Source organism: Malurus melanocephalus, unplaced genomic scaffold (genome assembly GCF_030028575.1).
Source record: "Malurus melanocephalus ecotype Western Australia unplaced genomic scaffold, MMel_1.1 scaffold_147, whole genome shotgun sequence".
Classification (NCBI taxonomy): Eukaryota; Metazoa; Chordata; class Aves; order Passeriformes; family Maluridae; genus Malurus; species Malurus melanocephalus.
In genome coordinates this window covers 1-52153 of record NW_026623379.1, presented here as the reverse complement: position 1 = coordinate 52153, position 52153 = coordinate 1, and the positions used below count along the sequence as shown (strand labels likewise).

General features: G+C 39.4%; 1 protein-coding gene across 1 annotated transcript; it reads left to right on the top strand.

The window, feature by feature from the left end:
• Positions 1-12348: 12348 nt before the first annotated feature.
• AP2A2 (adaptor related protein complex 2 subunit alpha 2) lies at positions 12349-43616 on the top strand. Its single transcript, XM_057371511.1, has 22 exons — positions 12349-12364; positions 13218-13286; positions 20816-20958; positions 21572-21765; positions 23609-23738; positions 24715-24816; positions 26173-26281; positions 26774-26924; positions 27336-27504; positions 28634-28771; positions 30026-30208; positions 30539-30636; positions 30811-31042; positions 31846-32019; positions 33912-34075; positions 36736-36818; positions 37553-37642; positions 38468-38591; positions 39345-39461; positions 39641-39710; positions 40570-40704; positions 41452-43616. Exons 1-22 carry the CDS (start codon positions 12349-12351, stop codon positions 41527-41529), a joined length of 2769 nt encoding a protein of 922 aa, XP_057227494.1. The 3' UTR covers positions 41530-43616.
• Positions 43617-52153: the final 8537 nt, after the last annotated feature.

Sequence of the window (52153 nt, the reverse complement as noted above, 5' to 3'; positions counted from 1 at the left end):
CTGGTTGTTTCCCTTCACCCTCGCCGCCCCTGTCACCCCCGTCCCCTGCCCTTGAGTGCCGCGGTGGCTGCCCCGGCGGAGGGGGGTGCTGGGGTTCGGTGCCGCCGTTGTTCGCGATGCGCCGGAGCGGTGCCGGGGCGCGGGTGGGTGTGTGGCRGGGCAGGGAGAGGCGTCCCTGGGCTCCTTCCAGATCCCTGAGCGGCTCTCGGTTCATCACRTCACTGATGGAAAACAGGCCTCTGTAGGCGCCTGAGAGCAGGGCACTCGGTGCGTATGCCTAGGCTGGGCTTAAACTGGCTTTAAGATTCTGCTTTGACGGAAATCAGCGCTTGGGATCAGTGTAATAAAAAATGGGATGGAGGGGGGGTGCGAGTAAGTGCCCCCGCTCCGAGGGATGCTGGGGGGGGGCGTGTTTTGAGTGTGCAGCGGGAGAGTAGGAGTACAAATCTGCTTAGTGTGGAGGGAAGGGGTATGTGTGGGGGCACAGCTCAGTGCTCAGTCTTCCTTTTTTGTCTGAGAATTGCATACAATAGTTTAATATTAATCAGAGTTAGAGATCTAAGTGTATGATGTGGCAGGAATTGCCTGGGGGAGGGCTAAGGTCGCTGTGGTTGGTGTGATGAAACAGCTCTATTTTGTCCACCTGTGTGTCTCTGCAGATCACTTGAGGCTATTTTAAAAGCAGTGGAGCAGTGACARTAAGGTCTTCTCTCTAAAAAATTAAATAGATTTGGAGAATTTTTKAATGCAAATGATGTTTTTCTAGCTAAGCTTGTATTTTTTCTAGCTAGGCTTGGAAAACTTCATGTTGRTGATTCCTAATACAGAAAAGCTCTGGAAGAATTATACTGGTAAAGTGAGACCATTTAAATGCAGTGTCTTAAAAATCAGGTGATTTGGACTTCCAGACATGTGAACTGGGCCTTTATATATAAAATTAAAGGTTTATAGTCTTCCTGAGAGCTGATGCTGTCTCTATGTGTTGGTTTTTCTTTTTCTTTTTTGCAGGTCTTTAGGTTGCTTTAGGCTTCACTCTTGTGTGTGTAGAAGGTGGCTTATTAAATGTGTAATGTAGGGTTGCACAAATGCTCTTGCGCTTTGCCTGGTTGGCCTTGCTATTTAGTGAGCATTTTCCAGTGTCCTCATGCTCTGTGCAAGCTACATGTGTAGTATAGTTCCATTTGGTTTTATAGCACTTAAAACTTGCTCTTGTATCTACCCGGCACTATTCACACTGATTTTTTTTAATCATTGTTTTCATTGATTTAGCTAGAAGAAGTATGACTTGAGTCATCAGTGTTTCATGTCTCGCAGTTGGTTAATGCATTTGTCCACTTTTTTTTTCAGTTCAATTCACTAGAAGTAAATACAAGAGAAACATTCAAGCTCTTWGTTTTGTTACCTGTGTTCGGGGATGTGGAACAACAAATTCTAAGGTTGTAGGATGTAACAAATTAGGTACTTATTTTCCCACAAGGCAGTGTGGGAGCACAGCTGAAACTATCTCGGTCCAGATGGGACAACGAGCCTCCTATGGTCTCTTTATCTGCGGGAGACACAAAGATGTAACTTGCTGGTGATACAAATAAAATGTTAACACTTTGTGTAAACAAGTAGTGGTGTATCTCAAATGTTTTGTCTCTGTCCAGACAGCTGTTTGGGAGCTGTAATTACTTGTGYATCTTTGTCATCTTCATAATGAAAACAGTAACAGCATCTTCAAATAGCTGCAAAAGAGCTGATATTTCCACTAGAAGGTGATGTATGAAACTTCCAAATACCTGTGAATGGCATTTGAGCCTTTCCTTCAGCGGTGTTCCTGAGTGCTGCCAGCTAACYATGGGCTAGTGTACAGGGACTTAAGAGACATGAAAATACTTCCTGGAGTATTTGCAAAAGTACTCTCTGGAGACTCTGCTTTACAGGCAATGCTACTGGCTAAAGCTCCCTCTTTGCCCCTTCAGTGAGGAGCTAGATGTTGTCAAGAACATAAAATAGAAGCTGTTTAGGTGAACAGCATCTTTTGACTGAGCAAAAAAAGCATTTTTTCCTTTTCTGAGATGGGAGGGAATCTACACACCAYATGCAGCTCTTGACCTCTATTTCTAGCCTTGGAATAGGACTAAGTATCTGACAGTTGCAGTGATGTGCAAAGTTCTTGCTGGCATTCTTAATTAAAATCCAAATTTTGGCTTTGTTGGACTCTTGTATCTATTTTAATTACTCCCATAAAGGCCTGGCACTTTCAGTTTAACAATAGCCTTTCCAGATTATGCAGATTTTGAGTAATGGTGAAACATGGTGTGTGGGGGGGGGGGGGGGGGGGGTGTTCTGAATGGTTTTGCACAGATAAGGATTCTACATTATAGATCTTGCTGAAAAATGAAAATGCAATTGTTGTGTGCCGACCGTGCTCAGGTGGATGCACAGCATGTGATTTCAAGTTAATCAAATAACCTAAATTGACCTCTGCCTTTATAAACACTTGATCTCCATRCATCAAGATTTATTTCTTGGACATTGGTATCAGCAATGTCTGCAGCACTAAATAATGCAGGAGTCTCTTGCAGGTTTGATATGTTGCTGATTTGAGAGTGATGCTTGTCTTTACGCCAGTCTGTTATAGGCTTCACATAAGCAGTTTTCAGTGTTTAGAACTGTAGTTGATTGTGAACAAACAGCTCACACTACCAGCCTGTCTTTAATACTTAAAAGCTTGGTTGCCACTTCTGTGTTGTTTAGACACATTTTTGAGTTTGATTTGTCTATTAAATGTCTTGATTTTTGTCTTAAATGCTTCTATGCCACGTGTAATTTTTAAAGTAGACTATTTTATAGTACACTGATTTCTCAAAAGTCTGTGATTTTTTCCTTTACAAAAGTTGGCATACTATTTGTAGCAGCAATTGTAAAATATTTCAAGAGTAAGAGAGGCTTCTTAGCGCTTTGACTTTTCTCTAGTCTGTGAAGCTGTCATACTGTCTTTTCTTAAAATGAAATGTTCTTTATTCATACAAAGATCAAGTGAATTTTCAAAACATCATAATACAATTATCCTTCAGTTCCTCATAGCTCCCCAGAATTTTGTTTCAGGGCAGCTTCTTATTGTAGGCCCCGCATTTTGCATGTGGAAGTCCTAGTGAAGATGGCAGATAAAAATGCTTTTTAGAAAATGACCCTTTTAGATGTCTGTCACTTTGCTAGTAGATGTATGGGCTTTTCTGGAGACTTGCTCATTTGGATTGTTTTGTAACATATATGAATTACTAAAGTAAGCAGGTTTTTAGCTTTCATAGACACCAGAGTAGAGACAAGAAAAGTACAGGTTGAAAGCCAAACTGCAGTACTTGATTAGGGTAGTCCAGTTAATTATTGCTTGGTTGGTGTGACTGAGAAAATAGATGTGGCTATGCTATACRGTAGATTGTGGTGGAGCGGAGCTGGAAAGCTCTTAATCCTGTGGTTTGGTGAAGTGCAATCCAAACTTGGGAGTTCAGGTCAGAAAGAGTCCTTGTCACTGCATGGATTATGTTCCTTATGAACTAAAACTTATCAACATCTGTATGTGTTGTCTGCATATGGACTCCTACAAAAATATTTTTTCTTAAATAGTATGTTAAATCTGTTCTTGTGTATGTACTGCAGAGCTGCTGATTTGGCTTATGCAAGATGGTGCTTTATAAACTCTCCAGCTGTCCTAGCTGACAAATACATCATCAGGAGTCTGTTTTTATTTTTTTGAATACTGCTTTATGCTTACCTCGCAACGAAATACTTTTAAGTCATTTGTCACTCAGCCTATTCTGCTGCAACAATAGTGCTCTCTACTATTCACCCTTAAAACTAGGAAAGCTTGCTTTTCACCTTTCATTTGCAGACAGTAATGTAGAAATAGTTTCTGTTACAGTTTTAAGTGTACTACTGGTAACTCTCTGCTCCACAGTAAAATTGAGAAGCCATCTCCTCTTGGGTTGATGAAATGTCTTCACAGAGGCAAAAGCTGCTTTGTTCACAGGCTTGGAGGACAAGACAGTTCTTAATTTCTCTCACTGCTTTAGATAACTGTCTTACCTCTTCAGTGTTGCCCCAGAAGTTGAACAGAGGAAGGATTCCTTTAGTTTGTTCTCTGAATGTTTCATTGTATGTTTTCTTCCAAGTTATTGTTTCTTTTTCCTCAGGCCATATTTTTTCCTTAAATAAAATCTAACAGATATAMTAAATAAAGGTCTATCTCTTCTCATAGAACTTAATGCATTAAATTTTCATTGTAGTGGCCAAGGGATAGTGCCCTTAAGCTGAGCTTYCCAGGATGTGTCTTTGCTTCACTGCACTGGAACTGTTGCATCAGGTTACAGATCAACAAGTGGGAATTGAAAAAAGATGCTTCATCAAATTCATCATACGGTGATCAACTGTTTGAATGGATTATGRAGTGCATTACAGGTGTAGGGTGGGAGGGGCATGTGCATGGATTGAATAACTAAATGGGTATGCATAGTAGTATTTGTTCTCTGTAAGAACAGCCACCCAATGAAACAAACTTTATGTAGAGCAAATTGAGCACATATAAGTTGGTTTAGTTACCTGTGAGCAACTACTATATGTCAGTAATAAGCTTTCAGTATGTATGTAGGCTAAAGCTACTGCATTGTTCCTCTGAGGTATGGGTTCTTGTTTGCATTGCATGTAGTTTTAAAGTAGGACTTGAATTACTTCTCTAGAAGTAACTTTTCTTTACATGTGTTCTTAGTTTACTTACCTCTTTTAGGAAATTGGAAGGCAAGGCATCCTGGTTTGCTCTCCTATTTCTTTTGCAAGGCTATGGCAAGGCTATTGGCTCGTCTAATATGGTCAGTTTCTGGCCTGAAAAAACAGTCCTAAGAACGCGCTGCTTAGAGCTATAATAAGCACTAAGTCTTGCATCACTTGCTCCTATTTGCAGGAGAGTGATTTAAGGAAAACACAATTAGCATGAGATTAGTCTGAGGAGGATCTGTAAAACTAATGTTCTTCCCATGGCTTCTCTGTCTTGGCTTGCTCCTGGTCATTTTGTAGAGCTCTGAGGGGCTGGGATTTTTTTAATGCTTTTTCTGCTTGGGTTTTTTAAACTTGTTTAATTTGTGCTTGTTTGGCTTAGGGGAGAGTAATGAATGTGAAGTGGTAAAGGGGTAGAATCTTTCATGTGACATCTAACCTCTTCATTAGATACCCTGGAAAATGAGATACCTGTTTAATTTGAAATCCTTTGGATAAAGACTATCCATTAGGACTGATAAGAGGAAATTAAGGACTGTTGCAGAGTCTATTACATATCTGTATTAATTAATGTGTTTAGAAGGATTTTTGTGTTTAGAAGGATTTTTAAGGCCCTTGAAACAGTAGCTTAGATGCGACAGCTAAACTAGGATAAGCCTCAAACTGTTCTTCTATTTGAATGTGAACTAAGGTGGAAAAGAGTCCACAGTAATAGGACTTGTAGTCTTGTAAATCAGTGCAAATACTGCCTTACCTTGTTGGAGAGTGTAACCCTACAGTCTGAAAGGACTGGTTGAGGAAATGACTTGGATGCTGTTCAGTCAAGGAAGGAGGAAGAGCTGCTTTGTGTAGAAGCCTAACYCTGCACTTACAGTTTACTTATATCTTGTTGGCTTAAGGCTTCTCTTTTGATGGGAGTCAATGTAGTTTTGACAACTTAACTGCCGGATATATATTCTGTATGTCACAAAGTCACATGGATATGAACTTCCAGTAACCTTTCAGTTGTTTTGGGGAAAGATCTGGTCTTAAGCTAGACCCTATTACCTGATTACTTCTCAAATTTTTCTTAATTAATGGTGCTTAGTTAGAAAAAAATAGCCATGGTAAGTATCTAAAATGATTAAACTTGTATTAATTCTTGCAATTTATTACATCTGGGTTTGAAAGCTGCTTTTTTGCTYTTATTTCTCTTATGAGGACAAGGAGTTAATGGATTAGTGGATTACAGTAAAGCCTGTGATTCCCTGCTGTTTCCTGAGAAGTGTTGTTACAGGGGCAAATCTCTAGTGGCATAGAGTGGAGGAAGAAGTCAGTTCTGTGGACAGTAGTTCACTTCCTGTGCAGAGTATTAGAAAGTGTACTCTACAAAGTTCTTAAGTGTGATCAATAGGTCACTGCTTTCTGTCCTTAGGTATCTAATCATGGCAGGATGTCCCAAGACACAGCAATCCTAAACTGCCTTTGTGCCATTCATGATCTTCAACTTCTTTCTTCTGATCAAATAGATCTTGTGGAAGGACATCATGCTCTCCTGTTTTCATTCATCATTACAGGATGTTAGCGTGTCAATAAGCAAAAAGCTTTTTGTTCTGCAGCCTTGAACAGGTTGATTTGTGAACAAAAATGAACTCATACTAACATTTTGGAAARGTGTACAGTATTTTATTGTAGTCTCTTTGGATTAGTTGTGCAATGAGTTTGTAAACAATAGCACTAATATGTTCCTTCAGACATACTCAGGTGGGGCTGGAGCTTGCACCTCTATTGTAGCATTCTGGATAGTTTAACCAAATGAAGGCATTTATGCAGGCAGACTCTGATAATGCAGAGATGGGCATACAGCAAACAGACCWCTCTGATGTATTGCTATGCAACCTGTCTGCCTTTCTTTTGCCCTCTTCCCTGCTGTGCTAGARCCAGCTGAGAGATTAGGGAGAGCTGGAGAATGGAATTGGTGTTTTACTTCATGAAGATCATGATTTGCATAGCAAATGGCTAATCTATCCTCTAGAGCTGTAACGTGAGTATCTGTCCTGCTGGCAGGTAAAAGTAGTGTACTGATATGAGTAAGTATTATAAGTACTATACAGGTTCTTTCACAAAGGCAAGAATGGAACACTGATTGCCTTTACATGCATATTTTCCTCTATTTCTACCATTTTTACAGTAGAGACACTAGTGTTTGTTTTGATTTTTCCCTTTTATCAGTTTTTCTCTGTTCGCTGACAGCAGGATTGAAGAATGTAGTGTAGTCTTTGCATCATGCTTACAGGCTGTTTTAGCAATAGGAAAGGCGAGTGGGTCATTGGATTGCTTTATGCCAACTAAAGTGTGTTTAGACAGTGAATGGGTGAACTTGCTCTCTACCTGGTCATGTCTTCTGCTGGCACTATCACTTGTAGTAAAGCTGGCATGACTTACCCTTTGGATAAACCTATCTTGCTTTTGGCTGCTTGGCTCCCTAACTGACCTGCAGCAATACAAAGTAGTAGCAGGAATGTGTATGCCGGATGAGAGTAGTGCTTGGGAACTGTCTGTAGCTGTCTCTTAAGAACCACAGCCTTGAATCAAACTGACTCTGAAACTATCAATATTTTGCTGAATGGAAGCTGGGTAGCGGTTTGGCTGTACTGTCTCTCCCACCGAACTGGCCTATCAGCCTGGATGCTCTTGACTTAGAGGCYAAAGAAAACATAACAAACCAGAAAAATCCTTATGTTTGGAAAACAATGACTTGCAGCTCTTAGRGAAGATGTCTAACATCACCTTTAAAATTGAGAAATTATCTTTTGTTTAAGAGCTAAGTAAGTGTTCCTGGCCATTAAGGAATTCAGAGAAGTTCCTGCTCTTAACCTTGGTAGTATTTGTATTCTCTGCCCTAAACAGAAAAGTTGATTTGTCCTCTCTCTCTAAGGCCTGTTTGATAATTGAATGTGAACAGAGTTCATGTTGTGTTAGACTTAACGGTAGTGCCACAAATAGTCACACTATTACTGGCCTTCAAGAAGCATGACAGAATTGTGGCATGCTTTTTCTTGTTCTAACAGAACCTCTATCCTCTGCTTTATAGTTGCTCATGCCAACAGTGGTACATCCGTAGTCATAAATTGTCAGATGGCCATAGGGCTGGTAAGGCTAAGAGGTAACACAGTGTAGCAGTTCACTTATACATGAATTCAAAACAAAAGAGTTTTTGGCTGGGCTCAATTACACGGACTGCTGGCGATAAGTAGATTGGAGCCAGATGAGTACTGGGAATATCTAAACTTTYGTGAAGTGATTTATTTATTTATTGCTTTAAATGTTGACAATATGCCTATATCTCAAGGCCTTGCCTAAAGAAATCTACTTGATAGGTGTGTAGCTCCTGATAGAAAAAAAATGCTTCTCTATTCCTTTGCGAATAAATGTGTTGGCTTGGTCAGAAATATATCAAGTGGTTTGTATGGAAGTTAAGAACTAGGAGCAATTCTAGTTAGCACAGGTGGGCTGTGTGCCTCWGACTTGTCTTAGGCAGTCTGCAGTTAGTATAGCAACAAGTTAATCCTGATGGAGCAGGTCACTAAGTGAGCCACAAGCAACCACTAATTCTAACCTTGAAGCACTTGCTTAATCTTGCAGCCCTGCTGCCAAGTTGCTGCTAAGATATGTCAGGTGTTCTTTTCATATGAATGGACTCAACAAACCCCTTTCCTGTAACTTCTGTTTTCTCATTCTTTAGACTGTAATGCAGAGCTTCAAACAGATGTATGGAGGTGTATTTATGCAGTACTGCAGTGCTGACTGTAGCCTGGATTACTGGGAAATACAATAGTAGTTGGTTCTTTGATGAGCTGCATGACTTATGATGTTCCCTACTCTATCTTTGTTAAACAAGATGGTAATTAAAGATAATACTGCTCTGCAGACTAAATTTACCTTGCCTAATGAAGGCAGTAGGCAGCATGATGGAGTCTGAAGCCTGACAAACTGCCAAATATGAAGTAATCACCCATAAGCACCTTGGACTATGTTGTGGCTGGGTACATCTGTGCTTGGTACTCATCTTGGAGAGGATAAGCAGCATTCATCCACTAGGGCTGTAAGGCTATAAACACTRTATGTCCTTCTAGCAAAACAGCAACCCAAAGCTTCGTGACTTGAAATCTTCTCTTTTAATAAATTATTACAGATCTTTATTATAGTCTGTTAAGATGTTACAAGTCTGAATAAGTGAAAGTAAGACGGGTCCGTCCTGAACTCATATGGAACATAATCTTCTTGTGCTCTGGCTTAACTACTGTCCTATCCATCAGTCTGTATACATGACATGACCTTTGTTAAAGCCTCTCCAAGTTGAATGGAGTGATTACAGAACATTTTGTTGGTATACAGCTCTGATAATTTTATGAGAGTGGGAGCTGAAAGTATGGCAGAGCAATTGCTTCATTAGCTCTGAAATGTAAACATATATTCCTGCAGCATAGTGCTCTTTCAGCTATCACCATCTTCCTTTTTTACTGTCCTTAAGGCTGCTTAAGTGTTTCTAGTGATGGTAAAAAAAAAAAAAAAGGCATTGAGAAATTATTCAGTGACTGTTGGCAAGTCAGAGTAATGTGATGAAAACTTCTCATTTAATCAAACACATTTTAACAGTGCCCTCCCTCCTGCACTTAGTGGGACAGATCCAGTTAAAAATTGGTCCTTGATTTATGGTACTTCTGTTTTCTTTTGTCCTTTACAATTGAAGTCACCTTTCACTAAGATTTTGTTATGCTTTTTCATCCTCTAATGTAAGCAGTTAACCATGTTTTGAATAAGGTTACCATGCAATATGCTGCTGGAGTTGATGAAATTTGGGGTTTGATGCTTCAGCCTGGTTTTAACTCATGAGTTAAAGTTACAGGAATCAGTATTTTGATGTGATTGTCCTCGGTGACATTTAATACTTGGTGTGYTGGTGCTGTTCCCTAAAACTACAACTGCAGGCATGCATAGGCTGTAATCAGTAATAAGGTGATTGCTTAATTGTTCAGTGTGATTTCCAGTACATGGAATTAAACTTTTATCACCATCTGGTTGCTATGCTATTGATGTTTGGTCAAGGTCTGGGTACAATCATATATTGCCTTCAAAATAGAACARCCCGAAGGAATTACTCAAAACAGGCTTTTGTTCATATGCTAAGCAAGATTAAAAATTTGAGCAAATAAACCTTCAGATGTGACTATGGGTGTTCCTGTCATCTCACTGCTACAGCTATGTGCATGGGGGTGGGATTTCCATGTTTGTGTTGCTGAGCCTGCAGACTGTTTCTACCAAAGGTGCTGACTTCACAGATTCCTGAAGTATTTTAGTCAGGCTTTRCTTAATGCTCTGTTACTTGCTTAGGATGCAACGAACCCAATTTCTGGCAGTAACTGGTATCTCTGAGCATATCAGGTAAATAATGCTGCTTGAAAGGTTTGCCAGGTTTTGGTGATTAAAAAAAAAAAAAAAAANAAAAAAAGATGGTCTTGATTTCATCTTGGATATGAAGGGCTGGCTGAGATGTATTTTTGTTCCCCTTTCTTCACCCGATTTTTAGCATCAGTGGTTATTACCACACTTGCTGAGGTTAGAGAAAAAGTTGCTAATAATTCAGAGTAAATGTTGCAATTCACTTTCCTTACAAATGTAAGGTAAAGATACAGAGCAAAGACCTAGTTTCTAAATTTAAATGGCCAAATACCCTACTCAGGCTAGCAGTGTCCCAGACTGAGATCTGTGTTCTCTGCCCTGTTAATGTATCTGAAATACAAAATCTCCAGATTCAATGGTTATGTCTTAATKAGATGGGCTCTTCCCATGGTAAAAGGAAAAAGAAATTAATAGCTTTAGGAAATTAAAATTTTCATCAGGACCAGATGAATGGCTGAAAATAAGGGAAGTATTTTCAAGTCTTTAAAATATACCTTACAAAATTGGAGTGTTGTTGATGTAAACGTTTGCACTCTTCTGCTGTACATGACTGTGGCCCCCTGTCCTCAGAGGATGGATGCTGAAGCAAACTACTTGCTTCAGTCTAGTAATGAACTCCTAATGCTGGCAAATGCCTTAGAAGCAAACACTGGAGTATCTGCTGTGTGCCCAGGACAAATAWTCCAATTAAGACAAATCTAAAATCTATAAAGGAAGACGTTTCAGGTCTTAGATTGTACAGCTTGCTGCTCATTTACACAATAAATAGTGTTACTGCTTTAAAATCAGCTTTCTTTGGGTTGATGGGTTAAATTAGAGCAAAACTCATGTGTTGCATTATTAGTGATATATTAGTGAAAGCTGGTTAACTTTGTGATCCCAACAGATGTATCTTTATAAACAGAGGGAAGTATACTGTGTTCTCTAGCCTTGCCATTCTGGAATTCAGTTGGAATTTCTAGGTCAAATTAAACCTGTGCACATTATCTTCTGCTTTGTCTGGAAATCAAGGTGCATACAGATAGCAACCACAATTCCTGTTTCAGAACAGGTGTTGTAAATTATTGAGCTCTGAAGTTGTGGATGGTTTTTTTGCCCTGTGGTGTATCTGCCAAGGCACCCTGCACTTCAGTTTTTTGAGCAGTGCCTCTTACAAAACACTGTTGTAGAATGGAAGAATTCCATTTTAAGCAAATACATGGGGTCTGTAGGTATTTTGTTAAAATGGCAAGGCAAATTGAAGTAGTTACACCTATTTTGGGCCTAACATTTCTGTTTGTACAGTGTGCTGTGGCTGCTCCATGTCTGTTCTCTTGTGGTCATTGTTAGAGCAGATTAATACAAACCAGTTCTCTGCATCTTATGCAAGAATTGGTTTCAGAAGTGCSTAACTTCAGTTTATTTTTTTTGAATCTGAATCAAGAAATTACAAAATCCGGATTCGTTTGTACTTGGCAGGGGATTCCCTTACACTTGAAATACTTTGCTCTCAGCTTATCCTAAGGCACTTGTTTCCTTGAGTTGCTTCATCACCTTTCATGAGACCTATTCTAAGATCACCTTTGGAATTGTAAAGGGAGGATTAACAGTCATAGGGGGACACAGGCATTTGGACATGCAAATACAGTGGGATATTTAAATGCTGTGAGATGTTTCTATTGAAAAATCGGGTGAGATTGGAGGTACTTTGGAATGCTGGTCATGATCTGCTCTTCAAGCCTTGTCACATCCTCTGCTTGGACAATCATGGCTGTGGTTGTGGTCCCAGTGGTGTGGGAAAAAGCCCAGTGTGAATGCAGGGCATGTGACCCTACTGCTCATAAGATTGGACCATTTTGAAGAAGGGCTAGGAGACTTTTACTCATAAACTTGTAGCCAAATATGTGTGATGACGAGGGAAGGAAGAGCTCCTTTTCTGCTGCTAGTTGATGTTTTGGAACTCTTGAAACTGCTTGAAACTTTTGGAAAATGGGCAAAAGTTTTAGACTTCTTGGAAGTTTGAGTAGGTGCGGGACTGAATTAACAACAGAACTAAATGGCTAGTTCTTCATTGAAGTACCTTCACTTGCTTCCCTCAAATGACAAGCAACCAATCACAAATGCCTGAGTTTGCTGTTTTACCCATCCATGCTCCTGTTCATGTGGGACACAATGGACCCAGACCTCTGTAGGATCTCAGTCACCAATAACTGAAACATAAAAGAGTAATAACGTGCTTTGGTTTGCACCATGTAGATACTTCTTGAATAAGTTTGCATTATCAGATTTGAACTGCAGCTATTTCTCTGACTTTGTAACTTGAATTGGTGCTAGAAACCCAATATCTGTTACAGGAATCAGAAGTTGATATGGAATACTGACAGTACTGAGAAGTGTAAGGTTGCAAAGTCCTCTAAGAAAATGTGAATTTTAAATMTTTCTGGTTTTCAAATGACTTTCATGAGGTACACTGAAAGTCTGAACTTGTATACTAACTGTGTGAGGTCTTTTGGACTCCTTGAGAGTTTACTGCATTTCCTCTTCAGTCTATGAAGAATGTTTCTATAGCTGTTGAACTGCATGACCATTCCATAGAGAAACAATAGATTGGCTTGTCCTTAAGGTGAGGAATAACATGAGCTGCTTCTTTAGATCGGATTGTGCTTAGTCYTTCAGTGCTATGTCAACTTCATAATCACACAGCAAATAAAATTCAGTCTTCTCTGGGCAGCTTCAGGAAGAGAAAAACAGGTGTTTGTGAAAATCAGTARCAGTGGCATCTCAGGTTATGTGCAAGTGACACTGTCTAAAGTCTGCAAAGCATTTTGAAACAGGGCAGTCCTTAGAGCTTCTCAGATTCCCCTATGAAGTGATGCTTAAGTTATCTCTGTTTGCCTTTAGTTCTGGTGCTGGAAAGAGACTAATAACTTCTCCTGATTGTATGTTCAAAACTGTATGTGTCTAGTTGGATGAAAAGCTGCTTAGGGTGGCAGAGGGATGTCCAAAGCACTGTGTCCTGATACGTGTTCTTTTCATTTCAGGCAAAAGTAAAGAAGCRGAGATAAAGAGGATAAATAAAGAACTAGCGAACATTCGGTCAAAATTTAAGGGTAAGTGACTTGAACATACTAAACCRTATATATTTCCATAGGACATTCTTTTATGGAGTTTTGTTTTTCCAGGTTTGGACTTTTTTTTTTGTCAACTGTTGACTCAAGCAAAATTCTGGAGCAGTCTCTTAGAATAACTGTTGAAAACATTCTTTTAACTACAGAACTTTCTGACAATCCTGTGATTCGTGGCCATAGCAGAAGCAAACTCCCTCCTCTACCAAAGAACTGGGCTACTGGTCACAAACTGTTTCTAATACTTTGCTTCCTAACCATGTGACTGCTTAGCCTGTTTGCTTCCAGAAGGCTGTGAGGCTGTGAATAGTTTGAAGGAACATGGGTGGACGTGATTGTTTAAACAGAATCTGTTTAAACTTTTCTTCCTTCCACCCTCTTCAGCCCTGAGCCATTTATGGAAGTAATGGGTTAGGCTGTCTTCTAGCAGAAATAAGATTCAAATAGTTGATGAAGCTATACATCATAACCACAAGTAACAGCAGTACAAATTCAAATGAAACAAGGGGTGGTTATGAAGTAACTAATTCCAAGAGACAGCAATTCACTTTTAAACAACACAGGGTAAAACTTATGCTGTTAGGTGTGTTGAAGGTGTGTATGGTTTTGAATTTTAAAGGTTCTGAGGGKTAGTTGGGATGTTTTTAAACGGGAGTTATGGCACTGGTGGATGTGACAAGTTCTGTATAAAGAGTTATGGGGCTGTGTGGGTAGTTAGATAAGGCATTGCAGTGTGGAGGTTGTATATATACCTTCAGAATCTGTTGGATTTATAGCAAATTGATTTACCTTAGTTGACTATCCTGGCTTAGACTAGCATATCTGTTTGGAATACTCAGCACATTAACAAATAGCTTTCCTGAACTTTGTATGATCTGTCGCTACATTTGAAGGAGCCATCACCTGCTTCTGTGTTTACATTTTTCTCTTAGAAAAATAGATGAAAGTACATGAACAGTTAATTCTTCTCTGCTTACTTGTGAAGCAGGGGAGAAATTAGCATAGGAATTTCTGTGTAGAACCATGAATCAAGCAATGATCAAAGAATAGAGGTTCTTTCAGCAGTGTCATAACTTTAACCTGCATACCTTGGGTAGCATCCTTTAAGCACTATTTTTTAATATAATAATTAATAATGAAAATTATTATTAATTACTAATTTAATATAATAAATACTTTAAACTATAGTTTTAATAAAGGTCAATATATGCTCGTTCAGTAGTTTGAGTGAAAGATGACTAAACATTCTTGTAGTTGATCATCATTATGGTTACTTTATTACTAAATCTGCATGGATTTTGGGTGGCAGATTTTAATTACCTGAAGAAAATTAATTGATGAAGCCTGGGCATAAAATATAAATGTCACAATTTGGAAAAAGCTGAGTTTAGACAGCTTGCTGTRTAACTGCTTGAGACCTTGAGAGTGTGAGGAGCTGATAGCTGTGTTATCTTTCTGCTGCATAAGTCCCACACGGACTTCATACTGCGTGGTTCTTCCTTGCAGAAGGACTGTATAAAATTAAGAGAACTTCATATGCATTTTATTCTTGGTTTAAGTGGAGCATGTTCAGTTTAACTCAATTTTTATCATAGCTCTGACTTTTAAACTGTTTTTAAATAGTTTGGATTAAGACAAATGTGATTGTGAACTTAAGATGGAGTCCCTTTCTAAATAACTGTGGTGAATACTGGTGCCCTGAGTTACTGGCCCTGCCTGGCCAAAGATACAGTTTTTGTATCTGCTGCATGGCTGTAACCAGGAAAAGATCTAAGAAATGAGACCTCTYAACAAAGAAGTAAGTTGTTGCTTGACACTAGCATAGGAGTCTGCTACACCTCTRGGCCTTTGTGTGCTTCAAGCACACTCTGTGCACACTTCAAGCATAGTACACACTGCAGTATCTGGGACCCCATCCCATGTAGCTTGCAGGATGTATTTTTTACACTGTTACAGACAGARCCTGAGTATTTCTACTGTTCTATCATGCTAGTGGCTGGAAAGCCTCTTACTTGCCTTGTGTTTGGTTTATCTGCTGTTTGAAATAGTGCCCTTATATTTAACAGGCTGGGATAATGTTTCACACCTCTGGACACRCAATACTTTCCTTGAACTGATGGAACTTGTGCAATGGCTTTGGGTTCTGTTCTAGCTTTTGTGCACCAAACTCRGCAGGAATTTAGAATCTCTGTACTTAAGGTGACTGTGTCTCTTGTCTAAGCATGAGGAAGCTCCATGAGGAAGCTGCTGAGGTCACTGTGCCCTTGACAGTTGCTTTAAAMACTTCTGCATTAACTGAGATAAGAATGTAGAGAGAAACCACACCACTGTGATAAAGGAGAAGTTGTAGGTGTTAAGTGTGGAAAGATGCTATTCCTTTTGCTTTATGTTTTCAGACTGTAAGCTGATTTTGCTCCCATGCTTGAGCTAAACTGAAATTCTCACTGTCAGAGCAGTAACTGCTTTCAGAGTGAAAAAATACCTGGTTTATTAAATCATTGTATCACTTTGAACTCTCAGACCAGAATTCATGTATTAATGAAGCTGTCCACAAATCTATAAGCTGTTTCAATGGTTGTAGGAACTATGTTCTCTGCTTGTTCAGACTTGTTCTTTTTTTCCTGCTCTGGTATTAGAATTTAGTTTTGTTCTGATTGCTTAGGAGGGTTTGTGTTACAAGAGTGRCTGCTAGATTTCAGACATGTTTGTGTACCTTCCTTTTGGCTTGTGCAGAAGTGCCAGCAATGTCTGTTGTTAATTGATGCTCTTTTTTGGCCTTTTCTTTGTCAGATGACTTGTTTTTCCATATTCAAGCAAATCTTCTCTATTGTCCTAAAATATATGGTAACCCTTTGGAGGAAATGAAGATAAGGCTCTAAATGTCTTTCAGTTTTAAACTGGAAGTGTGTAACAGTAAATTCATCAAATTGCTTTTCTGGCAGGCTATGAAAGCATAGGCTTTATATTTAAGATGGGCCTGCTTAGTCACACTGTCTTCTGATCAAGCGTGAAGGCAATCACACAGTAAAATTGTGAAGTGTCTTCACTGATAAACTGTATTGTTGCAAGTAAAATCAGGCTTCAAATATGGTCTGAGTTATAGTGTTGATTTAATAATACTGTGTTCTGATGCTAGTAGTATGGTAACTAAATACTAGTTTATGTATTTCTATATATATTCAGTGTTTGATGTAGAGGGCTTGGACTGTCACTCCTATGGAAATACAGATCTTGTGTCTAAGTGTAGCTACTTTCATAAAAATCAAATTCACTTTTCTTAGCCTCTAAGCTAGTAGTGGCCTTCTGATACAGTATATTCCTGGATTGCTGCCAACTGCGTGAGCAGAGGTCAGTGTCAGCTAGGAAGGAAGCAAAGAAACAGTGTTGTCCATTCTGTTTTGCACAAGCCATTACTGTTGTTTTAAAAGCTAAGATTTTAAGGTAACAATCAGCCATGTGAAAGCTAGYGAGATTAGACTTGTCAGGCTTCCTTATCTACCCCCCAGTGAACATCCCAAGAACTAAACTGCTTTCTTGACCGCTCTGGCTGGTAGCAGGCTCAGTAGCAGTGTAGCACACTGGCTTTTAAGTACAATAAATTAGATGCAAAAGCGGGTGCTGTTTTTTAACTAACATTCCAAACTAGAGCTGGAAGGTGCTGCCTGGGAACCAAAGGGTCTTCTTAGAATACTTTCTTGCTTTATTTCTTCCTTTTCAGACATCTGTGTGAAAGATATGTATGAACAATGAAAACTAAAGCTCTGTTGAAATGCTAGGGAGGTGATACACAGAAGTGCAGAAGTATTAATTATTTCTTAGTAATACTCATTATTGATCAGCTGTTAATAATTTCTCTCTTAGCAAAATAACTAATAAATTTTTCAGGGAAAACAAGTAGCCTTTGAAATGCTCACTGTGCTCAAAACCTGCTGACATGTATTGTGAATCCTTCCTGTTTCTGCTGACTTGATTTGCAGCATTTGCAAATGTTCCCAAAAGCATTTGAAAATGAGCTGAGTTAAAAGAAATGATTGTGTATTGCAATAAAGATAACAGAACATGTGACATTTCCTTCTGCTCTTGTTCGGATGTTTGCTTGGGACTGGGGAAGCTGTACTATTTTAGCACATACTTAAGCAATGAGACTTGTTAATGTTTAAAATAGAACCTTCATAACTCTTCGTCAATAACTCTTTGGAAGGGAGAGGAATGGTTAAAATTTCGGTAAGAATCMGAGTCACAGACTTCTTCAAAACACAGTTGGAGTTAGACAACTACTGTGAGACCTTCAACTGAAGTGCTCTTTTTTCAAATTTCTCAGATAATTAAATAATATTTTTTAAACCCAATATTCTGTTATTGCTGGGAGCTGATAAGATTTTGAAGAGCTTTAGTAACTGTTACTTGGCCTAGTTTATAAGCTTGCCTGAGAACTGTCACACTTCCTTCAGTTCTGTATATGAGGAACAGGAGGTTTTGAAAACAGTCAGTGTAGCATTTTTTCTGTTTCAGAAAAGATGTTTCAGGTTTTGATTTTACAATATTTTTCTTTGATACCACAAGAAGGAGGCTGCTTGTCAGTAGGATGGTGATATGCTTTGTGCTTGATAGCATGGCATAGCTTCTATCAAAAATTCTTTAAATGCTCTGAGATACAAATACCTTGCTAATCTGAGCTCTTAAAATACTGGGATCTTAAAAGGATATAATGTTGTAATAGCTGGGTCCTAAACCTAAAAAAGGAATTGCTAAACCATGACAAATAATTTGTTGTGAAACTTGATGTGTTTTAGAATATGCATATTTTCATCTTCCTGTGTGTGGTGGTTTTTTGTTAAGCCATTGGGTTGCAGTGTTCTGTTCTYCCTCTTCCCTTCTGGTATCACAAAGTCAACGCCAGAGTCATTTGAAAATGTAGGATATTATATTTAATACTTCTAGCTCTTGYATATTGCTGATGGATTGTATACTAACACACAGCTGCAGTTCAGCCTCTTGGCCTGCTGTGATTTCAGTCTTGAAAACTGGTTGGGGTGTCTTCACTTCTGGGAAAGTTCATGTGAAAGCTACTTTTTTTATGTCCTTTGGTGTATATGAATCTCAGAGAAGCAACTAATGATATTAATGCCATCCAACACCATAGTAGGTCCTCAATTATGTAGAGCTTGGCCACTAGGGTATGACTGACTAAAATGGATTCAGTTTATGTAGTGCCCCCCTTCTGTGAGTTTTAATAGTATCTGTTAATGGTATTGAGCATCACCTGTTCCTTTTATTGGTCACCTAGGAATAGCTGGCTTGTCAGGAGTTGGAATGGTTTTTAGGTAATGTAAAGCCCCACTGGTTCATTCACTGATTATTTCTTTTCCCTCTGGATCTCATGTAGGTGACCAATTAAAATGAAATCTTAAGAGTTTATAGAAACTCTTCCTAAGCAGCTGAAAAAAAATATTAGGAAACTGAAGCTGTCCCTCTGCCTTTTCCTGTGTTTTGATTTTGGGTTTTTTCACTTGCCTCTCCTGAAGAAAGGTATCTTTGTTCTGCATCCCTTCACCATGGTGGGATAGGAAGAAGCTTCTACTCGAGTTCCATTTTATTGGGAAAACAATGTAACAGGAAGTATTTATGCAGGACACTCCGTTGCTGCTTTAGCCATAGTTTAAAGGTCACAGTAGATGAGCAGACATGGTTGACTCTGGGCGTATTGCTTCCAAAGAAGGGGAAAAAATATTTCCCACTGGATGTTTCACTCTGGTTCTTCTAACAGTAATTCCAATGTCTAGGAAAGCAAAACTCCCTGCATTTATTTGCTCACTCAGTACTAAAAGAGCCTTATGGCAGCAAACTGTAAAAGTGGCTTGAAGAAAACATGTTATGGGCAGCTTTCTGCAGAGGTGGCTATTGACAGAGGATGTTGAYAGGATCCAGTATAGCAGGATTTCACTGTCATGGATATCTACAGTAGTGCTGCTTCCTGTACTGAAATAAAATGTGACATGTACTGGCTTCTGTACTATGGATCTGAAGACAACTTGTCTTAGCACAACATGAAAATAGCGATGATATAAGGTGAATGTTTTTGTTGGCAGTAGATGCACTGTCTGTGCCAGTTAAAAAAAAAATCAAYGATGTTTAAAAACCCAAATTAGAAGGTATCATTGTCTGCATTGAAATAGCAATGATTTACTTTAACTTATCTCAGTTAAATAAGACTAAATAAAAGAGGTTTTTAGGGTCGAAATAGAAAGCAACCTCCAAARTGCATAGTCGCAGCCTGTGGACAGAACCTCTTAATATTGTGTACTTCAGTGGACCACATGCTTTCTGCTGGTTCACTGYTGTTACATATCTTTACACATGTGAAGGCATGAAGACCGTCTAACTGTATTGTACTAGTGGTAAAATTTCCTTGTTTTTTATCCAGTCTGTGAATGTAGTGTGACATCCAGGGGAGCTGTGGATTCATGTGGTGTGGGAAATTTGACATGCCTCTGTATCAGTTCATGAGAAGAAGGAGCAACTTCTGTACTATTAAGACTATTTTATATTTAGCCGCCTATTACAGAAATATGAATATCTTTAAAAAGAAAAGGCAGCTTAGAGCTTTTATTGGCAAGGGCAGTRAGTAAGGGATATCCTATTGAAGCTTTAGTGTATGCAGTGCTGTTCTGGCTGAACTTGTCCATCACTGAGGAATRTACACTTGATGTGACAGATTAGTTATTCTGGGCCCAGAGTGCTGAGGCAAAGGATCTTACATAGCCTTTTACGCAGCAGTATCTATCAAAATTTTGCTACTGCAACTGAATTATCTAGCATTCAGTCTTGCCTGGTTTACTGGATACTCCTTTATTTCTTGATTTGAGCTAGGGAAAGAATGTAACACAGAAAGTGTTATGTTCGTATGTAGCTCTTCTCTTCAGGAAAAGCAGTAGTCTCCCAATGAACTGGAAGCTACCCTGCTCCATGTCAYTATTGCAAGCTTCTAAAATCAGTAATGCTGCAACATATGGCCAGACCTATTTAAGGTGTATTTTTTCTTCTAAAATTGGAACACTTGTGAATACTTTCATTTCACAAAGACTTCAAAGTTCTGATGGTAATCTCATTTCATGTGTTACTTTGAGTCTTTGGGATGTATCATTGTTACCTGATCTTTCTAAAATAATTTGCTGGGGTGTTTCTATTGCTACTGAGTTCTCTACAGTGGTGCACTTGGAAAAGTGTTTTAACACTTTTACTGGGATAAAGGTTTGATAATTGGTTTAAGAGGAAGACAAATGCACCTAACAGAAGCAGGAAAATCAAAATGGAGCAAACACATGCACTGCCTCTTAGTAAGAACATAACTTAAAGGACACTGCAGGATACTTCAAGAGCTAGATAATAGCCTTATATCATACCCATCCTTTCATGGCCATCCTTTAGGTTATTGATAATGGTAGGTAGAATAAATACTAGATAACAAGGTATAGGTTCAACATAAGCTTAATTGTTTTTTCATTGCTTTTCAGGTGACAAGGCTCTGGATGGTTACAGTAAGAAAAAATATGTCTGCAAACTTCTCTTCATCTTTCTCCTGGGACATGACATTGACTTTGGTCACATGGAGGCTGTAAACCTGCTCAGTTCCAATAGATATACAGAGAAACAAATTGTGAGTAACTTGGGATCTATAGAAGATAAGCTTGTCTGTCTAATATCCTCCGTCAGCTGTGGGGTCTGTAAAGGCCCCTTGCCCTGGCTTAAAGCCTTATTTTGACTGTAGCAGTGAATCTGAAATCTAAACACCTTTGTGCACAGAGTCTTGAACTAATTGCAAACACTGAAATGTGCACTCTGCATAAAATTATTGGTCTTGTTAAAAAAACAGCCTTGAGTCTTACTTTATAAGATGAGTAACCTTTTAATTTTTGGAATATCTCTTTCCATCTTCCCCGGTAAGGTTGTGTTTATCAGGTGCATGTAACGTCTTAGTATTTGAGTAATAAACCAAAATTTTGATTTGCCTCCATTCATCTAAAAATGATCTTTTGAGTATGTGCCAAAATGGACCGATAAAACGCTTAAAACTAGATAATTAGGGTATCGGTGAACTTGCTAATTTTTGTTTGATTCAGTTAATCTTTCTAGCTCTTGTACTGTATAAAAAGCTATTTCTGCCCATATAGTGTTGGAGAGAACTGTATGTGTCAAAGAAATGACGTTTTTTGTTAATGCTACAATAAAWTAAGTCAGCTAAAATAAATTTTCTGTTTTGTGACTCCCAGGGCTATCTCTTTATCTCCGTGCTGGTGAACTCTAACAGCGAGCTCATTCGTCTGATAAACAATGCCATCAAGAACGACCTGGCCAGCCGGAACCCCACCTTCATGGGCCTTGCTCTGCATTGCATTGCCAATGTGGGCAGCCGGGAGATGGCGGAAGCATTTGCTGGAGAAATTCCCAAAATACTTGTGGCTGGGTAAGTATGACATGCCCCTTTCAAATACAACACCAATAAACTTTTCATCAACTTGGTTCTATTGCAGCAGATTATTCCATGCTTAGRGCTATACAGCCTTGGGTTTACAGAATAAATACTGACAGTTCCAGTAGCTGCAGGTGCTTTGACTTGCATGAGTGTGGAGTTGCTTGTAGAAGTGTAAAAATACATGGARATTAATGAATAGGCTTTTACAGCCTTGTGATCTGATTTTTGCTCTGGATAAATGTGTGGTGGTGAACATCCCTGAAATGGATATGTTTTACTCTCCTTTCTTCTCCTGATGAAAAAAAGAAATAAATTAATCTAAATAGATGTTTATACTACATCTGTTTATATTTTGTTATAAATTGAATTTCTTACATAAATGTGCTGATTCATAAGGAACATGATAATACTACTGCTTTGTGAGCTTTCTTGCTTCCTCTCTTAGCCATATAAACAGCTGTTCATGTAAGTGGCAAATAATCACCACCAACTTTATAACTTTCGTACAGCTGAAAGTTTCTAAACAGACCTGACAAAAGCCTAAAAGTGTGGTTAAGTAAATGTAAAGTTAGATTTGTGATTGTAGGGCTAATTTATTTTGAAACTTAAAATGTCCAAGTACAAACAGTGCGTTTAGACTCTTATGGAAAAGAAATGTTTTAGAATATGCATGGAKCTTGTTTTATAACAAACATGTATTGCATTAATATAAAAAGTGACGTGTTGTGTAAGACCTGTATTAATACTCCAGTGTCAAGCCACTGCCCTTGCCAGATGCTGTTCTTCATGTAGCATAGTGGAGACAACACTGCAGTGATGAGTCATTAAGATAAGATTAAGAAGTTCCAAAAAATTCACTTGGGGTCACTAACCRAGTACAGCACCTTCAGTTCAGACTTGTTTAATCTTTGAGCTATGTTTATGTTCTGACACCAGTCTTCAGAGTCTCTTTCCTTCTCATTTTCTAAGATTATATATATAAAATATGTTTGTGTGCATGTCCTAGCTAAGTGACCTGGGCAGAAGGAGCATTTTCAGTTACATTTATAACTTCAGTTTAGCTGTCTTGGTTTAAATATAAATTGGAGGCAGGGGAGGAATAAGTTCATGGTTTTATTTTTAACCATGTTTTTGTGTTTTTTAACAGAGGTACAATTTGATCTCATGGAAAACTGATAAATTAATGAAGAATAGATGGGCTGAATTTCTAGTGTCGATATAGAGGTTTCTGAACATTTAACCRAGATCTGTGTCTTAAAATTTTTAGTGGTAGTGCTCTGTACAGTCTATAGCTGTTTGTGCATCACACAAAATGCTTGATTGACCGCTTTGTGAAAAGGAGTTCACTGAACTGGAATAGTTGCATGCTCCTCTTAAAGYAGTCCATTTCTGTGCCAGCAGCAGGGATGGCAAGGTGGTTAGATCTGTGGGTTGTGTGCTTGGTTATACTTAGCCAACMTGCATGGCAGCTGTAGGTGCTGAAGCTGTTGAGTAGTTCATTATTTTTGTCTGACATGCAGGACCTATCAGGAGATCCAGCTTTGGTCACATTCATAAGATACTGTATCTCAACTGTTTGCAGTCCAAGTTATAAAGAATCATTACATATGTCTAGTAGCTTCTATAATAGTTGAAAACTTAACTAATTAAACTTACTGAGAAAATTAATAACAAATATTTCAGCATTGGAGGACTTCAGTGAACTTCAGTTAGGACTTCATCTGAACTTCAGATTCACCTGGCAAGGGATGCTGAGTCAGTGTGAAATCTGGCATAAAGCTGTCCTGCAGGTATTGCTGTGCCTTAATTTTAAATCTGTATGTGTGTCTTGCAGGGACACTATGGACAGTGTGAAGCAAAGTGCTGCTTTATGCTTGCTGCGTTTATACAGAACTTCTCCTGACCTTGTTCCCATGGGAGACTGGACGTCTAGAGTGGTGCATCTCCTCAATGATCAGCACTTGGTAAATCAGTTTCATTGTGCTTCTTGGGCCTAGTGTGTATAGAGAATGATGTCACTTGTGCTATTAAATACACAATTTCTTTCTTGTTGAGTCTTTCAAGCAAATGGGCTGCTGTTTCCATCAGGCTTTGGGAAGAAAATTGAAGGCGTTGTCCTTTTTTAGTTGCCTGTATATGTTCATTTTTAGTAAAGCTTTGTTTACCTTTTGGTTGTAGATAGAAGACTCATATGTACAAGTTCTTCTTTTTCTCTGGCTGTAAATAAATTAATCTTGTGCCCTGTTGTCACACTAAGTCATAGGTGTAGTACTAATTTTCCTAGGCCTTTTAAGATCAGATCTGCACTGACAATTCAAGACTAGATGTGTCGTTGCTTAGACTTCCTTGTCCTGTGGAGTCCATGTAATTCTTACTTTGATGGTTAAGAAACCCTATTGCTCTAGAAAAGAAACCCTTTCCAGTCTGGTTACTTTATGAAAATAAGGCTATTAAGACCTGTGCTTCAACAGTAATAAGAATCCTTTAGTCTGCAGCAGTAATATCCAATGCTTGTGTTATACAAAGTCCCCTCTTCATGCTGGATTGTGAGAATTCTTTCCTGGATGATCTGCTGCATTGAATTTCTTCTTCTCATGCTTCTCTTGTATAGTAAGACAGTTTGTGTCCAGGCTTAATTTTAATACAACTCTCTTATTTTAGATGTACTATCCAAGCATGAGACAAAGCTAATACAAAAAATAGCATAAAATGCTCTGCAAGCATGGCAGTATCATGTTGTTGAAAATTCTGTTGGATTCTGCAGGTGTGTAATTAGTCTAGCTGCTAGACAAATAAAAGTTTTCTTAATGCAGGGCTTGGTAATGGGAATAAACATAGTTTTTATTTATATTAAAAACCAGTTGAATTGAAAGYTGTTAATGGGCAGTATTGTTTTCTGATGAAAAATTGAACATGTTGATTTGTTTTGTTTTTTTTTAGGGTGTGGTTACTGCCGCTACAAGTCTGATCACCACTTTGGCACAGAAGAACCCAGAAGAGTTTAAGACTTCGGTCTCCTTGGCAGTGTCTAGATTAAGCAGAGTGAGTCCAATGATGACCCTGATCATACTTCACTCTTGATTAATTTACTCAGCTTTCAGGATCACGTTAGCTTCCTGTTCAGCTTTCTAGGGTCAGATTAATTTACTGTACCATTAAATGTGAAGATGATTCAGTGTCACTTCATGTAGATGTTTGAGGTAACCTCTTTTAATGCTCGCTGCTTACCAGGATAAAAAGCTGTATTGGCTTGCTCAAACTTTCTTGGTTTAATCCCTGCTATGCTCTAACTAGTAATCTTTACTTTGTTACTAGAGTGCCAAAGAATATTTGGATCAAGGACTGGTTCTCTGGACTTCTGCACAAAACTCAAAAAAATAACTGTAGCTTTAACTTTACCTAAGCTTCTTACAAGATGAATTGCCTTCCTATTCTTTGAGCTGTTGCTAAGTCAATAATCATAAGCATTTGATATTCTGTAAATGGGTGTAGGGGGTTAAGCAGGGGCTGAGAGTGCAGGGAGAAATGGAGGGACATGTCTGTTAAGTTAACATTTCTGTGCCAGAAAACTGATGTTACTCTTTTCTTCATTTTCCTTCTGGAAAGTGTGTAAGACAAGGGGGGCTGCTACTTCWCAAAGTATGTTAGACCCTGTTTTATGCAGTCTTATACCCAAATTACTTGTACTTCACAGAAATTTAATTTCTTTTCAAATACGAAGATATTTTCTAAAACATAAAAGTAAGGCAGTGCCGATGGAAGTACAAGACTGTTTTGTAATGGAGCAACAAGAATTAGATAGAATTATTTTGACCAAAGCCAGTGCCAAACTCATGGTTACCCTAGAATAAAGGGGAAGAAGAAATTTATGGAGAGGGGTGACCCAGTGTGAYCCTTATCACATTTCGTTATGCATATAAACCTCTTCTGTGAATGAGATCTCTTTTTTGCTTTGGTGTATGGATATTACTGAAGGTGGTAGTTGGTCCTTCTGCTTTAGGTCAGTCTGTTGTAGCATCTTGTACTTGAATTCCAGTCTCACCTATCAGCAATCACTGTTGGCTGAATCTGTGAATTGCTGGAACAGAGGAAGTCAAGCTTCTAGTTAAATATTTGATGTTACAAAATGGTTGTCTTCATTCTTTTAAAAAGCAAGCAGGCTTTCAGCAAGAGACTTGCTAGACCACTGTATATGAAAAACTGAATTTCTCTTACTAGCATTTACTCTGCTATGCTCAAAGTATGGCAGCTTGCACCTAATTAATCCACTGAACTAGACATAGCTAGTGACACAGTTTTTTAAGCTTCTGTCGGAGGTGACCTACAAGTGTTCTTCAGGTCCTTTTCATGATTGCAGATCAATTAACTCCAGTAGGTGACATGCTGTCTGTTTTACAGATTGTAACTTCTGCATCAACAGACCTTCAGGACTACACATATTACTTTGTTCCTGCTCCCTGGCTATCTGTGAAGCTTCTGAGGCTATTACAGTGTTATCCACCTCCAGGTAATGCACAAATCATAGCACTGATCATCTCTCTTATGCACAGCGCTGGCTCCAGAGAGCTACTGCACAARCAGTGTTATATATAGCTTGGAGTGCAAGCACGTTGTCTTAAGGCAGAGTTTGTACTCTTGAGTGTTTCTGATAGCTCTAAGCTATTTGGTCTTTTGAATTATGTTGTATTTAATTTTAACGAAATGTCTAACCAGTGTGCATCTTACAAATCAGTGGCAGCTGCCATTTTAAACATTCATTAATATTATCAACTGTATTAAAGCCCTGAAGTAGATTGTAGTGCAGATTCTGTTTGGCTTTTGTTCTGATGCAGATAGAACTGTGGCTTGGAATTCTTTGCCCATGTGTCTGATGGAGAGTGTAAATGTTTTTAATGTCTCAGAGTAGTTCAGTTCATTTAGATTTAGCCAGAGGAAAACCTAAGGTAGGGATTAGGGTTTGGAGCAAAATGAAGTTGTCCAACGGCTTGTTCTTCTCCAGAAGACCCTGCGGTACGTGGCCGTCTGACAGAATGCCTGGAAACAATCCTCAACAAAGCACAGGAGCCACCAAAGTCAAAGAAAGTGCAACACTCAAATGCGAAGAATGCTGTCCTGTTTGAGGCAATAAGCTTAATAATACATCATGAYAGGTAAGCAGGGACAACACTTCCGTTATCAGAGGGGTTTTTAAAATGAAAAGCTGGGGCTTAGTCTTGAATAGTCAGTCAGATTTTAATGGGGGAGGGAGTGGTTAGGAACAGAATATCAAGTTGCTTGGTAGATTGGAACACAACCACAGCAATGCAATTGAACAGTGTTAATGAACTGTTGCTTTGGTGTGTTGCTGCTTCTTTATTTGATGTTTTGTATTGACCCCACTGCTCTAATCCAACAGAGGTTATTTGCTCACAGTTACCTGAATTTGCATTTCACTAGCAAAGCATTCTAGTGAACACTTTGAGGCATTTTAAGAAATTTCCACTGCAGAAATAGTATTCTGTATTGAGTGTTCTCAAACCTGTTGCTTTTAACCCTTTCACTTTCTCTCCTGTTCTGTGCAGTGAGCCAAACCTACTAGTCCGTGCCTGTAACCAGCTAGGTCAGTTCTTGCAGCACCGAGAAACTAATTTGCGTTACCTAGCACTGGAAAGCATGTGCACGCTTGCCAGCTCTGAATTCTCACATGAGGCTGTGAAAACACACATAGAAACAGTTATCAATGCACTGAAGGTAAATATTGAAGTGTGTGGTCTGGTTTGAGTGTTGTCTTCKACCCTGCCTCAATGCCCTCTCCCCTACTGCCCCCAGCTCCCCAGCCCCAATTAAGCTAATAATCGTTAGAGACCAAATGAATTATTAGTTGAAGTCTACTTTATTTTTTTTCCTCAATATAGCAAAATCTTGCTGTGCTGGCAGTTACAAAGGTCAGCTTTTGTTGATTTCTGCACCTTGCTGGTAAATCTGATACTTGGAGTTGTGTCCCCTGTAGCACTGGTATCTGCTCGAGTGCAGACTGAAGATAAATAATTGTTTAAAAAGGTGGAATTTCATTCATACTGGGAAGACAGTTTTATTACCGTCTTGCTGGTACTGGACACTGTTCCTTTACTCTAGTAGCTGATGGGGAGTGGTAGAGCAGATCAGCTTCCACTGCAGAATTATAAAGGCCAGAAACCAGAAATGCATGTTCCCAGGCCGTATTTATGTGATGAAGCATAAGTCAGAAGAGTAAGACTGATTTGCATGCACACTTGGATGTTTAATTATTGTTTTCCTCCAAGCTCGTGCTGTAGCATATTTATACATTTGTCTAAGTTCAAAGTATATATCGGTTCTAGTTGGACTTCAGTTGTTACAGGGCATGCCCAACACGAAACCTGCAGGTAGCTAAATTCTCATTGTCRTGGTAACAGCTTAACTGGTTGAGCCAGTTTTTGGTGTATTTATGGCCTCTGGTACCAGTTACTTCAGTGCACAGTGGCCCACAAATTCGATCACCCTACTTTGTGTTATGCTGAAGTGTTCTGTACAAACTCCTCCGTCCTTTCAGCACCTGCACATATTTGAATAAGTATGCTACAGAAACAAATCCTGATGATTTGAATTTTTGTGATATTTAAAAGCAGGAAGCTGAGTGTCCACTGACCTCTTCCTAGGTGACTGAAAGTGAGCAATAGCCTAYGAAACTCATAGCTTATATAAAGGGAATATCTGAGTTCATTCTGTGTCTGAAATATTATGCAAATGCATTTGCTTTAAATTTGAYTGTGTATTGTAGTAAGTTTCATCTCTTAAATTGCATGTACTTTCTAAACTAAAATGAAATCATCTTGACCTATGACTGTGTGTCTTTTTGCAGACTGAAAGAGATGTAAGTGTACGACAAAGAGCTGTAGATCTCCTGTATGCAATGTGTGACCGAAGCAATGCCCAGCAGATTGTGGCTGAAATGCTCAATTACCTGGAGACTGCTGATTATTCCATTAGAGAAGAAATTGTAAGCTATTGGTGTTTTTCTTATTTGTTTMGTAGCTGGTTTTGGTACCATGAGCGTCATGTTATTGATTGGGATGCTGCATAGTCTGTGATAGAGATTGCTTTTCATTGTAGTTTAAAAATAATACAGGAGAAAACTAATGAAACAACAAAAAATCCCTAAGATTGTAGTCTAATAGCAAAGAATTTAGGTTAAACTAATCTAGGGGGCMGGGGGGAGCTTCGAAATTTACGAATTTTAAAAACTGTCCTTGGTCTTGGGACAGTGCATACTGAAAGCAAAGTGAGTTTTATCAGTGCTTGAGCAAACACATTCTCCAGATCTGAGGGCTAGGTCCTATTCTAGTGAATTGTCCAATAGCTTCARAAACTAGTGTGGTAAATGCTTATTTGTAGGTAGAACTTCATACTGTATATACTCTGAGAATGTTCAGTCTAAGGGTTCCCCAAAACAATACCTTGTAATCACCTAAGAGGCCTGATATCTGTCTGCTTCCTACCAGCAGGATAAAAATGCAAAAGTTGAAATACTCAACTTAGACCTTTTTAGGATGGTAGACAAAACGTGTACTTGCAGTAGTTACTTAGCTTGGTTAGGTGCTGAAGTTTTTTGGTTGGAGAAGTGAATGTGGAATGCAGTGCTAGTTGATTTACCTCTTGTACTTCTGGTTGCAGCTGACAATGTCCCCTGGCTTTGCAGATAATGTGAMCTTCATTCTGTTCCCTTATATTCCCTGTTCTTTTAAGAGTAGTAAATGCAACTGATAATAAATTATGGGGGATCTTCCCTAAAGCTGATTGTTTGCTTTAAGATGCAAGAATCTGAGTATGACCTGAAAAAGGCAGCTATGCTTTGGTGACCTTGTTTGCCTCTGCTATCTTGAGTTGCCACCTCTTACCTTTTTCTGAGAGGTTTACAATTTCYGATTTGATCCTATCTTACTGGTGGTTTAGATGATGTTTTTATAGCCAACAAAAAATGTTCTATTAATTGCTCTTGATCACTTAGGTACACAGTTGAAAAGCTACAAAGATACAACATATTTGAATGCATTATGGGGAAAGCAGTATGTGCCTGGAACTGTTGTATTCTGGCACAGTGTTTCAAAGTTCACCTTTAAACTTTGCTGTGGGAACAAGTGAACAAGCTCATGCATCTGAAACTGAGGCTTCTGGGCCAATGTGGGTATCACTAGGTGTATACAGCCCATAGTCAGAGCTRGCCAACCTTCTGTGTTCTCTTTTGTGTGCTCAGGTTCTGAAAGTTGCAATTCTAGCTGAGAAGTATGCAGTGGATTACACCTGGTATGTGGATACAATCCTGAATCTGATTCGCATTGCTGGTGACTATGTCAGTGAAGAAGTGTGGTATCGAGTTATTCAGATTGTCATCAACAGGGATGATGTGCAAGGATATGCAGCAAAGACTGTTTTTGAGGTGAGAATAACTATTATCAATTCAYTTTCAAAATGAGCTAAGAATTAAATAAACACTACATTATGTAACAGGGGAAACTTGAGGAGCTCTGTCTGTCCTCAGAAGTCCACAGTGCTGCTAGAGGGGCCTAAGAGGGCTCTTAGGCAAGTAATACTCCCACTACAGTCAAAGTCATACCAACTATCATGTTTTTCTCATAAGTGCTCTGTAGTGCCTAGACCCTTGGTCTGCTCCTGCAGGAAAGTAGATGAGAAAACTGGGAATAGAAGTAACATAAAAGATCTTTTTTTCATATATTCCATATCAATGATTATTAATATGTTCTTAYAGGCCCTTCAAGCTCCAGCATGCCACGAGAATCTTGTAAAAGTAGGTGGCTACATATTGGGAGAATTTGGAAATCTGATAGCAGGTGATCCAAGATCAAGGTAAAACACCTTCTGAAATACTGAATTGGAGTAGTAATGCTTTCTGTAAAGAATTTAATGTCTGATGTTCCTAAAGCCTAGTTAGCAAATGATTCAGCTCTTGCTAATAATGTATTAATAAGGATTATCATRTCTACAAAAACTAAACAAATTATTTTTCTTTCATCTTTTAAGTCCCCTCATCCAGTTCAACTTGCTACATTCCAAGTTTCATCTGTGTAGTGTTCCTACCCGAGCTCTGCTTCTGTCTACCTACATCAAGTTTGTGAACCTGTTTCCAGAAATCAAAACAACAATTCAAGATGTGCTGCGCAGCGACAGTCAGCTAAARAATGCTGATGTTGAGCTGCAGCAGAGAGCTGTTGAGTATTTGAGGCTCAGTACTATTGCTAGTACTGATATATTGGTAGGTATAAAGATTATTTTCTTTATTATGCAGTACTCTTCTGCCAGCAAGTTAACTCCACTAAACCTTACCTGATTGTTCAGAAATCTCAGTGCAGGTTTAAGGATTGCAATGTGGGCGCTGGTTCTTTTAGTCTCCCTAAATCTGCTGTAGTCATCTTGAATTTAGAGCTAAATTCCAAGTTGTTATTGTTGTAGTGGGACAAGTGACCATTAAAGCATGTTAATCTGGAGCTGAGAAGCCAGGGAAGACTGACATAATACAGGGTCCTAGAGAATTTAGATATCAAAAGGCTGGGGCTTTCTTTAAGGACTTGATTGATGTTGGGCAGGAAAAGTGTTATTTTTTGTCTCCTAAAGTTCAGTGATTTAACCTGGTACTCTCAGGTCTGGAAAGAGCATGGCACATTTAGTTTTGATATCTAATKAATGCTTAGGTTTGAGTAGAAGCTTCAGTATTCTCTGTGGTTTAAGTCTAGGTCTGCCTGTCTTAATGACCCTTATGTCTGCTATCATCTAATTATTTAAATTTTCTTTTTTTTATTTAATATCACTGTTTCAGAGATGTGATATGCTCCTTTTTCTTAACCAAGAGCTTTGGAAGGACTCCAGAAAGTTTTAAAGAATTTTTTCTTTCAAAAAAGCGAGCAATTCCTCACTACAATAAACTGCATAGTAATTTTCTGTGTGGGTAACTTCTGCTTTTCTTTATGCAGTCTATAGGGGCGTGTCACTTTAAAGACTCAGAAGCTGGTTTGGCATTTTCTCTAAGTTTAACTAATACTGTTTTTTACTTATGGTAAGGCTACAGTGTTGGAAGAAATGCCTCCCTTTCCAGAGAGGGAGTCTTCTATTTTGGCTAAACTGAAGAAGAAGAAAGGCCCAGGCACAGTTACTGACTTGGAAGAAATCAAAAAGGAGAGGAGCTCTGATATGAATGGAAGTGCTGAACCTGCCTCTGTCAATGCCAGTGTTGTTGTGAGTTTAAAAGCTGTTATTTCACTAATTTAGATGGTGTGCAAGTGAGGAAAGAATGGTTTCCTAAAAGTAGCTCTTTGGGGTTTTAAAACCTCCCATCTGATACTTAAGGCTATGGCTATGTGTGTTTGCTATAAAGCTATGGAATGTATAGCTGCTTTTCCCTCATTGCATKCCTGGATACAATTTCCTTTCGGAAATCCTATGTAAATGGAGACAAACTATCTGCAACCTAAAAGAATCCCTTTTACATTGTTATTTGAAAAYTATTGCTGTGAATTTGTTGATGATTGCACTGAAGGTGAGATTATCAAGTTAGCTTATATAAAAGGAGTTGATTGAGTTTCAAAGTATCAGCTGTATTTCTGCTTTGTCTAACGTTTTGCATCTTGATTTAGGTTTTTACTGTTTTTAATAGAAGGGGACAACTTTTGACTTCACAGGGATGTCTTAAATCAATATAAATTGTTACTTTTTTTGGACAGTATTTGAGTTCAGTAATGCTAGACAAGGCCATAGGTTTGGTTTTTTTTCTTCTGAGCTGAAACATCTCATTTTATTGTCAGTTAAAGCTGGTAGGATCAATTTTTCCTATAATGTAATTCTTCTTTCTGGTTTAATGCCTAGAATAACTTGCAATTACATTAAAGGTATATTAGAAGATTACCTAGAGAAGGAAATAGTGTAGCACACTCCCTCCCAGTTTGTTAAAGCATAGTACTTTACTACTTAGTCACTGTAGTATGTAAGAGTAGATACTCCAAGTGAAACAGTTTTGACTGGACACAAATCTCTTTCCAGCAGAAAAGTTGCCAGATTTTCTTCAAATGCAAAATTGAGGTGACTGGCAATTAATATTGCAATATGCTTTAGGAGCTTCACTTTATGGGTTGCAACTGTATAGCAGACTGCACAGTGTTACCTTCATGTGTGGCTTTAGTGTAACTCTGGTTTAAATACYAAAAATGTTAGAAATTTGAGGTGCAACTTTTGTTTGTTTTTAGTAGTTCCTAATGATTGGCTTCTGAAAGTCTTTTGCCAGGGAATTTTTCATTATACGGTATGGGGTATATGATAACTTTAAGCTGGCTTACAAAAACRAGATTTCAGATTCATCCAGATGCATCTCATGACTCATGCTCAGATTATCTGGCATATAGTGAGCTGCTAATGTCTAATACATGACCATTTTGATTAACAGCCTATGCTCTGTTCTTGCATGTGACTTGGGCACATAGATGCAGCCTCTGTTGCATGATTCTGTCTTCTGGCTGCTTGATTTGCTGTATTTGAGGAAAAAAAAATATCTTGCCTCTTCCTCTAGTGTTTGCAGCTTGAACTGGCTACAGGCTCTGYTTTTTTTGCTGGTTTGGTTTACATTCTTTCTAAGGTTTGCCAAGCTTCAGAAATCCAGAATTAAACTGATAGTCAATTTTAAAGATGCTGCRATGACTTTTGATTTAGGTTTGTGTAAAAGCCCACTTCTTTTCTTGATTGATTCTTCATGAAAGAAAAGCAACACRTTTTAATTTTATTCCCTACAGTACTTAATTGCTTTTTAAACTGAGGGGAAAAGAGAGGGGAGAAAAACTGTCTTTTTTGTCATGTTTCTTCTGCAGAATCAGATCCTAGACAGGTGAATTTCAGTTTTGTTTTTATTTAATGATTAGATGGACATGACTCTCTTCTAAGGAAAAAAGAAAACCACACCTGTAAATGACCATAAGTTGAAATTCAGCGCGGTAACTGCACTTGTGAACCCTTTTACATCCACTGAAACCTTGATTTGGGGTGGGGAGAGGCACAATGCCACAGCTAGTTGTCTATGCAAACGAGACAGCTTTGTTGTAGTTTTGTTGCAGTGTAACACCAAAGTGTCTTGTCTTCCTTAGTCTACTCCTTCTCCATCGGCGGATCTGCTGGGTCTGGGTGCTGCCCCTGTCACCAATTCAGCTCCCCCACCTTCCTCTAGTGGTAGCCTGCTCGTGGATGTGTTTTCAGATTCAGCTTCTGCAGTTGCACCACTTGCTCCTGGTTCTGATGACAACTTTGCGAGGTAATTAAGTCACTCTGAGAGGAATATGAAGGAGACTTTGTCTGTTAAAATCGGATTGAAGGAAAAACATACTTAACTTTTGGGTTTGTTCCAGCATATTGAGTGCATTCCTGGGTGTTAGTTGTGCAGCAAGAGAAATGTTCTTGGGTGCTCTGCTGGAYGTGCTGTCGTTATTGAATATCTTGTTCTAATGGAAAAACTGAGTCTCTAGTAACCAACCTGGGGATATTTGCCACACAGTAGTATCTGGTTATCATGCTGGTTTTGCTGTGTTAAATTAAGTTGCTTTGTGCATCTCCATACATCTTGAAGTGGGGGTTATCTGTCCTGATATGAATATATTTTTCTTGTTTTATTTTCATTAAGTATTCTTGTGTCTCTCTACTTACGGCAAGCTGATACTGAAACAGTGAGATGGATTGTATCCAAAGATACTGCTTCCCAGAATTTAAAGATACACTTCAATTGTTCTGCTGCTGTCTGACAAAAGGGTGGAAAAAGAGAGATAAAGAACAAGTGGTTTTCTTTTTTTTAAAGGGGATTTGATACTACAATTACATTAGGAAGTGTAGTGTAGGTACAATGTGTTTGTAACCCCATTAGTGTGAAAAGCCACTGTGGCTACTATCAAATGTTATTTAGCTAAAATTTTGGTAATAAATGATACAAAATCACAGAGTGTCTTTAAAATCAGTTGTCTTACTGGGCAAGAACGTATTATTGTTATCAAGGACCAAATCTTGGATGAACAAATTTGCAGTGCATCTTATTATAAAAGACATAATTAAGGAAACCAATCTGCCTGGATCACTGACACTTTCATCAGAATTTTATACCAGGCAATGCATTGTTGCAGGTTTGCAGTGGTTAATACTTGATCCTCTCTTGGAAGGTGAGAAGTGATACTTGATTATATAACACAAAACTAAGACTTTAGGAAGCTACACAAGCTTGTTGACATTTTTTTTTGTAAGAGAGTAGAAAAAGGGAACCAATACTGGTAGCTTCATAAGCAAATGTTACCTAAAAAGAGTTTTCTCTTTCTGCAGAAGAAAGAATAGCAATGCCTGACTCCTTGGTCTGTCTGTAGATGATGAAATGCTTCTCTAATGATACTGAGAAGTTGATTTTTAGCTTTCTGCCTCTCTTTAGTGCTGTTGTCTTCTTTTTTTTTGTTTCTAATCTGTTACTTGGTAAGTCATTCTCTGTGTGCCTTGTGTACTCTTTCCTATGCTTAATATTTGTGTGTTTTTAGGAAATGATTGTGCAATTAGAAGGGTCCCTAAGGTTGATGAGGCCTCTGCTTTTAAGCACACCTTTGTAGTAGTTAATGTGCAGTTATATTTATGATTTTGAACTTAACATTTCTGCTGTCACAGTTAAACACCTGAAAGGACTTGGTTCTGTAAGAGGTCTACATTTAAGCTACTGAACACCTTCTGCYGTCTCCTGTCTTCGTGAAGGATAGCTGTTTTCTAACAGTCGGGGTGGGATGCGGGAGAGAAGTGGGGGAGAACATTGCCTAATGCCTAAAACCTTTCTAGGTGTACTGAGCTAGGGCAGCTAATCAATTTCTCATGCATTAAGCTCAGCAGTGCCTTTTTTGAGGAAGGAGGTAAAAGAAGTAACTAAGCTCTAAGCTGTCTTTACTAACTCCTGCTGTCTCTGTCGCTACTGCCTTTCTTCCTTTGTGCTGCCTGAACTAGCCCTGACCTGGCTTCATCTGAGGTAGTTTCTGAGGAACCAGCTGATACTGTGCATGATGCTGATGAGCTTTTTCACAAGTAAGCAATACTAAAACCTTGCAAGGCTGGGCAATTTCCAGAATATAGTTATAAAGCAAAACTATATTGTTCATTAACTTAATACCAGCAAAACTTAGAGAAACATGTACTGTCAGACTTGTGACTAGAACACTTCTGTGGATGCTGTGGATTTTGTGACAGGCTCATGAGTACACAAGTTAGAGTTGCCTTTACAAGTCAGTGCTATCACACACTGCTCTAAAATGAGGCAAAGCCAGTTGTATATTTTTTGTCATTATTTGGAAATAAAGAAAAACAGAGTATTTGTCAAAAGTATTGATATTTGGGAGTATATTCTAAGTGCCTTGTATGCAAAAGGCAGATGTTTGCTGACCACCTCTTCTACTTTTAAGAGAAGGGTGATAGGACTGAAATCACTGGAGAATGGGCTTCCTCTTTCAAAATGGAAAAAGTACATCTCTCAGTTGACTTAGGTGATACCAAAATCAAAAAACACGGAGGGTTTTTTCTTTCAGGTTTAAAAAGTCAAAGCTCAAACTTTTCAATTCTGCATCAACCTAATGAGTTTCAGAAGTTCTCAAGACTAATAAGGAAAATCCTAATCTGTTGCCTGGTCCTTTATTAGTGTGTGTGTGTATAGCAATATTGTGGTTTCCTTCATAGTTTCTCTGACATCCTATGAAATAAAAATGTCAGTTCTTTTAGTGTCCTGCAAGTGGTGGTTGTAAAATTGTCTTTTCTAACTCTGCAGTTTTCTGCAAAGGCCTCTCTCACAGATTGATGCATTCTAGGTTAACCGCAATCTTCATCCTCTGTGTAAACCCTGAATTTTGTGGTTCTAAATATTGTTTATTGTGGCTCAATTTAAAACATGTTTTCCTTCTCTTCCCCTAGGTTTGTGTGTAAAAATAATGGAGTCTTATTTGAAAATCAGTTGCTGCAAATTGGCTTGAAGTCTGAATTTCGACAGAACCTGGGTAAGGTCTTTTGGGTGTGGTTGGCTGTTTGCATTATCAATCACAATGCCAGCATGATATTCCAGATAGGACTCACTTTTCAGCAACTGAAGAGGGAAACAGCATTATATGCTTAAGCTCTTTTACACCTCCCACTGTTTTGCATTCTGGCTTTTGTGTGGGCTCTTGTTTCCTTAAATTTTTTGGTAGCTGAGATGAAACAGGAGTGTTAAGCTCCAGCACTCCAGCTTTTACTGCCTGGTTGCATGACTGGTACAGCCAGTTTATAAAGGACCAATCTTCTCAAAATTTATGTCTTACATTATAGCTTATTGTAATGATATGAGACACAATGCATTTCCAATCAGATTTAACTGGAAACATCTAGGAAAGGGATGGGAATTGAACACAGAACAGCAAAAAAGTTGCTTGCTTTTCCCTTTCTGTAAAACTCTTGGTGGCATTGTAGCTTCTTAACATGAAAAGTAAAATTCTCCAGCAAACTGAAAGATTTCCACTGATTATTTAACTGCCTTTGTGACAGCTGCTGTAGGAGAGATTTGATGGTTTGGTTAAATTCACTGTGTTTTGAACTGTAAATGTTTTGGTGAGATAAACCATGTAAAGTATGTTTTGTTCTTAAAAGTGATTTTAAAGAAAGGTGGAAAGACCATATATTAGGGAATTGAAGCATGAGTAGTTCAGTATAATTACATGTACCTAAAAATTCTGATGTCTCATTCTTCTCTTTCCAGGACGTATGTTCATATTCTATGGTAATAAGACATCAACGCAGTTCTTGAATTTTACTCCAACAGTAATCTGCTCAGATGACCTTCAGTCAAATATCCTTAAATATAGTAGCATGTGTCCGTTCTTACTAGGTTTTTGTGGTTTATCTTGCACAAAATAATAATAAATCCTTTGGATCAAGGCACGGTGTCCTTCAACATGAAGAAATGAGAAAACTTGCTGATAGCTCTCTAAAGTTCTTTTAGAAAGAAGTCTTAAGTTGGGATGGAAGATTCTTTCCTTAAAGCTCTGTTTATAAACACAAATTTTACTCCTAAAATAAGGAGAAATTAAGCTGAATAAATATGTAATGAAACTGTCACTTTCTCCAGTGACATGAAGTAAGCAGAGGTAGAGATGTGTCCTTCAGGTACTGCATTAGCAGATAAGTTCAAACTTGACCTGGAGATAGAGCGTATGCCAAGATGATGGTACTTTAAAGTAAGCTCTTAATTCATGGCTGGTCCATAATGCTGGGTATTGGAAATTTAGGATTTCTGAGAGACTAAGTTATTAGGCTTGTTTGACTCAAGTCTTCTCTGTAATGTTCAAAACAGTCCTGTGTTTTTTTACTGGGAAGTCTCTGTGCTTTCACACCTTTATAAGGGCACCTTTCCTTAAGAATGTCCAAGTAACTGAGGATTTTCGGAGTTACTGCTTGTGAATGTGTCAGTATGAAGAAAACCCAAAAAACAGCAACCAATTAAAAAGATAAACCCCCATATACTCTTCCATTGTACAAAAATTTGGCTTTAAATGTTCAGTAGTACACCGAATGAGTCCAAACGTGATGCTAATTCCTCATAGAGCTTATTGGAAGATTCGTTTTTTTTTTAAGTTATCACTTCATTGACCCATTTCCTTAACTACTTTTTTACGCCTCAATCTCCAGACAAAACCTGTTGATCCCACAGTGGATGGAGGTGCACAGGTTCAGCAGGTTGTGAACATCGAATGTGTGTCAGACTTCATGGAAGCTCCAGTCCTGAACATTCAGTTCAGGTAAAACAGAGGATTCAAATGTTAGGGATTAATTAGATGAAAGATGTTAAATTTGGCAGGGTCCTGAAATATAGAATAGGGATACACAAAGCTCTCTTGGGTAGACGATTTGAATAATTGATCTAACTAAGCTTTAAGCTGCAAGGGAGAATCCACTTGGAACAATGTGATTTAAAAAAACTCTACCAACCCAAACAATCAAGAAGCAGCTACTGTTTAAATGTCTCCATGACTTCTCTTCCTGCTATCTGTGCAAAACAACAGTCTTCCTGTTTGCTTAAGAAATCTTGACAGGAATATACGCAGTAACTTCTCCCTTCTGGAAACCAAGAACATTTCTGCAAATAACTTGGCCTGAAAGTGTATGCAACCAAATATAGAATCTTGTTCTGTCCACTCWACATCAGCTCAGCTTTACAAAATCCTTGTTGCTGGGCACATGCTGTTATTCTAGGCTAAACTAGTTTTTATTGGTATGTTTTCACAGGGGTATATTTTTGCCCCTTTAGGTGCTATCTAGAGGATAAACCTATGCTAAAACTGAGACAACCTGTTTAGAAGTTCTGCCAATTCATGTGTCATCTAAGCAGAGAAAATAAATTTATTTAACAGTGTATTGAAACTGTATTTTAGAAATGACATCTGAAGCTGATGGATTTTAATCATAAACAGTTCCTCAGTTGCTTGGTTGATTTATGCTGAGACACTGCTGAGGGTGCCACATGCCCTGTGTTCTGTATATTCCTTCTGCAGGTACGGCGGAACATTTCAAAATCTTTCAGTAAAATTACCTATCACACTGAATAAATTTTTCCAGCCAACAGAGATGTCTTCTCAAGACTTTTTTCAGCGTTGGAAGCAGCTGAGCAAGTAAGACTTTGTACTTGGGCTTTGAGCTCTTGTGGTGGGCAAGGAAAGGTATATTGTAAATGTAGCTGGTGCAGTGCCTCATCACATACTCAATCCTGTAAACCATGAGCTCTCCCAGTAGAATTAATTATTGGAAATGCTGTTCATAATACACTTGTTTATCTTGCCTTGTCTTGCAGTCCAAAACAAGAAGTACAGAATATCTTTAAAGCAAAGCACCCAATGGATGCAGAGATCACGAAAGCAAAGGTGAGTGGTAGTGTGGCATTTTTAATTCATACTGTACAGGGTAGTGGCAGATCATATATTAAACCCAGCTAGCAACTAAGCACCACACAGCCATTTGCTGTGTCCTGTCCCAACTCCTTTTGCACCCCCAGCTTCCTTGCTCGTGGGGTGAGGGGCAGAAAAGACCTTGGCTCTGTGGGATCCCTGCTCAGTGATAAATAAAACATCCCGATGTTACCAACACGTTTTCAGCAGAAATCCAAAATACAGCCCCATAGCATCTACTAAGAAGAAAATTAGCTCTCTCCCAGCCAAAATTACCATGTAGTATAAGCAAACTTGGCACATTTTTGTTTATATGGCTGTTGGATCATCCAGCAAAGTGTGAATCCATGTTGTGTGATAGATCTCTGGCAGTACTGAGTTGAGTGGACAGTTTCTAGCTGTGGATTGAATTAGCAGCAGTAGCAGCTGGAGACTTGAAGCTTTTTAAGAAAGCACAAGTCCACTGCATAAAACTGAATTAGAAGATATTTCAAGCCTTAATTTATACTCCAGGTACTAGTTAGAAAAGGAAAGTTACTTTTTGAAGAACTTGCTGCCTCAGGCAAAACAGAAGCGACTGTGTGAGACAGGAATGGCTGTATCAAAACCAGGGGAGACTGATGTTAAATCTTACCTTGCTTCTCATTTGCTTTTGAGAAGAACCTTATTTACAGGGTCATTATCAGGGAGACCCTTCAAAAATTTGTCAGAATGAATTTGTCTTGAACACTTAAAAATCTGTTTCCTCCTTGTTTTGCTGTTTGGTACTGTCTGGGTATACTTGGTATTTGTGTCCTCCTCCCCCCACATCTAAATCTCTGGCTTTCTTTCATAGATAATTGGCTTTGGATCAGCCCTACTTGAGGAGGTAGATCCCAATCCTGCTAACTTTGTTGGTGCTGGTATCATACACACAAAGACTACTCAGATTGGATGCTTGCTGCGCCTTGAGCCCAACCTCCAGGCACAGGTATCTGTGTAACTATCTCCAGCTTAGTTCTCATTTGAACTGAATATCTGTGTGTACCTGAAACTCCTTGAGATATTTAAAAATCACTACTGCAATAGATGTTTATGACTGCAAACTCAAATAAGAAATTAATTGCAGCAGCTGGTCCTAGCCCAGTTGGATAGGAGCTGCTTCTTGAGGGCAATTCTCTTTACTCTTTGAAGAGAACATTGTAATATTCCAGACTGCCTTGTACGCTTTGAACCAGATTAACTCTGCTTCCTTTTGCCATTTTAAATGAGTAAAAGAGCAATTTGCTCAAAAAGAAAGCATAAGCAAATGAGTGCAATGTTAAGAATATTTTTACTAAAGCTTTTTTAATAGAGATGTTATCAAAGTTAATTAAGGATTAAAAATAAGGTTTGGGTGTTACATCTTCCGTTTCCTGGAGAAGTGGTTGTACAGGGTCTTTAAAATTCTCCACAGCATTTGCTTCTCTTCAGCAAAAATTCTGGACTAAAAAGCCAAAAAATACTTTGAATAATGGTAATTCGCAGCAAGGGTTTGAAGATAGGGTTGGTTCAGCCAGTGGTTTGAAAAAGCTGTATTACTTGGTGGCTGGCTGCTTTTGAATGTTTTAATTTGAGGTCTTTTCCCTACCAAAGCTTGCAAAGCAAGTAGGAGGTAACTGTTAGTTTTCACTATTGACTGTGCATTCATTTAATGCCAAACTGTGTTTAAAAAGTAATATTTTATGTTTTTTTCCAGATGTATAGGCTCACACTACGAACAAGTAAAGAAGCTGTATCTCAGAGATTATGTGAATTGCTGTCAGAACAGTTTTAATATTAACCATGTCAGTTTTGGTTTTTCCACTTATATCACTGTCATCATACTGCAAATAAATGTCTTGTACATCACTGTCTGAGTACTGCAATGTTAACCAATACCAGCTCCCTGCCTTAATAGGACTTGACCCTTGTTCGAAATTAAGACTATAAAATGTACAGTACAGGGAAGTGACTTTTTCCATTAAAAATGGCTTTTAGTGTGTTACACAAAGGGTGGGAGGGCTGTCTTTTGCTCCTTTTTTTTGCAGAGGTCCGGCTTTTAAACTTGTTAAGGGAAATTGTTTTAGTTGTGGCAATCAAGGATTCCAGCTGGAAATAGCTCAAAAACCTTCTGCTTCAGTACCTTTGAGAGATGATTCCTCTGTTCTGAGCTGAAAGAAACCAATGAAACCAATGTACTGCTGCTCAGGAAGGTTAATTCCAATGTTAATGTAGAGTCAAAACTTTGTAAAGTTGAACATTGCCACAAGTTGTCTCCTGGATGGGAGGACAGATTTGAAGATGTGTTTGAATCTGATTAAAGTGAACATTCATGTTGTGTCGCCAATCTTTGTATTTGAAAAATTCCACAGGACCAGAGTCTTAAAAGTATCAATCTTGTAATATTTTACATCTTAATGTTTTCTGATCTTTGGATTGAACACAAAAGCTATTCTTAATCCTTCTGCTTATCTCCATTAATGAGGTGAACTTCTCTGGTAGGGTGTGAATGAGTATATACTTGTTCGTTGTTACTCAGTGAAGTTAAATATTCTGTTCTGTGTTTTTTCTGTTTGCCATCAGACTTCACAAGTAATAGTCCTAATGGTGTGATACAATTAACTGCAGAGTGTACTATTGTATAAAAGGAGTGGGAAGAAATGGGCCCTGGAAGGGCTGTAAGGCATGCAGCTTAAGTGAAAATGTAATTTTAATCAATATTTTTCCCCAGCGTATGATAAGGTTCAAATTCAAGAGGTTGAATAACTGATATCTAAGCAGTTTCCTTCCTGTCAGTGGTAAAAATGTCCACCTTGGTGTAGAAAACTTCTATTGAAACTGAAAGTAGAAGACCCAAAAATGTTCAGCTTTTCCAGTGATTTTTACAGCCAAAATTTTGGACCTTGTTTCACATCAGCAAACTCCTTGCAGCTCCTCTGCAGAAGTCAGTGGACAGAAATTTGGCTCTCTCTCCTCAAGCCTTGAGCTGCAACAGAGGCTGCTCAACCAAAGCAGGTGAGGTGGCCCAGTTGGAAACCCTGGGCTGATGGTCAGCAAGAGTACAGATCATGGTGAACAAAATCAGCTCCTGCTGACAGGAAAAGTGAACCTCAGGTCAGGATTTCCTCAAGGTCATTGAAGGGAAGCCTGGGACTGATGTGTCGTAACCCATACAGACAAGTGTGCCCAGGAAATGAAGGTGTTGAGTCATGGTGGTGACCCTGAAAATACATTTAAATGAGGCTGTTGTCATGCTTCCCAGTGCTCAGCAGGGGACAGGATTCTCCAGGATTGAGTGTGCCTTGGTTTTTGTCTTCAGTGCTTTAAGTGATGGAACTGGGAGATTATAACTTGGTTTGGCTGAAGGCTTCTGATAGTACTTGAGTGAAAGTGAAAAATGAGGAATAAAGGTTTGGCTGTGATCCTTGGATTTTTGGGGGTTGTTTTGTTTTTTCCAGAAATGGCTGGTAACTATGGATATTAAGGCTGAAAATTGAGCTGAAGGCCTGGTCTTTCTGCAAAAGTTCTCTTAAACAAATGGCCCCTTTAAGGCCTTTCAAATTCTTCGTACTTAAGACTCTTTAATTATAAATATTGTCATTGAAAATCTTTGCAGGAACTGCTCAAGWGTCATGTTGGGCAGTTGGCAAATACTGATGGAATACCTTTTGTTTTGGCCTCTCGATGCTCTGTCTCTCATTGTTAGTCCTATTATGTTAACCATGCTCTTGGCTGGCTGCTGTGTTAAACATCTGATGTGCTGAACTAAAGGGAGTCTTAGCAAAGAGAGGAGGAGCTTCTCTTTTGTATTTTCCAAATCCTGTTGTATATCTGTCCCCCTGGAAAACGTGCTCTCATTAAAGGACACCTTGAGACACTGCACTACTTTATTTCACTTTGCTTTGGTTCAAGCTGTGCTAAAATGTGCATTAAAATGTGGGAAAGATGGGGGTAAGGGAAAGTGTCTTTTCAGTGGTGACTGTGTTAAACTTATGACTGTTCACTCTTTGTATTAAATGTCAGCTCAATGAAGCCATGAGCAGAAAAGTGAACAAATTAAAGACAAATACTTGATTTTTTTTTTTGTGAATGATGGTTAACTTACCAGTGATGTATCCTGTCAAGCAGACAAAGTAATTTCTGCAGTAAACAGTGTTATTGTTTTTAAGTGCAGTATTTTCAGGCATTGACATGTGAAAATAACTGAATAGCAAAACAGGTAGCATATGTTCATTCTTGACCTACACTCCAGTATGTAACATTTATGGTGATTGTCTTATTTGTATAAAACAAAGTTCTGTCAAATTAAGTGGAGAATTTTCATATAGAAGACTATATATTAGACTATATTCATCAGAAGAACGTATTAAGATAAATAAATGATTAGAACAGTGATCAAACTGTCCTTTTTTTGTCTGGGGGCATGAAGGTGTAAAAAATATTCTCATGGAATGGTTGTTGTGGAATACAATTGCTGTGATTCTTTAATGAGAAGTACTGGTGGGTTCTGTTCACTGGAGTCTTACCTGATCTACAAATCTCTGCTCCCCCATTGAGTGAGTTTGATTTTGTTCTTGTTTGGTCATAAGTTACAAATATTCTGTTTTAAAAAATTCCCAGGTGTAAAATCTTTCTCGCTAGAGTGTATGAGCGCAGTACCTGCTGTAGTAAAGGGCTGTAACAGTGGAGTATGGTTGAGGCTAAGCAGCACACACCTGTGCTGCAGGTGAGGTTAGTGTCACGGTAAAAGAGTGTATAAACTGCTAAGTAACTTCATTTAAGTTTTCAATGTATGCTTCAGATTCTTCTGTTACACTTGCGAAAAGGGGAGAAAGAGCACTCTGAGCTTTTGTGCAGTCATACAGCTTTTTCTTAAATGACTTGCAAACAAAATAATGATCTAGAGTGGCAGCAAGTAGAAATGGCTTGTGAGTGAACCACTTGTGTCCTGTTAAATGCATGTGGGCTTTGATTTCTTGGGGAAATGCAACTTCCTGATTTATCCCAAAACCGCTATATGTGTGTGCTGGTTATGTTTCTAGAAGTGTCCCACCTCACTAAGGGTGCCTCTGGAAACCTCACAATTCACTTTTGGTTCATGTAGTGCCTTGCCTTCCAGACCAGTCTATGGATGGTGAACACAAGTGCTCCCTTTGAAAGGAAAGGGAGCAGGTTAGTTCCCTTCTCCCACTGAAATAGTAGGCTCTTCCACAGGTTCAAACTTGGCTGTAGTAAACCTAATAGACCTTTCAGTTAAAATAATTGATCAAATAACAAGAGAAGTTAGCAAATTCAATTCCCTCTGTTTTATTTGAACATTGAATTTCTGTTACTGCACAGTGCATGGGCCAGGTTTTAAGCCTCTGGTGAAATAAACCCCCCTGAGCAACATCAGACAGTCTCTGACATGGTCTTCCCTCCAGATCCTACCCTGTGCCCATGCTTTCCTTCCTCTGCACCCCACCCTGCTTCTGATCAGGAATAATTTGTCTGGTAACTCCACTGATAGTCCAGGCAGCTGCTCAGGCAGCCTGACTGCAAGGCAGTCCTGTCTAATCAGTACAAGAGAACCCAGCAAAGAGCACTCACTGGGGAAGGATTAACGTGTGATCACTGTTTAACAGCAAAAAATTMTATCTGAGGCCATCAGGTCTGGCTAGTGTGTGCAACTGTCAAAGTTACAAACACAGCCACTAAATGCAATGATTTCTGTAGTGAGCCTTTTTCCAGGGTTGTCTGGGTCTTGGCATGGTAGTTGGAGTTCCTTCTTAAGAAGTTCAAGTGGCCTACAGCAGCCGCATGCTGTGGTGACCGTTATGTTCTCAACATCCAGCCTGTGTGGGAAGAGACGGAGTTGGCATTTGTTTACAGCATTTTGGGTTCACAGCTTTTCAAGATGAACTTTTTTCCCCCTATGGTGGGAGGTTTAGAGGAAAGAGCACAGCCCTCAGTTAAATGTTCTGTCAACTACAGGACTACAAACAGTGCAGGAACTGGCTCTATTTTAAAGTTCTTACGATGCAGAAACTCAGATGTACTGAGCTGCTGCCTTCCTTTTTAGAACAGGATGGACTTGATGATCCCTGTGGGTCCTTTCCAATGTTATGACATCATCTGTTAGGCCTCAGACCTCACTGGAAAAGTAATAGAATTTGATTTCCCTGTTCTCTCTTTGCCCTTCTGAGTATTTGTAAAGTAACTATGGTTTAAATTTGTTAAAACTAAATTTGGGCTACTTAGAGTTTTCAAAAGGACTCTTCTGTAGATGCTAAATTGTATGTGTTCCTTTTGCAGCACATGGAGAAAGGAAAGCCCCTTTGAACAGTTAGTGCTGGAATCTAAAGTGGTGGCTGCATGGTATCAGTTCCGGGCTGGGAGGTCAGCTAACAAGGTAGAGGACTTGCACATAATTGCTGAATTCACAGTAACAGAGCACAGGTAGGTGAAGTSAGAGCTTGAGTAGGCAGGTAAGGATTTGAGTCTGTCCTTATAATACTGCAGTTCTTAGGCTGTTGATTCCTGACCATGCTCAGCCTCATGCTGGACTTGGTTCTGCCTTGCTCTTCTTCAGTGGAAACTGTATAGGATACAAGCCAAAACTAAGGCATGGGAACAGGAAAGCTAAGGGAAAATGTATTTTAAAAAATGTCTTCTGAAGAGGAGAAAAGTTTTCTTTGTTTCAGTTAAAACTGGGTTTTAACCACAACTTTCTTAGTGAGTGTGACTAACCTTAACTCCAATATTCTTTTTCCAGGCTTAACAGTTTTCAAAATGCTGGGGGACACCTGAATGGCCTTTGAAAGGGACAGCTTTTAGCTTAAGGATTCATTTAAACCAGTTCCTGCAAAAGCAAATCTTTCATTGCTTTCCATTCTTGAATATTGGATTGGATTGGATTGTTTGGAATGTAACTTTTTTTCACACCCAATAACTGAGCACTTAAATACTGCTGCATTTATACTGAAGCCTTGATTTCTTGTCAAATTCTTCTAATGGGCAGCAGAACTGCACAGATTCAGACAGCACCCTTGTAATTATATATATACCTGAATTACACTATTAGGAGAATGTTACGAGACAGCTGAAGTGACATTACTTACCTTACATGAAATTTTTTATTTTACTGTCTTAGCTATTTGAAAACGGATATTTGTAGTCTAAATCTTTAAAAAGCAAACAAACAAAACCAAAACCCCAACCATCAAAACAAAAAAAAAAAAAAGCCCTCCAAATGTGCAGAATTGATGTCTGGCTTTTTTAAAAAAACAAAACAACAAAAACTTAAGGAAGTGAGATGACCTTCCTTGATTAGATGTAAATCCCTGTGTAATAAATGACCTTATTGTTTCTATTAGATGGTTTATACAGCAACATTCTATATTGCTGGGTGGATTCTAACCACATTTTCCTCCCTGAATTATAAAGAAGTAGTTCATAAATATCCCTACTTACAGATGACCAAATAAGAAAAATAGCCTTAGTACTCTAGTCTCAGTTATCCTTACTTTGTTGAAGATGGACATGACCCTTCACATCGGCTCAAAGTGACATTTGTGGAACAGCCTTTGTAAGTTATTTCTTCTTCATATTCAACTTCTCTACAATGCTCTGTCAAATGTAAAAAGAAAAAAAATTTGCTATAATTCATCATGGTCTTCTTCAATGACCTTTGTTAGATGCCAAAAACCTCCATATTTGGTTTCATGGAAAACCATTCTTACTGCATAAGATTATTAACAACTCACAAGTGAGTAACACAGCAAGACAAAGTTTTAAACTGAACACTGAAGTTGCAGGAGAGGCTTACCCTGGAGGGCAACAAAAGAAAAGAACGAAGTTCTTTTTTAAGAAAATTGAAGTTGCTGGAATGACAAATGAGCAAAAAAATCCTGTTAAGAATATAGTGCACATTCAATGCAACACGGAAAAATTAATCATCTAATGAGGACACAAAGATGCAAAGAGGAACAGTCGGTTGGCTTATTCTGGTATAATTATTTCTGGTTCATAGACTTGTTTGAAAATTGCTTAATTTACTCATTTTAAGGATGTATTTATTTATAGGCAGCCAGAGGTTTTCAACTTGCCTTACTAGGGAGAATGTGTAATGTTACATGTCAGGTAATGATTATATGTTTCAGGATTCCATTTTCTCCTGCCTTAAGCACCACACTAAGCACTTTAGGAAGTAGAAAGCTGACTGAAAACACAAGTTTTCCAAGGAGTTGAAAGATAGTGTTTGAAGTTTATATTAAGAAGAAAAAATACATTAAAAACTATGAAGGCAATACATGCCCTGCTCACACCTGATCCTGCACAATAATCTTTTAAGCACAGTCAGGTTCCCTGCTGAAATGAAGATTGTAGATTATTGAATATTATTGCAGGGGAGGCTCAGTTAATGCTGTATTATGACTTTGGAATTGCCTTACTGGAAAATAAGACAACTATTAATTGGGCAGTAGACTAAGATGTTGTATCTGTGTCTTGTGAACACAGCACTAGGAGCTATGCTTTAGTATTTAACTTCTTTTTCCTGAGCATAAATATATTGTTAATATTGTGCCAGGCAAAAAAGGATCAGATTTACTTAGTTCAGGGCTGGGAAGTGCAGAGAAAGAAGAACTTGCCCACAGCTTTCTGAAGTTCTGACAAAAATGATTGCCTTTAACTCCATGGAACAAACCCGGTACTGCTGTGGTTGTGAAGGTAATGTCCTGAAGCACTTCTCTTRGGAAAAGGATGGGAACAAAATCCAAAGTAGGCCCTCAAAACATAACTATGTTGGGGAAAATCCTTCTGCTTGTGAGAGTTCCTACTTGGATCCCCATTCTGTGAGGTGAAAATTATGAGGATGAAGGGAGACAGTGTCAAAGGAAGTGTGTCAATAGAAAGAATCCTGCCTCCTTGGGTCAAACTGTCATTTTTCCCTATGCTCCTGGAGTCAATTTAATGTTCCTTCCTACTAAAAGTGATACCAGCCTCTTTAGTAGTGCAGCACCTGTGTGACAGCAGGACAAAGGCCAGAGACTTTGCATTCAGTTGTTTGCTTTGCAGGGAGATAATTCTGCCATGCCTGGTGGCCGAGCTGCCTGACCTGGCCAAGCTGGACCTGCTCACAAGGTTAACAGTGAAAATGTAGATGAAAGGCTCAGCTACAGGTGACTGTATCCTGTAATGTAGATCCTCAAGTGCAACAGTTCCATTTAAAACCAGTAGACAGGTGTTGCTTTGTGTGCATTCCTTTACATGAGATGGTGTGGAGATTATAGAATGGGGTATTGCTTCAGCCAAAATATGTTAGGTGATTAATTATGCACAGGAGCCAAAAAACATCTCTGTAAAACAGTATCCTGCAGAAGAGAGACCAAAAATGTTCAAGTGTACTGAGCATATGAGAGCTAACAGGAAGGCTGCAGGGTAATGAAGGAATAGCCTGTCCCAATAAGAGGTTTCTTACACTGCTTTTTAAGATTACAGAATAAAGGGTCTGTGGCTCTCCTGAAGTGCATCCTGTCAGACTATAGTTCACACTTCTTAATGCTTAAAATACTGAATAGCAGGGAACCTGGAGGTATGAAATCTAAGATGTCAGACAACTGCTTTACAAACAATAACTGTAGAAAGGCAAAAAGAAAAGATGGAGCAAATGGGTCCAAACAGTAACATAGCCAAAGGATATGCAAAGAAAAAATTCTTACACATGAAAATAAAAGGTGTTAAAAGCAAAACCATGATATAGGAAATGATGTGGAGATACATTACCGAGTGGCACTGTTGATGGTGCAATTGAGGACAGGGATGTTGAAAGTCCAGAGGTGAGAGGAGGAGATGATGTGGTGTGGGCAGTGGTGAGTGTTGTTGTTTGCAGGGAACTCGTTTCAGCTGACTCTGTAGAAGCCATAGTGATAACATGGGGAGGAGAGGAAATGGTTGTGAATAAAGCAGTTGGGATCAATGCTGGACTGGACTGGGCAGAGATACTGGTAGGGACAGGTAAAGAAGATGTTTTGCCATAGGGAGATGATGTGGTGTTTTGTAGGAAAGAATGTGTAGTGCTCTCAGCAGAAGTAAATGTGGAAGTAGTGACGAGTGTAGGAACAGACATTGTGCTGACTGTTGGGACCAAAGTGGAAGAGAATGGAGATGTSGCAGTGGATGGCAGCCGGGTGCYGAGGGGGCTGCTGGGGACAGGCAGAGAGCTGGGATGGGGAGATGTTTCCAGAGATGCTGTGCTGTTTGGTGGGCTGGCCCCTGTGGAGACAGAGGTCTTGGAGGTGCTGCTGATGGAGGTGGTGGCCGTGGTCTTCTCTGTGGTCACAGGTGGCTCAACGTGTGGCACAGTTGACTGTTCATGGGAGAAGGCTGCCAGGAGGAAAGCACAGATCAGCTGAGGAAGAGGGCAGGAGGGAAAAGCAAAGGAGGCTGGGAGAAGTCCCATACTGGGGGCATAAGCAAAACCAAAATCCCTGTACAGAACTCTGCATTCCCAAGAAATGGGGACAACCAGGACTGTGGGTCCTGTTCTAAAGCCTCTGCCTAACTTCCCCTCCAAAAAGGCAGGAAACAGAGAGGTTGCCTTCCTAGGGGCAAGATCTCTCTGCCTCTTCCTGGAACATGGCATTTTCAGGATGTGCATGTCCTTTCAAGGAACAGGCAGTGTGTAAGGACAGAAGGGCAGGCCAGGATAAGTGGGAGACCCCTTTTTCCAAGGGTCGTACCAAGGAATGGCCACAGCACTGTGCAAATACAAAAAGAAATGGCAAGGGAGAGCAAAAACTAAAACAACAGTACAATCAAGCTGGTCTGCTACAAATAAAGATGGGAAAAGCGAGAACAGGAGAAAGTGGCAGAATGGATAGGAGGGAGCCTTACCGGGCTGTGAGGAGCTGAGCCATGTTGAGGACACAGTTGAGGAAGGAGAAGCAGGAGATGGCAGCGTGCTGGTTTTGGCTGTGGTGGGTGCAGAGGACTCTGTTACAGGAGATTCCTTTGGAGCACTCNCACTCACTCACTCACTCACTCACTCACTCACTCACTCACTCACTCACCCACTCTTCTTAAGCATGGGGAGAGAATTGGAAAAAGCAAGAACACCCACACGTGTCAGGATGGAAGGAATTTTCAGAAATAAAGAAACTAAAGGAAAAACTTGACCCACTCGTGACTTACTGCTTCCCAGCAGGGGCCAATGCCCAGCCAGTCTCCAAACAATGGCTGCTTGGGAATAACTCTCTGACCCAGCCCACCCACACTGTGTAGCTCAGCATAATGTTCTGTGGTAAGCAGTGTCTCCTTGGCTACAGGCTTTGGGTCAGCTGTGCTGGCTGTTTCCCTGATGGGCCTCGTGGTCACGCTATGCCTGCTTCCTGGCTGGCAGAAGGACAAACAGAGGATGCTATGCTGGCACTCTGGAATAATCACCAAAGCACTTCTGTGCCATTGACACTGGCTGGGACTCACATCTAAAACACAGCACACAGAAAACTGCTGGGAAAAATAATAAGCTCCATCCCAAGCAGAGCCAGTGCATAGGCTCAGGACTGCACTGGGAACCAGACTGGCCGAAGGCAGTGAGAATGGCTAAGTAAGCAGCCAAAAGTCCACAAGTATTGTATGGTTCTTCGATGGAATGATGACAGGAGGGAGGGAGGGAGAGCTAGGCAGAGGAGGGCACCTAGAGGAAGTATTACCAGGCTGTGAGGAGCTGAGCCATGTTGAGGACACAGTTGAGGAAGGAGAAGAAGCAGGAGATGGCAGTGTGCTGGTTTTGGCTGTGGTGGGTGCAGAGGACTCTGTTACAGGAGATTCCTTTGGAGCACTCGTTGCTGGGGAGGAGGGCTTGGGCCTCAGGGTTGTAGGTGTAGGCGTGGGGCTGCTGCTTGGAGCTGCTGTGGAGGAGACTGTGGAAGTGGTGGCAGTGGATGGCAGCCGGGTGCTGAGGGGGCTGCTGGGGACAGGCAGAGAGCTGGGATGGGGAGATGTTTCCAGAGATGCTGTGCTGCTTGGTGGGCTGGCCCCTGTGGAGACAGAGGTCTTGGAGGTGCTGCTGATGGAGGTGGTGGCCGTGGTCTTCTCTGTGGTCTCAGGTGTCACAGCATGTGGCACGGTCAGTATTTTATGGGTGATAGCTGCCAGGAGGGAAGCACAGGTCAGTTGAGGATGAGGGCAGGAGGGGAAGGCCAGGGCGGTGGGCACAGTCCTTGGCCAAGAAATTCAGCCTGGTATTGCACTGGATTTTTCTTGGAAAGAGGGAAGATCAGCCTTTTTGCTCATTCCCTAAGTTTCCCCTTGCTTCTTAGACCCAGTCAGAGCCAATGTTTGCCAATGATGGGGTGACCCACTCTGGATGTGAAGTACCCACGCCAAAAGTCAGTCAGTCAGTCACTCACCCACTCACTCACCCACTCACCCACTCA